At 38.4% G+C, this 60,948-nt stretch overlaps 4 protein-coding genes across 5 annotated transcripts; 3 read left to right on the plus strand and 1 right to left on the minus strand.

The window, feature by feature from the left end:
• The first annotated feature begins 6,502 nt into the window (after positions 1–6,502).
• Positions 6,503–24,437, plus strand: LOC143863287 (U-box domain-containing protein 35-like). Its single transcript, XM_077373973.1, has 9 exons — positions 6,503–7,197; positions 8,761–8,882; positions 9,653–9,774; positions 9,872–10,053; positions 10,534–10,573; positions 19,001–19,400; positions 21,454–21,567; positions 22,240–22,512; positions 23,418–24,437. The coding sequence occupies exons 1-9, from the start codon at positions 7,026–7,028 to the stop codon at positions 24,135–24,137; spliced, it is 2,145 nt and encodes a 714-aa protein (XP_077230088.1). The 5' UTR covers positions 6,503–7,025; the 3' UTR covers positions 24,138–24,437.
• Positions 24,438–27,202: 2,765 nt separating this feature from the next.
• Positions 27,203–35,199, plus strand: LOC143863638 (protein FLUORESCENT IN BLUE LIGHT, chloroplastic-like). 2 transcript variants are annotated; one of them, XM_077374362.1, is made up of 5 exons: positions 27,203–27,360; positions 30,521–30,837; positions 32,707–32,860; positions 34,058–34,375; positions 34,895–35,199. In XM_077374362.1, the coding sequence occupies exons 1-5, from the start codon at positions 27,216–27,218 to the stop codon at positions 35,095–35,097; spliced, it is 1,137 nt and encodes a 378-aa protein (XP_077230477.1). In that variant the 5' UTR covers positions 27,203–27,215; the 3' UTR covers positions 35,098–35,199. The 2 variants fall into 2 exon arrangements, with proteins under 2 accessions (XP_077230477.1, XP_077230478.1); XM_077374363.1 differs by lacking the exon at positions 27,203–27,360 and having other exon boundaries at positions 30,706–30,845.
• Positions 35,200–40,475: 5,276 nt separating this feature from the next.
• LOC143863945 (FCS-Like Zinc finger 14-like) lies at positions 40,476–42,609 on the plus strand. The gene is made up of 2 exons (XM_077374747.1): positions 40,476–41,199; positions 42,276–42,609. Exons 1-2 carry the CDS (start codon positions 40,613–40,615, stop codon positions 42,433–42,435), a joined length of 747 nt encoding a protein of 248 aa, XP_077230862.1. The 5' UTR covers positions 40,476–40,612; the 3' UTR covers positions 42,436–42,609.
• A 4,319-nt stretch (positions 42,610–46,928) lies between these two features.
• Positions 46,929–60,351, minus strand: LOC143863501 (oligouridylate-binding protein 1B-like). The gene is made up of 12 exons (XM_077374180.1): positions 60,028–60,351; positions 58,611–58,672; positions 57,825–57,927; positions 51,189–51,265; positions 51,047–51,108; positions 50,846–50,933; positions 50,547–50,622; positions 50,428–50,458; positions 49,533–49,652; positions 49,022–49,107; positions 47,804–47,977; positions 46,929–47,532 (listed from the first exon to the last, which is right to left on the minus strand). The coding sequence occupies exons 1-12, from the start codon at positions 60,139–60,141 to the stop codon at positions 47,251–47,253; spliced, it is 1,275 nt and encodes a 424-aa protein (XP_077230295.1). The 5' UTR covers positions 60,142–60,351; the 3' UTR covers positions 46,929–47,250.
• Between the last annotated feature and the right edge of the window lie 597 nt (positions 60,352–60,948).

Genomic DNA, 60,948 nt, shown 5'->3' on the forward strand with positions numbered 1-60,948 from the left:
ATTTAAGTATGAATTACATTTGCAGTAAAAAAACATATCTTTCTCTGAGTATGCCTGAATATTCATTATCCAAAAATCATGCAATGTGAAAGTAAAAGTAATCTTTTGCTAATGTATCGGGATATTGCTAAAGTGATAACTCCCTAAAAATTGAAATGGAAAGCCCCAAAGTTAATTGGAAACTTATATATGCAAGTTTTCCCATAGCTATTAAATACTTTAAAATGTAAATTTCTTTAAAACTATTAAATATGTATACCGTATATAAGCTGAGAATATGAATTTTTATTAGCATGCGCCCAAAACCCAGAACTCATTTACGCATTCACTAGCATAATTGGCTAAAAAACAAGAGACGAATCCAAAAATTATATATATATATATGCTAGTAAAAAATCCCGTGCGATGCACGGGCCGACAAAGAACTGTACGGACCACGTCATAGGTTGATCCAAACCATCCATGTGATGGAACACAACATAAATAGGTTGTGCCCCAAAAATCATTTCCATAGGCTGATCCTAGCCCTCCAATCTATAGAGGTTTCCATAATTCCTCTTAAATCGGATGGTTAAGATCACCCTATATATTTTTTTATTAAAAAACCATAAAGGAGGGGGTAAGATTGAAATTATGTGGCTTTAATGGCTGCCTTTGTTAAAAAGCATAAAGGAGGGGGTAGGATTGAAAATATGTGGGTTGAATGGGTGCATTTGTTAAAAAAAAGTCAAAAAAAGTGATGTGTAATTCTAATAGAATTTTCAAAAAATTCAAAAAATTCTCTTCTTTTCTCTTCTGCTATATAGTATACTAGCAGAAAATCCCGTGCGATGCACGGGCCGACAAAGAATTGTATAGACCACATCATAGGTTGATATAAACCGTCCATGTGATGGAACACAACATAAATAGGTTATGCCCCAAAAATCATTTCCATAGGCTGATCCTAGCCCTCCAATCTATAGAGGTTTCCATAATTCCTCTTCAATCGGATGGTTAAGATCACCCTATAGATTTTTTTATTAAAAAAGCATAAAGGAGGGGGGTAAGATTGAAATTATGTGTCTTTAATGGGTGCCTTTGTTAAAAAGCATAAAGGAGGGGGTAGGATTGAAAATATGTGGGTTGAATGGGTGCATTTGTTAAAAAAAGTCAAAAAAAGTAATGTGTAATTCTCATAGAATTTTCAAAAAATTCAAAAAATTCTCTTCTTTTCTCTCCTGCTATATAGTATACTAGTAAAAAACCCGTGCGATGCATGGGCAAACAAAGAACTGTAAGGACCACGTCATAGGTTGATCCAAACCGTCCATGTGATGGAACACAACATAAATAGGTTGTGCCCCAAAAATCATTTCCATAGGCTGATCCTAGCCCTTCAATCTATAGATGTTTCCATAATTCCTCTTATCTTAAATCGGATGGTTAAGATCACCCTATAGTTTTTTAATTAAAAAACCATAAAGGAGGGGGTAAGATCGAAATTATACGGCTTTAATGGGTGCCTTTGTTAAAAGCATAAAGGAGGGGTAGGATTGAAATTATATGATTCAATGGGTGCCTTTGTTAAAAGCATAAAGGAGGGGGGGGGGGTAGGATTGAAATTATATGAGTTGAATGGGTGCATTTGTTCAAAAAAGTCAAAAAATGTGAGGTGTAATTCTCACGTAATTTTCAAAAAAATCGAAAAAACTCTCTTCTTTTCATCCCAGCTTATTGTATTAGAAGTATATATATATATATATATATATATATATATATATATAACAAAAATAATAATAATATATACTAGTGTGCAACCCGTGCCATGCAGGGGGCGCTAAAGAAAAAATTATATGAACCATGGAAAAAATGATACAATCTCATAATGAGGAAACTTCCTTGATCGTTTTGGAAAGAGTGAGAGAGATGGAGGCCTCAAGATGTTAGGTATGAAGAGATTAGAGAGAGACAGAGATGAAATCTCTCTCCATGTGCCTATTTTGTAGGGGTGAGAATTTTTTGGAAACTTTATAGGCCCAACAAGTAGAAAGTTTAAGCAAGCTTGAGATAATGTAGGAAAGATAATGTTTAGGGAAGTTAAAAAGCTTTATCTAAATATTGTAGGAATGTGGAAAAGAGATTTTAGGAAAGATAATGTTTAGGGAAGTCAAAAACCTTTACCTAGATATTATAGGGTGTGGAAACTGTTCATAGAGAGAGATTTTGGGTGACTTTTGAAATTCCATAGCTTTACTAAAAATTCTTTTATAGATACAGAAATGGGGAATAGAAGGGGTGCCACATGACGAACCCACATCATCCAGGATTCTGTTTTATATATATAACATAACAAATTATTTTCCAATATATTGATACAATTGTTTATATTGAGGTGTCTGTTATGTGATGACATATGAAGATTTGGGTTTTTCTACAATCTTTAAAATTAGACACTATCCTACGCTAAAAATGAAAAACTGGCCCGCCGACCCAACTCGATAAATTATTTGGGTAGGGACGAGTTTACAAATCTCGGGTTTTCGATCCTGTAAAAAATTAGATCCGACCAGACCCGACCCAACATAATTCTTGGGTAAGGTAGGGTTTTGGAAAATTGGACCCGCCGGACTCAAGGTACACCCTTAATTTTCTCACTCGTTTCAAAAGATTTTGACATCAGGTTTTTTGTATTGGTTTTGGTGACTTGAGAATAAAATTGGGACTAATTTTTTGTCGATGATTGGGTCTATGAATTTTCGAGATTTTCCAAGATTTTTCAGAAAATCAGAGAATTATTAAATTATTAATAAAATAACTTTTTAAATAATTTTGCTTTCACTTTTTTTTCAAGAAGTTGAGAGAAAGACGACAACATAATTTGGAAAAATCGAGAATCAAGGGAACTCAGGCGGTCGGGCCCTAGAGATTTATACGGCATATTTCACTTCTCGTTTTCCCTTATGTTTTCTTTGCATGCTTTTCTTCCGCTTTCCCAGCATGGGTATGACCTTGCAAAATTCTTCACTCTTTTCCTAGGAGTTTACTCTTTTTCCGAGGAGGTTGAGAGAAAAATGAAAAACTAATTTGGAGAGGAAATCGAGGATCCTGGGAATTAGGCACCAGAGACACTTATACGGCATATTCCACTTCTCATTTTTCCCTGCATGTGTATGACCTTCAAAATTCCTTAGCTTTTCTTCCGCTTTCCCTGTGTGAGTATGGCTTTGCAAAATCCTTCACTTTTTTCCCGAGTAAGTTAAGCGAAAGACGAAAAAATAATTTGGAAAGTCTTATCGATCTTCATCTTCTTTGTTAAGACTCCAAACCATTAGACAGTAAAAACAACCCTAAAGTTACCCTCAGTTGATAGAAGTCTTTTTAGATGATATTCGATATCTTTTCATGGCGCGAAAAGAATTCGAATCTCTTTTGTCCAGCTCACTTAGTGAGAAAAGCACGTGTCGCATATTTTAAGTGTGTTTTTTATTTAAAAACTAGGTTTCTAGTCGCAGGTCCGACCATACCAGTCTCACCATGCGATCATAATGGTCGCACCATGCGACCAGACAATCACATCATGTGACTAGGTGTGGCCTAGCCTTGGAAGATATTAACACACTTTTTATCATCGTGCTCCACAGGGTGAGCCGGGTAAAAGAGAAATTCAGGATCGGACGGGTCCAAACCATAGGTACGTAAATTTGGTCGAAGAATTTGACGGGTTGGTCGAATCGACAACCAGATTTAAATTTGGTGGAAGACTTTGAAGAATTGGTCGAAATGAAGATTCTAGATGAACCGTGTTTTGACGACTACAATGATAATGAGGGTGACGAGATCACTTGGAATGATCAAGGCGATGCGTTGGTTACTTGGCATACTACGGATAATCTTATTATTGATAGTGGGAGTTGCAAGGATGTGGCGACACAAGAGATGGTTGTAATGTGCTATGAAACCACGAATGAAGAAGCAAAAAAAAATTGGATCGGACGGCATAGAGATCGAAGTGGAGGGTAGATGGAAAATACTAATTTGCTTTCAAAATCAATTTTTGTCGATCCATTTTTATTTGATTATACATTGAAGCCTACAATGGATATTTGTGAATTCAAATCGGTTCAAGATCAAGAAAGATTATTTGATGCTCTACAGTTTCAGATGATTATCGTTCTACGATATTTCAAAATTAAGGAAGAGTTTTTCTGAATCATGGCAAAATGATGCCGAATATTAGTGAGAAAGTGCACTCTTCGAAGACTCAAATCTGAGGAAGGATTTTCTCCAACTCCGGGAGTCTAATGCAGCCGCATCTTTGGAAATCGGATGCTTGAAGGCATCCTTATTTTCTCCTACTATTTAGCTATTTCCTAGTTTAGCTCGGTTTAGTTATTATCCTTTTTATTATTTAGTTAGTTTTCTCCTATTATTTAGTTGTTTCCTAGTTTTGCTAGCTTTAATTGTTAGCTTTTCCTATTTTTTTGTTAGTTTTAGATTTTAGGATTCTTTAAAAACTATTATAAAGAAGATATGGATGATTGAGAAGGGGGATTTTTTTGGACGTTTTAAACTATTCTATACTTTCTCTTTGTATTACGGGTTTGTGTAAAAACCACGGATCAAAGTAGTGACATTCTATCTGGTTATTGGGTTTTGCGTTATCTTCATTCTTCCACTCACACTACACGTCGCGACTATGATGGCCTAATGGTGCGACTAATATGATCGCATAGTGGATTTTCTCACTCGTAAGACCAATCGTGAATAAAATCAAGGGATTTACCATGATCTAATTAGTTAGTAGCTTGATTTGTATAAAATATTTGAGGGAATACATATTTAATTAAAATTTTGCCTATAGGAGAAAAACTAAAATATGTTATTCTAGTATAGCAAAATGTTGGTAAAATATTAGTCAAAACATAATTGGTAATAACATATGAAAAGAATTATTAGTTAATATCATAGTTTTGCTAGTCAGTTAAAATTACTATTAGTCATTTATAAAGTGGTAAATTATTAATTATTTCTATATCATAAAATAGTAGCCCATTTTTATAAATTATTTTTTTATCATATGTATATTATTAGTCAGTTAATATAAATCATAATTGAGAAAAGTACGGAATGGGGGCTGGTGTTTGGAGTAATTACGGATTGTGGGTACCTTTTAAAACAAGAACAAACAAAATTGGGTTGGAAAAAGATCCTGTTACCCTTATGACATCGACACAAACGTCATTTAACTTCCTTTTTCATTACTGCCTTTTAAATTGTCACGCTTCACCTGGCTTCTTTTGGTTCATATCAATGCGTATTTGAACCGAAAGAACCTTGGGTTGCCGTCGGAAATAACTAGAGACAGGTGGATGCTTGACACGTGTTGAAAAACTTTTTGGAACGCTGACAACCCAAAGTCAATCATTATCTTTTGTCAGTTCTCTTTTGGCTTAGAACGGTAACGTTATTGAATACGTCTTTTTTGGCTTTAGGTTCGTTTCTATCTTTTCACTTCTCTTTTGGTCATCACTTCTGTTTTGGTTTATAACGGTAATGTTATTGAATACGCCTCTTTTGGCTTAGAACGACGACGTTATTGAATATTTTATTATTTCTCACGTCTAGATTCAGGAGTACGCTGCCGGAATATTAAGGGGTACGCCGACAGAAATAGGGTGTGAGCAGAAATAGAGTATACGCCGGCGAAAATAAAGGGGTAAGTCGGCGGAAAGCGTAAATAATGGGTAAGCCAGCGTAAATAATGAAGACCAAAAGAGAAAGGAAAAGATTCTAAGCCAAAAAAGAAATAGGGTATATGCCGGCGGAAATAATGAGGACCAAAAGAGAAGGGAAAAGATTCTAAGCCAAAAGAGAAATAATGGGTACGCCGGTGGAAATAATAGGGTACGCGGGCGGAAAGCGAAATAATGGGGTAAGCCGGCGTAAATAAGGAGGACCGAAGGGAAAAGATTCTAAGCCAAAAGAGAAATAATGGGTACCAAGGTGTAAGCGGAAATAGGGTGTACGCCGGCGGAATTAATGGATAAGCCGGCGTTAAATAATGAGGTAAGCCGGCGTTAATAATGAGGACCAAAAGAGAAGGAAAAAGATTCTAAGCCAAAAGAGATGTATTCAATAACGTTAGCGTTCCAAAAAGTTTAAGTTTTCCAACAAGTGTCAAGCATCCATCCGTCTCTAGTTATTTACGACAGCCAAGATAGAAACGAACCCAAGGTTTTTTCGGTTCAAATACCCATTCAAACGAATCAAAAGAATCCTCGTGAAGCGTGCCAATTTAATAGGCAGGAATGAAAAAGGAGGACTTTGTCGATGTTAGAAAGGTATCAGGTCTTTTGACCACCTGATTTTGAAGATTAGCCCAGTTTTTGTTCTTGTTTTAAAAGTTGCCCGCAATCTGTAATTACTCCGAACATCAGCCCGTACTTTTCTCATCATAATGTTTGATATTAGTTCAATTTATGAGGATATCTCATCCCTCCATTAATCCATAACCATATGCATAGAATTGTGTAGGCGTTAGCAATTTTGCATTCTCTCGTTTTTCACAAGAGTATAAATTTAACGGAATAAGATAAATTCAGATATGAGATGACTCTTCTCCTAGAAAAAAGAGTGACCGCGAAATGATTGGGTTTTAAAGAGAGGTGAGATTTTGGTCAATTCAAAGTCCGATCACTAAACGTGGGAAGAAGACCGAAACAGAAGCCCTAATTTCAGCAGAACCCAACGTCCATTCTCCCTCCTCTGAAAAATGGCACTTCCAACTGCTTCTCCTCCCATAACCCTAATTTTCCCTCTTCTTCTCTTCCTCCAAACAAATCCTAACCCTAGAAGCCAGATCTTTCAGATTTGAAAAACTCGAGCCTTGTGCAGAATCCGAGCACAAGGTTCGAGTAGTAGAGCGTATTCGGATAAAGGATCCTAGATTCGAGTAGCAGCGTATTCGGATTCTCGGGTAATTCATCGAAAAAGAATCACCGAGTGAAGATTAGGGAAAGGATTGGTGGATTAGGGTTTGGAAAATGTGGACAGGGCGACAGAATAATAATAAGGAAAATGGGCTGGTGGTGGTTGCGATCGATGCTGATAAGAACAGCCAACACGCGCTCAAATGGGCATCTGATCATCTCATCGACAAAGCCCAGATCTTTGTCCTTCTCCATGTCCGCAGAATGAACGCTATTCCCACTCCAAGTAATCCAAATTTCAATTTTACTTCTTATTCTTTTTATCAATTTCGGGGCTTCTAGTCTTCTAGGTCTGAATGTTACAATTTTTTTTTGGAGGGGCTTTGCTAACGAGTGCATTGGAAATGTCATTTTACACATGTTTTGATGAACAAATATCAGAACATGTGTAGAAGTAGGAAAATATGTGTAAAATGATTTGAAAATCTCATTTCCAATGGACCTTAACGAGTGTCCTTCGTTGGCAAAACCCTTTTTTTTTTTTTAATGTTGTGGATTTATCTATTTTGATTTTATGTGCATTATGTAAATTTATGCATGTTTGCATGCTTCAAGAAAAAATGAGTAAAACTTGAACTTTGAGCTCTTAATATTCCCCATTGAAAGCATAAAAGATAATTTAATTCATCTTCTTAATTACCAGTCAATAAAAAATCATCTTCTTTATTGTATGTGCGTCTTACTCACATGCTCAAAAAAAAAAAAAAAAACACAGGATGAATGATTCAAAGATAACTAATCTTCTTTATCACATACTCATCTGAAACTATTTGTGCTAAAACAAGCTAAAAATAATTTAATTCATCTTTCTTTAGGGAAATGATATCAGCACAACCATGTTTTAATAATTGCACTAACCCAGCTTGTTTTTTTTTCCTTTTTTCAATTAGCTTGTGAGAGCTTTTTTGGGAACAATAATAACCTTTGACAACTTTTTAAATAATAAAAAACGACAAAAGAGCATATTCTCTTATCTAAGGTTCCTCCCTGCTCATTCGCTTCCCCCACATCGTAGATGGTTCAGCCACGCCCGGTACCACGAAATGATTGAGAACTACACTCCTTCCATTCCACTGCATAGCTGGTACCAGCAGGTACCGCGACCCCTCTGTCCCACACGTCTAACCAGCTCGCATGGTTCACCGGTTCCACGAAACACTCTCATTTGTTGAAATGCAGCATAGTGCGCTTTAGGCGCCTAGCGAGAAACATCTCTTCTTTCGTTTCGGTTTATTCATTGATCTGAAACTTAGCACTTGTTTTCTTATTGATTCAAGTGGTTAGTGCAATTAATTAAAACATGGTTGTGCTTCATTTCCCCTTCTTTATTGTATGTGCGTCCTAAACTATAAGTGTTAAAACAAGCTAAAATTGACCACTCTGTATTGACGATTTTGCTGTCTGGTTTGCATTTAGGTCTTTAGGGCACTGAACCTACCTGGCAGCCATGGTATCAAAGTCCTTGTTTCTTTGTCCTATCTTAGCGGCTGCGGGATCTATAGATGTTGGTCATTTGCTTTATTTGTCTTATTTTTCTTTTTCTTTATTTTTATTGCTCTGTATGTGTAGATCAGACCGAATTATTTACACTCAAAACATGATATTGGATTTGTCGCGGCCACTGAAATGAATTTTCTACATATTTGGTTAAATTAATCTCTATTAATGTTGATTACCAGTGATTGTTCTTGGGTTTCTGTTTCACTTTATCTGGCAGCTAAGTTCCAGCTGCACACGTTCTAATTCTAATTACGTCAAATTGCTCCAATATTTTGCGTTTGATATGCAGCTGGGAAGCTCATTCCTATTGAAGAAGTGGATGAGGAAGTCGCATCTGCTTTTCTTCAACAGGTTCATTTACAGACCAAAGAACTGCTTCTTCCATTCCAATGTTTCTGCAGTAGACGAGGGGTACATCTTTGACCATGTTTCCATTGAAGCATTCTTGGCTTTTATATTTGGGAGATCTGTGTGAAACGCCTCAATCCACTTGATTTTTTATTTTCGCCAGATAAAAGGAATGTTTCTTGATAATTTAGAGAGGTTCCCATGAATGGAAAAGAGATGGGAGTTATATTTGACTGCTTTTATTTGCTTAGAATTGTGCCATTGATATAACTAAGACATCCCTGAGATCCAAGTTTCCATGCAGCCCTGGCACAACCATGAAGTTAGGCATTCTTTAATGTAGCCTCACTGCTGAAAAAGTGAATGAAGTCTCTACTATATGATGCATTGTAGTTTTTGCTCTGTGGCTTGTCCCCTTTTTTTTCAGCTTTTTACATGACTAAAGCTTTTCCAGGCTTTTCTAATGCTGCTGACTTCAGTCCTTTTTTGAAGTAGAGGCATAAGATATTTTGACTCCAATTCAGTCCAATGTGCCTATAATCGTCTTTTCTGGTTCTGCATTTCCTCATATGATGATAGTTTTTCTTGTACTTTTAGCATCAGTTATTGAGGTAAATACCTAGCCAATTTGGGTGTTATATTTCTTAATTTATCAAAATTATACTCTTTCATGAATCTATTTACATTCCACCCATGATATTTACTCATTTTTGAATAAATATTGACATCATTGTATTTGAAAAAAATGGTGACTAATAGAATTAATGCTCTTGGTGAAATTTTAGTGTTACTTTGTCACAAGTCTCATGTCTATTTTGTGGCTGTAAATTCAGTTACAATGCAAGGAGGTCATTTTGGAAGAATCGGATGTATCAAAGGCCATAGTTAATTATGCTGAGAAGCAATCTGTTGATAAGCTAGTTCTTGGTGCATCATCAAGAAATGCATTTACTAGGTAATGCTTATTTTTGCCCACTTTAATCTATCTATTGCTCCATCACTCTCGTTTTTCTTATGTTTTTTGAAGTCTTATTTTTTGTTCTGATTTGCAGAACTTTTTGGACAGACGTTCCTACGTCCGTTTCAAAGCTTGCACCAGAATTCTGCTCTGTCTATGTTGTATCGAAGGGGAAGATATTATCGCTTCGACCTGCTGCTCGTCCTAATAAGAGCCTTGTTAGAAGACAGTTTACGCAGAATGATGATGTTGGACATTCATTCCAATCCACTAAAAGTTCGTCACTTGGTTAACTGTTTGACCATTTTTAATCATATATTTAGATTATTGCTCACTTGGGAGATATTTCCAACCCCGTTTTCTAGCTGCCCCACTCTTTCGTTTGTTTGTTGCTCACTGAGGGGCTTTTTTTTCCTAAATGCATAAAAGATCCCTTAAGCATTGACGCCATGTGTTGCGATGGCAGGGAATGGGTTGTGAAATCCCATGATTCAGTTAGCTGCTCTCACATTGTCACTCCCCTTGGTCAAAAGCCCTTGTGTGAGAACTTAGGGAAGAGTTGAGTGATGGGAGACTAGAGAGAGGTAGAAGTGGATAGGCATTTTCAGTATTTCTTTTTGAAAAAAAAATCTCAAGGGTGAAACAGACAAACAAAAGTGGGTTGAATGCCTAGAAAAGGAGGTGGACACATCATTTCCTTCAAATTATTTATTAATTTAGAGGTTCCCTTGACAAATCTATTTTTGTAATTTGTAGGTGAACCAGCTAGTCGGGAGGATGTGGATGAATTAATCAAGTAAGCTGCCAGAGCTTCTTGTCAATAAATATTTCTCGGAAGAACATGGAGTTATTTTATTTGTGAAGTTCAAAAATAGCCAAGAAAATGGTCTATCTAACAACATTTTCACTCGATCTCTTAAATAGTTACAATAAACTGTACTTAGAACCACACGTTTTATTCATTGTTTATATGTCTAAGGGGGTAATTTCTCAGATCTGTTCTCGTTATTTCAATATGCTACACAAATAGTTTGCATTTGTTTTTCTTTTTTTCTTATTTGATAACATAAATCTCATTTCTTATATTCTTAGGTTTAAGGGCTAATACATTTCAAAATTATCGCCTGATATTGATTTTTCCTTTTTCAGAAATAACTGAAACAAGATAAACATTGTGCATTTCCATGTGTGTGCCATTATTGAATGAAAATACACCAATGCCTGCTTGATTATTCTTTTGAATGAAACATCCTATGTCTATAATACATACATCGATTTATGAAGGGTCCTTTGTTTTTGTTACAACTGATCATTGTTTACATATATGTCTATGATATTCCTTGTCAAGGTACTTCTGAATAGATTCTAATTCTTTTAGGGGAAGCAACTGGAAAAATAAATTGTTTAGAATTTTTTTTTTTTTTTTGAATGGTAACAGAATTCATTAAAAGAAGACTGAGAAGGTCCCCCTTCAAGTACAAAGACGCACATACAAGCCAAGAAAGACAGATACAACCCCATAATATATTAGGGCGGTAAAAAATCAAAAAGCTCTAAAACCTGCGTAGAAACTCCATCTTTTGCTAACTTATCTGCCATAGCGTTAGCAGATCTTCTCACATGCTGATATATAACTGAAAGCCCTTCCGATAGGTCTTTTATCTCATCAAAGAAATGAAGAAATCTCCACGGAGGAATCAAAGAGCCCCTGAGCCATCTTATAACGTTAAGCGAATTACCCTCTACAATACAACTGCCTAACCTATTCCTTTCCAAACTCAGAACGCCTTGGTGAACTGCTCTTACCTCTGCTTCACTCGAATCTGTTGTTCCGATTGGACCAGAAAAAGCCTGAACGACCTCTCCGGCGCTGTCTCTCAGGACACCACCGATCCCAGCAGGGCCAAGATTATCCAAACTAGAGCCATCGAAATTTAACTTTATTAGCCCCTCAGGGGGAGGACGCCAGACCTGAGTAGTAACAATAATATTTTCCTTACTATTGCATATTACTCTCCATCCCTCCCACAGATCGAAAGCCGAAACAAATTGGAAAAGCGGAAGAGCCCGAGCCCAAGAGATAGTTAACGCAATGGCCTTGATAAATAAAAAATAATAAGATTTAGCTTTACCTTCAAATACTCTATTATTCCTTTCGATCCACAGAATCCACAATGTGGCCATCAATGAAAGCCACTATAAAACCTTTCCTTTTTTCCTCCATGGATTACATGGCTAGCCTTCAAATAATTCTTTAAGAGATGAGGGAAAAACCCAATTCATTCCAAACCTTGCTAGAATCCTTCCCCATACCTCTCGAGCAACTTTGCAATGGATGAATATGTGATCTACCGACTCTCCTGATTCGATACACAAAGCACAATGATCAATAATTAGCATATTCCTCTTTCTCAGAAAGTCTACCATTTGGATCCTATTGCCTATCGCTGACCAGCCAAAGAAACAAACTCTTGGAGGAGCCTTGATTTTCCACACCCTTGCTGCCAATAGATTTTCCTGGTAAGGAATCAGGCTCTTATAAAAAGACTTAACTGAAAAGAAACCGGAAGAATCTAAAACCCAGAGCCTTTTATCCACCCCTGATAAACTGATGTAATTCTGTTCAAGGACCTGGAAGAAATTGAGCCCAGAAGGCATTTCTCTATCAAAGAAATTCCTCCTAAAAAGAGGTTTCCATATAACTTTACCAGCTATTCTCTCATAACAATCTTTCACTAACGCTGACTTATCATCAGCTACTAAGAAGAGGTCAGGGAATAACTCTTTCAAGGGGGAACTAGAGCACCAGCGCATGGACCAAAAGGAAATCCTGTCGCCAGAATACACTCTATATCTAACACCTCGATCAAAAACAGAATTTAGGCAGAGAATATCCCTCCAAATTGTCACACCAGGTTTGCAAAAGCAGTTTAAAGAAACCCAGTTACCTGGTGCAACACCACCATATTTTCCTGATATCACTTTAGCCCAGAGTCTCGCTTTCTCTTCCCCGAACCTCCACAGCCATTTTCCCATTAATGCTTGATTAACCTGCCTAATCCTTCTAATTAGGGGTGGACATGGTTCCGGTTCGAACCGAGGAACCGAACCGAACCGGCACATATGGTTCGGTTCGGTTCGGTTCCATTTCTATATGGTTTGGTTCTGGTTCCGAAATCCGGGAACCGGTGCAAATTCGGTTCGGTTCTGGGTTTGGGATTCCGGAACCGAAAACCGAACCGAGAACCGACCCTCACCTTAAGTCCTTAAGTTCCATACCTCCTCATTTGATAAAATCACCCCACGCCCATTTTAATTCACCCCCTTATAAGTTTTAATTCATGCAGGGGATGGAAATATCATTTCCACGAGATTTTATAGGGTATGGGGTGTGGCCCTAAAATCTATTATTTTCAAAAAAGTAATGTACGGCCCACTTCATAGGAATATCCAAACTGTTCATTTGTTGGGACACAACATAAATTGGTTGTGCCCCGGAAATCATCTTCAAGTGAGATTCCATTGATTGACAGTTAGGATCTTCCAATTACCAAGTGTAATTGGAACCGAACCGAGTGTAATTCATGTTAAACAGAATAACCAAGTGTTGGGTTCGGTCCCATGTTGAACAGAATAACCAAGTGTAATTCATTATTCATATATAAACACTAAACAGGGGTTACAGGGCCATTGGTGAAGGTTGGGTAAACCCAGAACCGAACCGAACCGATTATATATGGTTCTGGTTCGGTTCGGTTCCATACATATATGGTTCGGTTCTGGGTTTAGCCCAAAACCGAACCGAACCGAACCATGTCCACCCCTACTTCTAATACCGAGGCATCCTCCTTGGACTGGCTGGCAAATATTTTCCCAACTGACTAAAGCCATAGACCTCTTCGTCTCCGATCCCCCCCACAAAAATCTTCTCTGAATCTGTTCAATACGCTTAACAACACTCACAGGACATTTAAATAAAGATAACTGATAAATGAGAATATTAGACAAAACTGCCTTAATCAAGGTTAATCTTCCTCCTTTAGAGACCAAATTCCTTTTCCAAGTATCAAGTCTTCTTTCGATTCTTTCCACAATGGGATCCCATGCACATTTGAGAGGTCGACCCATCCCCAAAGGCAGTCCCAAATAAGACGAAGGCAGCCTTTCCAGTGGACAACCCATGAGATTGGCTAGTCTAGAGGCTTCTGCCTCTTCGATATTCACAGCATACAACCTTGATTTTGAGAAGTTTGATCTTAGACCTGTTACTATTTCATAACATCGGAGAATCGCCTTGAGGTTGAGAATCTTCGAGGCCTGGGGGGAGCTAAAAAGTAAAGTATCGTCCGCAAATTGTAAATGCGACACCTTGATCCCATTCTGGCTGCATTTAACCCCGAGACCAGACCCTCCGATCTTCCTTTTGACATCAACAAACTCAAAGTTTCAGCTACAATCACAAATAGAAAGGGAGATAAAGGATCCCCTTGGCGTAAGCCTCGCGAAGATTTGAAAAAACCTTTTGGAGAGCCATTAATAAGAATTGAGAACCAGGCCGAAGATAAACAACTTCTAATCCAACCCCGCCACTTAACACCGAAGCCCATCCTTTCAAGAAAATAATCTAAACAGTGCCAATCCACTTTGTCATAAGCTTTTTCCATGTCCAGCTTACAAATAACGCCTTCCTCACCTGATTTTGCCATCCAATCCACCATTTCATTTGCCACCAACGAGTAGTCCAAAATTTGTCTCTGACTAACAAAAGCACACTGATTCTCGGAGATAATAAGGGGAAGGACCACCTTTATTCGATCCGCCGATACTTTTGACAAAACCTTATAAAGACAACCCACAAGACTAATAGGCCTGAAGTCACAAACTTTCACCGCACCTTTTAATTTTGGCACAAGAGCAATAAAAGTGGTGCCAGTTCCTCTGTCCAACTCCATGCCATCATAAAATTCTCGAAAAAATGACAGTATATCTCCCTTCACACTCTTCCAACAAACCTGGAAGAAAGCGAGGCAGAAACCATCCTGCCCCGGAGCTTTGTCACGTTTCATCGAAAATACCCCTCTCTCCACCTCCTCCTCCGAAAAAGGCCTTTCCAACACCGAATTATAATTCTCATCAAGAGATTTAAAAACCACCTCATCTAGCCTAGGCCTGACTAGATCTTCCGAAGAATATAACAATCTGTAATAGTCCACAATTTCCTTGGTAATCACATCTTTACTAAAAGATAGAGATCCCTTCACCTCCAATGCCTCGATTCTATTGTTTCGCCTCCTAGCACTTGCCATGCTATGAAAGTAAGCAGTGTTTTTATCACCTTCTTTTAACCAATTTACTCTAGACTTCTGCCTCCAAGATATTTCTTCCTGTAGTAGAAGAACTTTGTGTTCCTCCTTGACTTTTCCCAGATCATTCAAATCGTCCTCTGAAGCTAACCTTTCCTCGTCAGCCAAAGAAATGTCCCTAATTCGATTTTGTAACCATAATTTTTTCTCAGAGATTGCCCCTAACCTGTGGGAATTCCACTCTTTGAGCCTCTTTTTTACAAATATGAGTTTCTCCCCTATAATGAAATCTGCCGCCCCTTCAACCCTGTATGATGCCCACCATCCCCCCATCATCTCGCCCACTGTCAGAATTTCTAACCACGCTAAATCGAATCTGAATGGAGAGGGCCCCCACGAATCCAATCTTGGATCCAACAAAAGCGGGCAATGATTAGAGACTGAATGAACGAGCGCCTTCTGACAAACTTCCGGGAAAAGGGAAATCCAGCCAGGGCAGAACAAAAAACGATCTAATCGACTTTTACTGGAATTTCTGGACCAAGAGTATTTAGCCCCTTTCATCGGAATATCAATCAATTCATTCTCAGCAATGAAATCTGAGAAATCAATCATATTCTGAGTAGTTCTTCTACACCCCAACCTTTCTTCGACACTTCTGATTTCATTAAAATCTCCCCCTAAACACCAAGGATTAACCCATTTACTTCTAATCATAATAAGTTCCTCCCACAGCTTACGCTTCTCCACCCTATCTGTAGGACCATAAATACCAGAGAAAGTAACCACAACCGCTTCTCCCACCTTTTTGAGAACTATTGAAACGGAAAACTTGCCTAACCAAGAATCTTGGATCTCCTATTTTGATTGATCCCACATAACTAATATGCCTCCTGCAGCTCCAGCTGCTTGCAACGATAAGCAATCCCAATTCGCGTTTCCGCCTAAACTCTTGACTATAGCTCTGTTAACCGCCCCCATCTTTGTTTCTTGGATACAAACTAAGACCGGCTTATTAATTTTTACTATTTCTTTAACCTGAGCCTTTTTTCCTAAAGACCCCAAACCGTTTACATTCCATGATATTATCTTCATGATAAACCAGACAACCGCGGTGCACTTCCCCTAGGGCAATTTCTTCTATGACCCCTCGTATTAGGAACATCCTGCTTTTTGGCGGCAAAGTCTCCATAATTCACATCTGATTTTAGTTTTGCTAACTCCCGTAACAACTTCCTGACGCCTTCAACACTTGAAGGGTCAGACAAAAACCGTTGATCCATTTCTCTTACCTCCGCAACTCTGAACATAGACCTTAGTTGATCTTCTGGACCTGAGTATGACAAACCTAAAACTCTGCTAGTGGAAATGATATGGTTCACGAAGATCTCTAAGATTTCAGATTTAGGGTCAACCCAAGAAATGGGTCTAAGATTTTCCTCCACTCCTATAACTAGAGCTAGGCTATCCCTCTCTGAAGCATCTCGAGAGGGAGACTCACCACCAGTATATTCTTCCTCATCCATATTCTCCCAACTTTCGATCTGAGTAATACTAACCATCGGATGGCTGGAACATAGAGAGTTTAAACCTTTCTCTGCTGAGTTCACCCATAATTGACCATGACATACTCCCTTTACTGAGTCAAACCCCCTGCTGGCCTCCCCGAAGTTTTGAATCGATTCACTTGGAACAAGAGAAAAATTGCCCTGAACTGTAGATTCCAAATAATATTGACCCTGGTACCCCTCCTGTAACGGAACAGAACCCTCTTGATCATCTCCTAAACTTGGCCCATCTTGGGACACATCAGTAAAATCGTCGAGAAGGTTGACAGATAGACTAGGGTTTCCAAAAGAGGCCTTATCTCCGAGCAAAACAATACTCGATTTGGGAAGCTTGAGAAGATGCTCGACAGATACCGACAACCGTATCAACGGTGAAGATTGACTACTCTCACCAACTTTTAAAAACCCATGATGGACTTCACCCCTTTTCGATGACCAAGTCATCTGAAAAGGCGAAAGCCCATTAATAACATTTTCAGGAAGGCCCATTACATTTTGCGGGCTTCGTGGGACCCACGATTCAAGAATACATGAATCAGACGGAGGGGGACTCTCCAGTCGAATCAACGGAGATGCAACATCATAGGGAATTGAAATTTTAAAAGCTGATTTCCGCCGAATGGGAGAGCATTCACCGCGCGGCACGTCACCCATCCACTGTAGCCCAGAAGCTATGTGCATGTCTCTTGTCCCATCTTTCAATTGTCTCACGCTATCCCTGTCTGAAGGATACACGTAGCCGGGTTGGTGAAAAGAGGAAGAGGCGCTTGTTAGTCCCACTACACCTTGTTTGCTATCGAACGCCATCATCTTCTCCGACGGGCCCTTTCCATAGTTACAGAGAGAACCCGACCATGTTTGCTGAAATAAAGCTGATGTTTCCTCCGATTGTCGAATGTTGTATACAGAAGGGCGAGTGACATTTCTTGCCGCTATCACCCAATATACTGTTTCATCAATGCATACTGGGAGCTTAATATAAGCTGGTGCAAATAATGAGGTCATAAGCAGGATCAGCGCTTTCTCGTAGCCACCACCTTCATCACAGGAACCGTCTGTTGCTAAGACTCTTCCAATTCGACATCCTATTTTTCTGAAATTTTCAACTATCCATGCATGGAGAGGAAGACCTTCAATCGACCACCACGAAGAAGTGAAAGTCCCTGAGAATTTATCCTTCCATTCCCTGAGAAAAATATAAATATAGGTACAAATTTAGATAGGAAAAGGAACTAAAATAATTTTTTTTAGAAGAAACATAGTTATAATTAATAGTTTCTTTTCCTACTTTCCTAAATTCTGTTTGTTGCTAAGACTCTTCCAATTCGACATCCTATTTTTCTGAAATTTTCAACTATCCATGCATGGAGAGGAAGACCTTCAATCGACTACCACGAAGAAGTGAAAGTCCCTGAGAATTTATCCTTCCATTCCCTGAGAAAAATATAAATATAGGTAGTTAGGTACAAATTTAGGAAGATAGGAAAAGGAACTAAAATATTTTTTTTTAGAAGAAACATAGTTATAATTAATAGTTTCTTTTCCTACTTTCCTAAATTTGTACCTCTTTTTTTCTTGAATGTTACCTAAATTTGTACCTATGTTTATATTTTTCTAAAAAAATATATTATATATGTATGTGTATTATTATATGAGAAAAACACTTATATTATATATATATATATATATATATATTATTAGTTGAGTTGAGTTGAGTATTTATTATTATTATTATTATTATATATATTTATATGTATATGTATGTGTGTGTGTGTGTGTTCGTGTGTGTGCACCCATGTGTGCGTGTGTGCGTATTCATATATGTATATATGTCTATGTATATGTTTATATGTATGTTATCATTTTCAAAGCAATTTGTGAAGTAGTAGTTTTTTAATGACATTTGTGAAGAAATAGTAACAAAATTATTGTAACTTTTCATTTTTTAAATCATGAACTGACCGTATGTTTTAGCTTCTCAAGCTATTTTAGCTTCGTCTCGATTTTCTTGAGATAGTATTTGGAAAAACAAAAGTTCTAATAATATAAAATAAGTGCTTGTATAAGAAAGTGGAAAAAATGGGGAAAAGGGTGTGCTTTTCAGGTTTTCTTAGAGAAATATTGTGCTTTTCGTAGAAAGTGAAAAAAGTGTGTGTGTGTGTGTGTGTGTGTGTGTGTGTTTTCATTTTAAAGTAATAGTAACAGATATTGCAATTTTCTTTATTTATTTTACAATTTTTGCAAAATTTTTGTATTTTTTAGAGATTTTGAAATATCAGAGATGTTGTTACATTGGACTTCATTATACTTGTTTCTCTTAGCTGATGGAAAGGGTATGAATTCTGTAATTAGGTCTCCATTGGTTAGAAGGTCGAGAATTGGACAAAGTCCAGGAGGCACTGGTCATAGGAGCTATGATAATATGATAAATGAAAAGTTCAATAGTATCAACCAAAGTGGAGGGCATCTTGATTTTTCATTTCAGAGTGTGGGTTCATGTCCAAGCCCCAGCAGGACCAGCCTCGATAGGCCTGATAATTATTTTATGGGTGATCATCTTGATGGTGGGGGCCGACAATCGAGGTTACCGAGCATGCGTGATGAGTATTCTTACAACGATGAGCAAATGAGAAGTTTTGAGTCGGCTAGATCTGGTGGGCAGTACTGGTCTAATGGGTCTGGATCCAGTGGTTATGGGAATTCACCGCAAGTCCAGCATGCTAGTGGGGTGCCCTGGCCCTCAAACTCAATGGTATGCTTTACGACATTTCCCTTTTTGTTTTAAAGTTTAGTAATTTCTGATTGTAACCTAAATATATGTCCACTAATGGTATCCTTGTGATTAACATGCCGTGTCTTGAAATTGAAACTGATATTTTAGAAACTTTTAGTCAGGGAAAAAAATTAGAGACTTTGGCCACTTGTTAGTCGCCTCCACTATCGAGTAAGGTTTAGATGGGTCCGAGCCGTGGAGAAGTGGGCACAAATCCCGCCTCCCAAACCGTTGAACTGCTATAATGGCCCGGCAATGAAAACTTCGATTCGCTCTACAAACCGCCCTGCCCCTTCATCAATTTAAATGGATAAATCAATTGAGAGGAGGGAGTGATGCCTATAAGTTGATTTGGCTAGTCAATGAATGACCCGACTGCATATAATGATTGAACCCATCCTTGACTCAACTGAGTCAATGATTGACCCATCCCATTGGGTCAGTCAGTGGTAAAACAGAAAGCAACACTGGAAAAATCGGAAAAAGTGACAAACGATTACAAACATGGGAAATAAACCATGTATTTTACTGAGTTTACTGTTAGTAATAGGAAAAATCGGCTTAAGTGCATGACCAAATTACACATGCCGAGTTAGGTCACCCTTGGCAGTAGACGGGCTCCACTGTGAATTGTTCATGTTCCAAAAATCTCACTGATGGGAGCATAGCCAACAAATTGTAGACCATGAAGGCTGAATGTTACCCTTTGTGTTTTTCCATTTCATCCTTGTAGGCCATTGATTGGGAAACTGCGGTTATCAGATAACTGAAAATTTTAGACAGCCTACCATCTGAGTGGGGCCCATTCATTAATGGGTCCCACCTAAACATAACAATCTTGGCCAAAACCAATTTATTTTTCTTGAAACAACTTGCCTCAAAACTTATGACCAACCTGGTACGACAAACTCAATGTTTCAGTTTCTTTTGGCTGAAACCACTTGGTTTCAGTACACCCTGAGTTGTAACCCAGCCATGCTACACATAACGCAACATGCTGTGTGTGTCCTATGATTGGGTGCTTAGTTTGGTACTTTTTTTATTTATCTTTTGGTTTCAACTCTGTCGTATTCATTTCTTATATTTTTAGTACTAAGTCATGTCATCCTCTCTACCGTATAGTAGTATTCTCATAAGTCATAACCCTTAGAGAAAAGGTTTATGGTTGTTTAAAAGGATAAAAAAAATTCAAAGAAAAAGAAGAAGCCAAGTCATGTTGACAACTCAAATCAAGAAGCAAAAGGAAGCTGAAAATGAGACCTTTTTGCCAACTTGAAAAAAATTTCAAATTTATGTCCAGAGCTCTGTACGTTGAATGCTCGGTTGACTCAGTCAAGCTCCTACTTTTGTTGGAGGTCAGATCCTTCGTATGATTCTTGGAAACATCTACGACTACCAGGATTCAGCATATTTGTAGAGAGCTTATTTGTCTTTGGTATTTGGTATTGGCCTGAGTTCCTCACCTTAAGACTGTTTGGTGGTTCTCAGGAATTGTTAGTTTGTCTCCGAAAATGTTGTTGTCCTGAGGCCAGTTCGGTTAATGAAATTTAGAAAATTCACCAATTCACCAATTCAATGTTTTTTGTTTTTTAATTTTTTTTCTGGAAAACCAACGTGACTGTGTATTTCATGACTGGCCACCAATGGATTGAGGTGTATATTGAAAGAAACCTGAAAACTATGAGAATAGTTCTTAAACAAACCGTAAAAGTATTTATGAAAATTCTTCTTTTGTCGTTTACTAGTTGTCTGTGGCAAGTGGCAACTGCGATGGGATTTGTCGAATGATTACTGCATGGTCAATTAATTCAACATATAAAGGATTCAGGGGCAACTGCTGTTCTGCTAAATAAAGCTCATAATCTACGTGCAGTTCTTTTTTGTTTAGGAGCTAATTTGGTGAAAATTATTGAGTTCTGTTTGCTTGTAATTACACTAGATTAGCCATGCTTCTTAGGTTCCGTCGTTGCCATTAGATAAAAGGGTGTTATGTTTCCTCGGTTCATTATGCTGAAAGAATAATCTATTGCAGGAAGACATGGCGGCTGAGATGAGAAGGCTGAAGCTTGAACTGAAGCAGACGAGGGAATTTTACACCTCCAGAGAAAATAGTGTTTCCAGAGAAGCATTAAGCAATAATCAAAAGGTATCTCACTAAGGCCCTGTTCGTTTGGGATTGTGGCAGAAGATTGTGGTTATTGGACTTGACATTTTGAGTCCAATAACCACAATCTTCTGCCACAATCCCAAACGAACAGGGCCTAACCGTTTTGTTAATTGATGCTGAAAATTGTAAAGGTACAATTGGGTCTTGGGGGAAATTGGGTCAAAATTTCCCTCGGGACCCAATTGTTAATGGATACTGAAATTTGTGAAGGTACAATTGGGTCCCGGGGAAACGATAAACAAACCCTGTTCTAGTTGTTCAAATTTGACTCTCCTGATTTCCTAACCTGTTAGTTTCCATTTGATGCTATTTTCTGTTGAAAATATACTTTTTTTAATTGTTAGCTGATTCAATTTGGGACAAAGAGATATTCCATGAATTCTGCCCGCCAAGCTAATGTTGGCTAAGCAAAATATCCAAAATTTTATGAAATCAACGATCTACCTTGAATTTTTGCAGGGACCATTACTTGCATCTCAAAATAAGAGATTCAGAGAAGTATTCCTTTGGTTTCAGACATCACTTTATTTTTTATCACTCCGGGATATATGCTGATTTTAAAGATGAATGCGCTGATTTCAAAGATAAATGCATTGACCAATTTTCTGATTTGGTTTAGGTGCTGATGCAAATATTCTTTTTATGCCACAGCCCAGAGATCTTCATTCATGGAAGGTCAATGAGGAGCAGAGAAATGGAGGAGCAGGATTTTCCGAAGAGGCATCACTTGGAACTACAGATGTCCAATATAGGAGATATACCCTTCAAGAGATTGAGAAGGCTACTGATTACTTTTCAGAGTCACTCAAGATCGGTGAAGGGGGGTATGGGCCTGTTTATAAATCTAACCTGGATCATTCTCTTGTTGCGATCAAGATTCTCCGATCTGACGCTACTCAAGGAATGAAACAATTTCAGCAGGAGGTGTGTTCAAGTTTCTCGCTTGTGTGTTTCTTTCTTCCATTTGTGGTCGCTCTTTACCCTTTCTAGTTTATCTTTCATTTTCAAAAAGATCCTTACATTCCACTTGGTATGTGATTTGAAATCTTCCAATGGTATTTTCATCATTTAAAAAGATGCCTGTCGCACGAGTTGAAAAGGACTAAAACGAATTTCAAATTCACGAGTTGCGGAAATCCTTTCAATAATACCATGAGGACTGTTTATTTGAAAATTGAAACACATGGTGCTGAACAAGGGTGGGATGAAAATGATAGCCATCGCTGTTATTTGTATGTTGGTTATTTAATCATGTGGGATAACTACAATTTCCATCTGTCAATCATGGAGTTCTTTATATCATCATTCCTATGCCTGTTAATTTGTACGATGGTTTTATTATGCGGGATAAGTGTTTCCTGCTTTACTACAATTTCCATTTGCCAATTGTGGAGTTTTTCTACGACAAAGGTCACTTCTCATGAACTTTTTGTAGATTTTGATGAAAAACAAAAATCTCAAAAAGTGTACTTCCATTTTGACAGAAGAGGTTGAGAATTTAAAAAATGAATTTGATTTAATCTCATCCAAAAATGAAAATTTGATTCAAATAATAAATGAGATGTTGAAAAAGGAAAACATGGATTTGATTCAAAATGAATAAGAAGATGAAAAACAAAAACTTAACTCATCTCATGAAATTAAAAGTTTTCTTGAGTTTAATTTTTTAGTTATTCTTTTTAAAAGAACAGAAATTTTCTAAAACCCAATTTGAACACCCCCCCCCCTCTGGTTGCCATACCTGAGCATATAGGCCAACACTTTTTAATGAGCATATTCCCTTTTCAATTACAATGACTGAAGCGTCACCATTGTTTAAATGCTCTCAGGTAGAAGTATTGAGCCGCATTCGCCACCCAAACATGGTCCAGCTTATGGGTGCCTGTCCTGATAATGGATGCCTCATATACGAGTACATGGCCAATGGCAGCCTTGAGGACTGCATATTACGCCAAACCAACAGCTCTCCACTCCCCTGGCAGCTCCGTTTCAAAATTGCTGCTGAGATTGCCACCGGCCTTCTCTTCCTCCATGAGATGAAGCCCGAACCCCTTGTCCACCGTGACCTCAAACCCGGCAACATCCTCCTCGACCACAACTTTGTTAGCAAGATTGCCGATGTTGGCCTTGCCCGCCTCATCCCCGCCTCCGTGGCTGATGCTGTCACCCAGTATCACATGACTGCCGCAGCCGGGACTTTCTGCTACATCGACCCTGAGTACCAAAAGACTGGTATGTTGGGTATAAAGTCTGATATCTATGCACTTGGAATTATCCTTCTGCAACTGATCACGGCCCGGCCACCAATGGGGCTTGCCCATAATATTGAGAACGTGATGGAGATGGGTCAGATTGAAGAGATGCTGGATCCTACGGTCCGAGACTGGCCAATGGAGGAGACTCTGAGCTTTGCAAAGCTATCATTGAAGTGTGCCGAGCTTCGAAGGAAGGACCGTCCTGATTTGGGGACTGTGGTGCTGCCAGAGCTGAACCGCCTGAGGGAGCTTGCTGAAAATAATCCGCCCAGTTCCAACTTCTTTCCAGCATGAACACACATGGAGACACCAGGTCACAGTTAGCCAACATATTTATTATTACTAGGGTTGCAACTTGGGTCGGGTTTTACCTGGCCCAAAAAAAGCATGGGTCGGGTTCACAATGGGCAGTTTATGGTTGGGTCGGGTTTAAGTTATTAAAACCCGGGTGGTTCTCAGGTAGGGCCGGGTTTAAAGAGAAAAAACCCAGCCCGCATTACTTACCCGCTTCTTTTTGCATTTTTACATTATAAATAACTAGTAAAAATGCAAGTGTGATGCACGTGCTATCCATTTAAAATTGTACAGACCACATCATAGGTTGATCTAAACCGTTCATGTGATGGAACACAACATCAATAGGTTGTGCCGTAAATCATTTCCATAGGCTGATCCTAGCCCTCCAATCTATAGAGGGTTTCATGATTGTTGTTCCAACATTTCTGTAATTTGACCCGCACATAGTGAATAAGAAAAAGTAGTTTTTTCGTCATCGTTAGGGGTGCAACTTGGGTGTCAACCCGACCCTATTCGGGTTGGGTTGGGTCGGGCTGACCCAATTTGATATGGTACCAATTGTTGACCACCTCAACTCAAGCCGGGTTGTTTTGGATTTTGAGAACCAATAGTGAGTCACCATTAATCAGTTTTTAACTCACAATCGGTTCTCAAAATCCAAACCAAACAGGGACTAATAATTAACAAAGGGAATTATTATCCTCACTACTATATTTTGATGATCACACTCCTCACTTTATTCAAGTACGGTATGGCCCGCACCATGGGATTATCCAAACCGTCCATTGTGGACTGTGGAGACTATTTCAATGTTGAAAAAGAAAAACACAAATATACAGAACTTCTTCAGATAGAACCCAAATTCAGATTTCGGGTCGGGTCGGGTTGCCCGACAGCCCAACCAGACCCAACCCGATTTCCAATTGGGGTTGATTTTTCGCAACCCAACCCAACCCGATTTGCGAAATAGCTTAACCCGACACAACCCAAATTCTGGTTGAACCCGACCTATTAAAATGTACGGTATGGCCTGTACCCGTGTCAGTACTTTTCGTATGTAGATTACGATTTTACCCTGAAATAATTTCTCATAGAGATAGATGTTAGATATCAGCAAAGGGGTTAATGGTAAAAGAGTAATGCTGACGTGTAAATCTCAGATAAAAAGAAAAGAAATTTCTTTTGGATGGGCCACTTCCTACATAGGTTGTGCCCCAAAAATAATTTTCATAGGTTGATCCGAACCCTCCGATCTATAGAGGGTTACAAGTTGATCTAAACCGTCCATGTGATGGAACACAACAGCAATCGGTTGTGCCCGTAAACCCATTTTCATAGGTTGATCCTAGCCCTCCAATCGATATAGGCTGATTGTAGCCCTCCAATCGATAGGGGTTTCCATAATTGTTGTTCCTCTTCAGGTGCCTGAAATCTATCAATATTTTGCAAGTGTCATGCATGAGTAATATAAATTAGTTCTTTCGTCATTGCCATATGTCTGTCTCTTTTTGGTAGTTTTTTGCCGTAATTGTCATAGACAGGTATCCGTGTCGGTACTTTTCGTTTGTAGATTACGATTTTCCGCTCAAATAATTTCTCATAGAGGCAGATGTTAGATATCAGCAAAGGGCTTAATGATAAAAGAGTAATGCTGACGTGTGTATCAATAGATATCAGCAAAGGGCTTAATGATAAAAGAGTAATGCTGACGTGTGTATCAAAAGGTGGGACACAGGCGGAAATAACGGCAAATGACACAAATGCCCTTACATGTGGGATACAATTGGAATTATGGCAGTGAGACACAAGCGGAAATAACGGCAAAAGGTGGAACACATTAACCCATCATTTTGCCTTTATATATATATATATATATATATATATATATATATATATATATATATATATATATATATATATAGTAGTTAGATTAGATTCGATTAGATTAGAGGGAAAGTGAAAATCCAAAACCAAGAATTGATGTTGAAAGATTGAGACAATAGAAGTGGTATTTGTCCCATGAATCGAGAACATCCAGTTTCGCTTTGTATGGTTTTCACCAAAATAAAGCTTCAGAGATCTGGATCTTTCGCTTAGTTTTGGTTATCTTGTCTGGAACTCTTTTTATACTATTACTAAAAGACTGTGGTAGAGTGGGTGCTAATGATGTTGTTTAGACGAAGACGAAGAATGGTTAGATGGATCGTAGTGAAGGGCAGTTGGTTGGGCATAATCGGTGAAAAAGACTCCCTTTGATTGATTGTAGGCACATAAAGGGGATCCAGAATTTCTTTTGTCCGTTCAGCTTGTCCCAGGGTACGCCTTGCCAACTTTTATTTGATATCATGTAATGCCAGTTGGGACTGCTTGTCCCTAATTATCAATGAAATTGTCACTTTTCAAAAAAAAAGATAGACGGATTTGATGCAAATGGCTCATGTCTTATAGGTAAATTATATTGCGTCATGATTTCCAGTCATGGTTATAAATTTCGGTTTCGGGGTGTGCATTTTGGCCCTCACCGAAACCAAAAAAATAATACTTTATTTATTAACAAATTTCGGACTAATACCATATATTATTGGGAAATTTTAGATTTTTGGGTTTAAAAATTTGAGATCTCACCCATTTAATTACCAAAATTTCGGTAAAATCCAATACATTTCGCGTATTACGGATTTCGGTTTCGATCAAAATTTAAAACCATGTTTCCCAAGACTTGTGAATATCTTTGCACTTATGACATTGTGGGAAGGACATAGGAGGGGAGGGGAGGGGAGATGAAATTTTCCCCGGAAAACCAATATGTATAATTTATTTTGCCTATTTTCATGTTTCTAAGATAAATTGTTTTTATTTTTCCAGTATGTAGAATCATATGGGATAGAATTTATCCCAAACTCCTTATCCGGGAATACAAGGCAAAAAATAAGATAAGGTCTTATCCATCTCTAAAAACAAATCCCACAAGCCTTGGCTTACTCCTGTAAAGACGCCCTTAAAATAAAGTGGCGTTTCTGTAAATTCGTGCCAATTGTAAGGCACTTACCTACTCTCCTATTTTTTTTCTCTATAATGACCAGAAACTCCAACATTTTATCCAAAGCAATGGCGGTGCTCGTCCGTTGCTCCTGCCCGGCTTCGCGCTCGAATGCCGGTGCTTTTTCCCGGCGATCTCCATCATTACCGGCCAAAATTTCCGGCAAGCTTCACGCATTCGGTCTGTAATTTATGGTCATTGCCATTTTTATCTGTTGATTTTAAGTTACTGAACTTGTCTCTGCAAAATACGTACACTCGAAGAAGTTGTTAATTTCCTGTTTATTTGGTAAATGTACGGTTTAGATCTCTCCTTTTTCTTCTTCTGTATATCAGATCTTTCATCAAACGATCTTGAAATTTGATATTTTAATGGAAGACAGTGAACATATGTTGCTCAAATTGCTTGCTTTCATATTAGATTAAGTGGCTGCCGAATTGTAGGATTTTGCTGTTGTTTTAGCTCTGGATGTAGTCTTGTTGCTTGATTATTATCCAAGCTAGGTTAAATGTGGCATATGCGGCCTATAGGTGATAGTCTCTACTTCACTACATTATCAATTTCAGAGGTTGTGATTTGCATGGTTTTAAATTTCGACCGAAATCCGGATTTCGGTGGGGACCGAAACCGAAATTTTGCGAAATTAGAAATTTCGTCATTTACCAAATTTAGGCCGAAATTTCGAGAAAATGCCTTTTTTATTTTTTTAAGAAAGTGTTACAAAATTTCGGAATATCTGTTCGGAATTTCGAACTTGAGTACCAAATTTCCACCGAAATTTCAGTTTTTTGGAAGTCCGAAACCAGTACCGAAATCGAAATTTTAAACCTTGGTGATTTGTGAAACAAACAATTACTTCAAAAGCTTAAGCTGTTGGAGATGGTGTTTATTTAATCTTTTATACTTTAACACTCTCCCTCAATTGTGCTCTTTGCTCTGATACAATGCGAAACAAACAATTACTCCAAAAGCTTAAAATGTTGGATACGCCGTTATTTAATATTTTTATACTTTAACATGTTGCCGACCCCAACTAGTTTGGGACAAAGGCTTAGTTGAGTTGAGTTGTATACTTTAACATGTTTATAAGAGATTGTTAAGGTATACAAGGAAGGAACTTTCATAGAAACTTCGTAACTGTTTTCTATGAATCTTAGCTGGTTGAGGTGTTGGTTTTGCTTTTCGGGCATCGGTGATGAGATTGATTGCAAGGCATTTCTGTGAAATGTGTGGATTTGTTCTGAATGATTATGATGTGCTTTGATTTGGGCCATGTGTTAAACCAAACCCAAACATGCCACAAAGCAATATTTTTCGTATTGCTTTATGGTTTGAACTTAATCTGCCAGACCAGGTAAATGTGCGAAAGCCACCTTTATATATTAAAGGGAATTTAAATCTATTTACATCCGATTTGCTCTATAGTATTTAGAAATTAGAACCCTCTGAGAGGTCTATGGTCCTAAGATCGATCATACTTAACACACCCCAAATTTCAGAGATCTATGATTCTGAGCTACTTCAGATTAAACACTACCCTAAGCCATTCATATCATCAGGTATCCCATCCTCAGGGTCTCCCACAATCCTTCTAGACGGAGGTTATTGGTTTGAGCATGTATCTTCAGCTTGTGATGATAGTAGGCACATTTCCCCCCTGTCATTCCTCCCCTAGTCAGATTTCAACAACCCACTTCCAATGTAGGTTGGATGCGGGGTTTGTCTCTAGCTTCCCCTCCCAAGGAACTCTTTAAGAACTGCCAAGATCTAGCTCTTTTGACCAACTGGAGTTGACTCTCCCTTTGATTGTAGCTATTGAACCCAAGCTTCTATATTGTCAATAGGTGCTCCATGGCACCGTCATAAAAAGCATTGATCGAGTTCATACCCTTCTAACATATGTAGATTTTTAGTCACAACCCAATCATGTTGTTCATATTATCAACTAGAACAGTGGCACGCCCTGATTTTTGGACTAGTCGAGATTGAGCATGTGGCACACTGTTGCCTCCACTCACTCCTGCTTGGTTTTTTCTTTTGACAGAGCTGCAAAGGGTCTCCTGCCCTGTCCTCCACTCCTCCCAATTCTTCAACCACTACGAGGAATAACTTTTGAAATTTCTCACGACCCCAAATCTATAGGACATGAAAAATATCATCGAACCCTTATAATATTAAGTATATCATTATATGGCTCTAATATCAAAAAAATGTTAGAAACCGTGCTTTCTATAAATATCAGATGATCAAATTATCAAGGGCTAATTACGTAAAATATTCTAGAAGGGTACATACTTTTAATTGTACAGCTGACTTGGTCCACATCTTTTTTATTTGAGCCAAATGCTCTTTCTGCTGTAACAGAGTTATACCCAACCCATGCACTCTTTCCATATTATCAAGTCTCCAGCGGTCCAGTATTCATACATGTACATAACACTTGCATACAATAATGTTCTTTTAGCATTCTAGATGATAAGTGTGTCAATAGCAGTGGTATCAGGTATTGACACAGAGGCAAAATGTAACAGTGGGGTGCCCCAATTATAGATGTCCACTTGGGAAGCAACCGTTGTACTTCAACTAAATCAACGTTGATATGTAAAAGCCAACAGACTGGACCTAGCTTTATCCAATACTTGAAATTAATCAACAATCATCAATTTATTAATAAGGTTTTGTTTGTACTTATCTTTTGCATGTTTCTATTAGGATATGGTATGAGAATGTGTATCACTAGTGTATATTCTTTAGGTTGTGGTATACCTTGTTTATGTGGTGCATTAAATGAGATATGGATTAGCCAGTAATGTCTGTACTATATTATAAGTGAAGCCCCCTTCCTACAGTCTCAGGGGCTAATTAAAATTGCTCTATGAAGCTTGGGGTGGAGGAGGTGGATTGACCCTCTCACCCCGAATAAAATCCTGAAAACTCTCTCTCTCTCTCTCTCTCTCTCTCTCTCTCTCTCTCTCTCTCTCTCTCTCTCTCTCTCTCTCTCTCTCGTGTTCCTTTTTCTATATTAGGTTAGAAGGATTCACTTTAATAAAATCATATACCATTAAAAAAATGTTAGAGGAATTCACAATAGTATTGAACCTGTATCAAAATCCTACCTTTGCATAATGGTTTCCTTTATACGATAATAGCCTTCCAAAACAAACCCTGACTTTTTTATTGAGGACATTAATTATATTCTTTTTCTCCCATATGGAAACTCTTTTTTCTATGAGGCAAATTGAAGATAAAAGGCAGCGTGATAACTAATGATAAGTTGATAACTCACAACATCTGAAGCTCACTCCTCTTCTTCATTTTTCTTTGTATTGTTTGATTGCAGCAAAATCAGAGCTTAAAGGATTTACATGTAACAGTATAATTGATATTCTTAAGCATGCCTCTGGTCTCAAAACATTGCTTAAAGCAGAGGAAATACCACTTCTCCCACTTAAAGGAGAAAATGCTTTAATGGCTTTCCCCAAGATGTCCATGAAAACTCAGATTACATCTTTGATAGGACAAATCTTGTCAAGCAGCCGCTCCATTTATGCAGAGTCTGATGATTTCCTGATGATTAAGCGGCGAGAAGCTTGTCATATGGATCAAAACCTGGCAGGTCATGACCACATCATTGTGGAAAACTTGTCCACTCATCAGGTACGATGGTGAGTCTCCCCAATTGCTACTTTTTTATTTTTTGCGTTACCATATGATTAAAATATTTTTTGTCCGGCTATTCTCTGATTTTCAAATCTAAGGAGCTTCTAAGGATCAAACTGGCTATTTTTCTTCAAAGTTTAGTTGCTTATTGTTCCAGACTTAATTTGAAACATCATCTGATTACACCATTTTGCCCTGCAAATATGGTGATTGTAGATCCTGTAAGTTGGAACTGGGAAATTGAAGCAGCCAAGGTATGGAAGAAAACACACTCAACAGAAAATAAGCAGGTATGGAGGAGTAAATAAGTAGGTATAGAGGAGGTATAGATGGAGTAAATAAGCAGGTATAGAGGAGTAAACTGATTGCAGACCTCCCTTGTAGAGGTCTTGTCCTCGGACTCCTTGGGGTCCCTCTATGAAAGATTGTAATATGCTTTTTTCTTAAAATATCTGGTAGGGGTCCGCCTAACCCCAGCTTGCCCATAAAAAAAAAAAAAGAGGAGGTATAGAGGAGTAAATAAGAAAACACACACAACAGAAAATAAGCAGGTATTGAGGAGTAACAAATAGCATAAGCTAAAGAAAAAGACTGAAATTTGATTTAGTAGTCATCCTAAAATCCATATCCTTACATAATTTATAAATTGAGGGTGGTCAAATATGACTTGTACACCTAAACTCATTTCCGACTCAAACTCAACACAAAAATCAGCTGCAGAAATCAAACTGCATCTAAAACCCCTTAAACTGGAATTGTATCCTTCTTAAATACAACCTAAACTTTTAACTTTAACCCTATTAACAATTTCCTAAGACAGGGATTTGTAAGATTGAATTAAAAACTAAACCAATTAAACTCTAATTTTCGTCACTATTCAATTTACTAAACTTTCATCTACATTTTGAGGTCCAAAACTGCAAGATCTTGCAAAATCCATAAATACTTGTTGTAGATCTTGAAAAGATCTTCCAAACATGCAATATATCACATATTCTGGTGAGATGTTATGTCTTTCTGAAGATTTTGCTTCAATTGAGGGACCCTTATTTTCTGACTGCATCTTTCTCTCCTGTTGGGAGAGGACTGTGTAAATAAGGAATAGATTGTGATATTGAGATGAAGGTTAGAGAAGTGAGATGGAGAGAGATTTCGAATGAAGCCGTCTAAATTCAGTTTCTTCATTGACCATAGAATAAAACAATGCATTTGTGTTTAAGTGAGGCTGGATGAACAAAAATGCCCCCATGCTTTAGATTTTGACCACCTCTAAGACTTACTCTCAAGATCAAGTGTTCCTTGGAACATGCTCAGCTTGCCTACTAAGTTATGATGGTAGTCTGCAGTGAGGCCGTTTGTGAAAATGTCAAAAGCTTGATCATGACATGTAACATGTTCTTAGAATAGCCTTACCATCCTCAATCTTCTCACAAATAAAGTGGTTGTCTATCTCAATGTGCTTTTCCTACCATGAAAAACAGGATTTTGAGATAACTTAATCACACTCTAGTTATCACAATAAAGAATGTATGTGTGATCTCAAGTGTAGCTATCGTATGAGATGTTCAGCCATGTAAGCTTCACCATGGTGGTAGAGTGGGAAACAGTGGACATATCATTCCTCTTATTTAATTCTGTCACATTTTCATGGCTATCAAATATGACTATTATAGGTGGGAAGTGAACTGCAAAAATCAGGAAGTGCAACTTCTATTGTCAAAATCCATGGGTTTTGCTATGCTCCATTCTTGGGCATCACTCTTTGTTTCGTATTGTTTGTTTTAATTAAATTCTTGTTGAGTTTCCGTAATTCCATACCAAGGTTAGCATATTCCCTGATTTTGATTGAAATTATGATCACTGCAGAGAAGGGAATCTTTCAGTTTTCAAACAGCATTTGTTTTGGCAAGTGCATTGATTCTCAGTTTGCCTTTCGATGCTTTGGCGGAAACATGTGAGCCTGATAATTTCAACATGCCTCTGCTTTTTGCAATAGCCTTAATAGGGGCTACCGTTGGAGGTAAGATAACTTCAACCGCGCCTTTGCTCTTATATTGCTATGTTATTAGTACTTAAAAGTTTTACAATAGTTTTCTTTTAGCTAGATTGTTTAATTTTGCAAATGCGGGAGGTCTAGTAAACTGATTTTTTAAACGAGTTTTAAATTGTAAACCTCGCAGCGAGGCATGCCTATATGAACCAAACAGACAAGATGTGATGCCTTGTGTGACCATCTTTTTCTATATATTTTTAACTTTTCCTTCTCTAAAGGCGAAAAGTTAGATTGTTTAAGATGTGATGCCATAAAAAATAAGTTGGGGCGGGGGTGAGGAGTTCAAAGGCGAAAAACAGCATCTTAGATCTTCATTGGAGATCTTGGAAGAAATTTGAAGAGGAAGGGCACCAAATAGCCGTTTAAATATTTCTGTGGTATTTCGTGACCACGTTCTAAACTAGAGTGAGAGTGAAGCATTTCTACTTGCATGAGTTAGTACTATGGTGTTTTGGCAGATAAGCTTGGATTGAGCCTCAACCTTCCAGCTGAAATACTGGCTCATCCGTCGTTAATAGCATTCTTGGACTCACATTTAAAAAAATTCGTAGTCCTGATTCCATGTCATGCCTCAACGGATGAAGAGACTTGTTTAAAATTTTCTTTTACTCAATTGCTGACTTGTTATACTTGTATAAATATTTATATGTTTTTCTGTTTGGAGCTTCTATACTTCTGTTTTTCATTTTTTTCACGGCTTATCTTTTCTTTTTTTCTAAGGCTTTTATGAGTAAAATCTAAAATTCTCAGCGCTTGCACCTCACTCTTTAAGCCCTTGACTCCTTGAGGCAGGTCTCTTCTTGAACATCTCAAATTGCCTCCGCCAACATTAAAATTACCCTCGCTGTGCTCCATGTACCATGTTTTGTTGCAAAATAGTAGGCTTTTTTCTCTGCTCAAATGCTATCTGAAATTGCCTTTAGTCGGCAGAAAACTTACCTATTTTCAGTTTCATTCATGATGTTAGGCTTATCTTCTTTTTTTTCTGTCAAGGCTAGCCCTTGAGCCAAGTCTCTTCTAGAACATCTGAAATTGCCTTTTACCACTAGAAAAATTACCCTTGATGCTGCATGTACCATGTGTTGTTGCCAAATGGTAGACTCTTTCTCTACTCAGATGCTATAATGTTGGACTGTACATAAATTCAAGCTGCTTCCTTCATAGGATTGGTGGCGCGGCAAAGGAAAGGAGAGCTGAAACGGCTAAATGGTCAGCTGCGCCAGATCAATGCAGCATTAAGAAGACAGGCCAAGATAGAGTCATATGCCCCCAACTTAAGTTATGCGCCCGTAGGTAGAATACTAGAGGAGGAAGTCATTGTCGATCCAAGGAAGCACCAATTGATCTCCAATTTGAAGACTGGCAAGAATCTACTAAGGAATCAAGAACCCGAGAAGGCATTTGTTGAGTTCAAGGCAGCTCTTGAGCTTGCTCAAGGCCTAGGGGATCCAATTGAAGAGAAGAAGGCCGCCCGAGGCTTAGGTTTGGTTTCTAGCCACATTCCGATTAATTGCAGATTAGTCTGTAAATAATTTGGTTTTGACAAATCTTACCAACGAATAGAAAAGAGAATATGATGATTTTGTTTATTTTTCAGGAATAGCTGAAGTATTTCAGTGCTTCAAAGTGATCAAAATATCTTCAATTTTCAAGATCAACCATATTATCCTTCGTTCTTTTGAAAATTACCACACTTATCTTCTGAACTCTATATTTTAAAATATTTCTTTTTCACCCCCTTCAATTACCCGATTTTTCGGCATATTGTAACACAACAGTGCAACAGTAAACCATGGAGCAGATTGAACATTCAGAAATCATGGGTGTCTGAATTATTGGAAATAGGACTAGAATATCTTCTAATTTCATCCTTTACTTTTAGGGCCTAGAATTTTGATCATTAAACCATAAGAATACTTTTTTCTTCATCTTCAGGTAAATGATGGGTTTTTTTTTCTTTTTAATTCTTGATCATCTTAATTTTGTTTTTGTTGCATACAGGGGCATCTCTACAGAGGCAGGGGAAGTACCGGGAAGCGATGAAATATCACTCTATGGTTTTGGCAATATCGGAGCGCGAAGGGGAGGATTCTGGAAGTACTGAAGCTTATGGAGCAATAGCTGATTGTTATACTGAGCTTGGAGATCTTGAGGGAGCTGCAAAATTCTACGACAAATACATCGCGAGGTTAGAAACAGATTGATTTGTTCCTTTTTTTTCAGCTTTTTGTAATTGTTCCATAAGAATATTTTAGTAGAGCTTCTCTCCAACTTATTCGGCAAATTAATCTAGTTTTTCAGACCTCCACAGATCATAGCATTTTCAGTTCAGTGCTTTCTTCAGAACCAACTCTTCACCAGATCCAACTTTTATGGAGTTTTTGCAGATTTTGCATGGGTTTTTCAATAGAACAATCCTTGGTCATGTTTCGCAACCATGAATTGTTTTTCCATGAAATATTAGTTTATAGAGAGAGAGAGAGAGAGAGAGAGAGAGAGAGAGTTGAAATGTTACGACTGAGGAGAGGGTAAGAAGTGGCTAAAAAGCAGGGAAAAAATAAATTGTATTTTGATTAGAGTTCTTCTTTTCCTTTTCAGCCTTTTCTCAGGCTCTCCAGTCTCCTCACTCATGCCCTTTCTACTCTCCAGTCTCCTTGTCCCACCTTCCCTAGTCCTCTCTCACCACTTGATAAAGATAAACTAAAATTCCATGATTTTTTTTTTCATGGCAGCCAAACATGTCCTTCAAATACTGGAAAAAAAAAACATCACGATGATCATTCCTTGAAGTGATTGGATTTTTACAAATCTACAAACTGAGATTTTACATAGAATCATCCGACAAGAAAAAGAAAAAAGAGCAGCGATGTGTTTTGTTCTAGGACAAAGAAAATTCTGGAAAATAGTTTTCCATAGAAAATAAAATTCCCGGTCCAGTGGCTTTGCAGTTTCTTTTCTTTTTTGGTTGGTAAGCTGGATCAAACCTCTGACCTCAAGGTTAAAACATGGTAGTGCGAATATCATTAGCCTTATTATTATTTTATTTTTTTATTTCAGTTGTTTTGTCCGGTGGCTTCGCAGTTTTCCTTGAAAAATAAGGAAACTTTTCGATTTTGGAAAAAAAATTCATCGAGAAAGAGTTTAAGGGCATGTTTTGAGAGAGAAGCAAAGAGGTGGAGAAGAAGGGGGTAGTGAGAAGGATTTCTTTTTCATTAATTCCTACTCCTTCTCATGCTTCCCCTCACTCATCCTTTCTTTCAAAACTCTCTCTCTCTCTCACGGTCACCAACCCTCTAATAGTCTAATGATCCTCTCACAGACGGGGTAAACGAATATTCCATGGATTTTTTTGCGGTAGCCAAACATGTATTAAAAGTTCATTTTCCATGGAAAAAATCTGAAAAAACGTAAATTTCATACATCCAAAGAGGTTCTATGATTCAACGGGTAGGAATGTTGGAACACCATTACAAGATGTTGAGTCATTAGATGACATATTAAACTAAAAATCATATCTTCGTGTCATTTTCATTGAGGATCTCAGCGTATATCACGTATCCTTTAAAGTAACTAATCAAAGATTATATGCTTACAAGACCAAGCAAAACATCTTCTCTCCTAATATTTAAAACCCAAGTGGCCTCACAGGGGCCATGGCCCTACAAGGAAATTTCTTGCTGCCGATATTGGCACTACCATGTTCTGATAATTGGCCTAACTCACCTTGTTGTTTATTACTCAACTAGCTATCACAATTCCTAAAAAGCTTTCGACAGCCAATTAAAACAGAAAGGATGAGGTGAGTTCACCTCATTATCAAAACATGGTAGTGCAAATATCAATAATATCTCATGACCAACCGATGTGTGAGATCAGAAGTAGCTGTTAGGGAGTTGTAAATGCTCCGTTGCAGTGTTGGCTAAACATCGATGTGTCTGCATATGAGATTTTTATATGATGAGATGATGAGTGGGTGTGAAGTCCAGCATTTTTTTCAGAAAAGTACAGTGGGCTCACTTCATAGGATGATGGACCACATTGTAAATAGACCATACCCTGTAAATCTTCCCTATGGGATGATCCTAACCCTTCGATCTGAAAAGGGACTGCTGATTGGACAGTTAGGATCATCCCATGGAGATGAGTCTTTTGCATACAGCCTATTTATTTACGATGTGGCCCATCAAGTGAACGGTTTGGATCATCCTAAGAAATGCCCCTCTCTACTTTATGAAAAATACTGGGCTTCACCATCACTCGATCCTATAAAATCTCAGCCAATTTATTATCAACTTAAATCAATGAAAAAATATCTAAATAAAAGAGATGGGTGGTAACATCATATCCCAATTTACACAGCTGATAAATGTTTCTCTACAAAGGAATGATGAAATTTCCCAAACTCTTTCCTTTTCTTTTGTGTCGAGATAGTTTAAAATTGTTGAGGAATTGAATGCTAAACTGAAGGGAGCCCCTGGAGAAACCCAGCGGCAAGGGCGCCCCATAGACCGCTCACCCAAGTGCATCATTTATTACTCCTTTGATTTTACAATTCTGTGCCATTATAAATGCATTTGGGTGAGGTGGATCCAATGGGGAGCCCTTTGAGCTGGGTTTTTGCAAGAGCACCCTTTAGTTTAGAAATCATCTATTTTGCTTCCGCACTGCCGTGTTTTTATAATGGCACCACTCATTTTGTTTTCCGCATTTTTAATTAGCTTTTCACAGCTTTTACAAATCAACAATACTCGAGATGCTGTCAACATTATTCAGAAAAGTGTAAAGCAAAGTGAGAAGTGCCGTTAGTGCAGATATCTGTCCCTGTTTTTGGGTGCAATTTAGGCTTTATACTTATACATACTTCGTGCCATAATTGCTTTCAAACTTTGTTGTAAAATATTTTAGATCAATCTAATAAAATAGTAGAAATCCGCCAAATCCTAGAAATATTGTATTCTTAATAAAATAATTAGCAATTTCATTATGATAAAACACCTATTAAATAATAAATCGATGATGACATTATAAATTTATTAGTTCAAGGCTAATAAATCTATGAAGGTATCATTTCTCTAAACAAAGACATCCATTAAAATAATATTTTTTTTATTAAAATGGTTATTCCCTTGGTGGGAATGTTACAATGAGAAGCTCTACCTCTAAGACGCCCGTGAGAAGCTTAGAGGTAGAGCTTCTCCTCAATAGAACTGTGACTCATACACAGAAAGTAGGATCCATTGAGTGAGACCCAACTGAGTTAGGATCATGATAGATCCGATCTGAATTAGATCCATTGGCAATCTTAATGAATATGGACCGTTCTTTTTTCGCTAACCAGCTATCCATCTATCAAACGGTTAGGATCATCCGTTTAGTATCATTTCCATGATGGGGCCTACCAAATATAGGACCCCAATTGCGGTAAATATCATATGAGTGGGCCCAAAATAGACTGATGGGGGAAATTGTCTGCTTATATGTGGGGGGTCAGCAAGAGCACACGTGAACGGTGTAGATCTTTTCTCATATAAGGAGATTTGGAGTTTAGCAGATTAGAATAAAATAAGAGGGGTGGTGGTGGGGCCTGAGATACTGAAAAGCGAGATTCCTTTTTCCGGCAAGAAAAGGGAAAGCGAAAGTGATAGGCGTGACACACTAATGACGTGTTTAGGTGGGGGCACTCTCGTCACGTGGCTCGTTAAATTTTCAGCCAATTGTAGTTAGCCACGTTTAAGTGTCCCCACGTGATTATGAAATGTGGGCCCGGAACAAGGAATTCAGAGAGTCCTCTTTTTCAGGGCGTCAAAATTGAAAGAGACGGCAGTGAAATTTAATTGACTAAAATACCCCTCATCGAAATGTACGTAGAAACGGGCGTTTACTAATATGACAATAATACCCCTGTCTGAACCAGCCTCTTACCAGAATGATGGTCCAAGAATAATATAGTGATGATACCTACAGTTACATTTCTTGGTTCCCTCATTTGCTTAGCACCAAATTGTATTGCAGACTGACTAGAAACATAATTCATTAAAACTAGTAAATTATGAATTCAAATGAGGAATTGTGGTTTAGATGAACAATTTTATCTTTACAATTTCAATAGGGAAATGATAAATGCGCCCATTTTCATCACTTGGGACACCCGGTTACAATGTATCTATGACATCAAAGGGGCTGATGTACTTCACATTTGAAGGAATGAAGTGACCTGATTGCCACGTACAATGGAGCCGGGTGCCCCAAGTGATGAGAAGGGGGCGCATTTATCATTTCCCTTTAAATAAGGCTATTAATATTTGTACTACCATGTTCTGACAATGGGTCGTACTCGCCGAGGGGGGGAATTGTAATAGCTTTTGACAGTTGATTAAATAATAAAAGAGTCGGTGAGTTTGGCCCATTATCAAAATATTGTAGTGCAAATATCAGTAACATTTATAGTACTTTTCACCTTCCACCTTTGGCATAAACTTCTCACCTTCCGTGTATTTTGGGATTTGAGAAGCACTTGAATGGGCTTCCTAAAGATAGACAAACATTTTTTTAAGAGCAATAACAAACTAGCAAGTAAAGGTGCCTCAAGGGATACACATCTACCGTGTAGACATTTAGGCCATGTTTTCCTACCATGAAAAGTTTTCCCCTAAAATATTATTCTATCAAAGTGATGATGGAGGGGTAGGAGGGTAGCAGGAGAGACTTAAGAGGGCGTGACTGAGGCGATGGTGAGAGGTGGCCCAGGTGGGTACCAAACTGGAAAAAACTAAATTGTATTTTGAATGGAGTTTTTCTTTTCTTTCTTTTCTGCCTTTTCTGGCCCTCTCCTCACTCGGACCATCCTTGGTCTCTTCAACTCCTTCTTCTGGCCATTGTGTAAAGTACAAGTGCGCTCTTTAACCATTCTCCATGGTTTCATGCTAACAAGTTCGAGAGTGACCACATTTCAAAAATAAAAAGTTGAGTGCAGAGAGGGAAAGATCGTGAGAGAGCGCCCAATTCCCTAGAACGAGAAACTGTCGCTTCAGAAAATACTTCCTAAAAATTAAGTTGAATTCTTAGAAGAGCTTTTGAAATAGCTAAAGAGCACCATTCTCATTTTGTTAGGCTAAAGAATGGAAAATCACTCAGAGAACATTAAAGAACGCACCCTAATATTCCATGGAAAAAAAAAATCTCGGTTGCCAAACATTGCCTTCATGCTTCTGAGCTAGATGGGTATTTTTGTAATCTCATTTCCCAATTAGTTATTATCTCCAAATTCTGGAAGAGGGTATTTTAGTCATTTCCATACATCACTTTCAGGGACCGGTTCCCATAACTGACGGTTCAGTGACATGACACTTACAGTAAAAATTTGATGCCGGAATCTTACTTTGTGTCAGAATTCGGCGAAGGCCATAGAGAAAGAAAGAAAGAGAGAGGGAGGTAATGTGTGTCAGATCCCGGTAATGGAATCAAAATCATTGGAGATGGACGTGAGAATCTAATCGGACCCTCGGAACCTAATTTCTTTAATCCGAGCGTTGTTTTATTTAATATCTTTTTACCTACTTATGGACCCCTGCACTTTTCCTTCTTTTGGACAGCTCCCAATAATTCAATTGGTCTGGACATGAGAATTTCCTTTTAAATCTTTGGTGCCTGAGGGAATTGGAGAAAAACCCAAATCTCCATTCCTCAAGATTTCTCCTCTTTTCCTTTGAATTAACAGCTATGTTGGGCAAAAGATCTCGCCCACCATTCCGGCGCCTACCGGAGCCGATAATTCCCGGCGATCGGACTGGGTTCTTCGATGCAAATCCGAGCCCAAAAAGCCCAATTGAATTCAAGATCCGATCGTCAAATGGGTGGCAAAATCGGGAGTCCGGCGGGATCGGATTGGGGATCGTCGCCGCTCTGGAGAAATCGAGCGGCAACGGGAATGAAAATCAGGCGAAATTGGTTGTGGGTAGTTTGAAATTGAGTCGATCGGATCCGATTCCGGTCAGTTCGGCGAGAGTCTCTACTAAATTTAGAGGAGGTTTTGAGGAGCCTGAAATTGGGTGTTGTGAGAGTTATACTAGTGTGACTTCTCATGGTCCCAATAAGTCCAATGTCACTAGAGTTTATTGTGATAAAGCAGAAGGTGGTGGGGAATTTCATAGAAGTGTGCTTGATAGGAGATGGAAGAATGGGGGGCTCTTTTGTGCCTCCCCACCGAGATATACCGATGAAATTCCACGATTCCCGGCGGCGGATTTTCTCAATTCATGTTACTTGTGTAGGAAAAAGCTTCATGGAAAAGATATATACATGTACAGGTATAATTCTTGCTCTTCTCATTATTTTCTAAAGAGAAAATGATCGGGAAAATTTCATTTGGATTTTTTTTTTGTAGAGCTCTGGTTTCTTACTAAAAGTGGCATGCAGATTTTTGTTAGCAATTTAACTTATTTTAATATGAATTTGGTCATCTATACTTGGCATGAATAAGCTATATATTTCTTTTTCAGACTTTTGGCTTGGTTTTAGAAGAGATTGGTTCCCTTGCTCTTGAATCAGTTTTGTTTTGATATACATATAATAACACCTACACTATCACTCCCAACCCCACTATGTAAATAATGTCCGGTTTTAGCTCTTCCACCCTCCCCGGTTTTATTTTCCGGCGGCACTGCCCAACCTACTCCGCGGGGCCCACCCTTTTCAGATGCTGAAAACACGTCTACACAAGGAGGGAGGATCCACATATATAGCCCAGAAGCTTTTCTCCCTTTCCGTCTTCCTCCCTTTCCGTCATGGGATCTCACATACACGGATTAGAATATGGATCCGTATTGCTTTGTTTCTGCCTACTTTAGCAGAGGGAAAGAGGAGTTATTTTCAGATGAATATGTTTTAGAACAAATTGGCCAAAAATAATCATTCTTATGTTGTTTAATAAGCCAATTAGATTATTTATATTAGAATTTTCTCTAACCGGGACTTTATCTTGGAACCTGGGGCGGCAAATTAAATTTTATTGATAAGAAAAATAGTTGCAAGAGGAGGACATAGAACCTTGCCTCTAACCCAACACGATACAAGTTGAGGAAAAAATTAAGGGGAGTGATAAATCGACTCCCCAAATTGATAAATCGACTCCCCATGTGTCTTTCTCTCTCCTCTAGGTTAGAGAGGGAAAGAGGAGAGAGATAGACACATGGGGAGTCGATTTATCCATTTGGGGAGTCGATTTATCAGTGCCCAAAAATAAAACCCCTTTACAAGAAAACCTGTGCGGGTTTTGCTTTAAAAAGTCAGTTAAAGGTTTTTTTAATCAGCTAATAAGCAATGAGTATTTCTTGGTCTTTATGCCAATTGGAGAATAATTTTATTCTTATACTTTAATTTGCAGAGGGGAGAAGGCATTTTGTAGCACAGAGTGTCGGCATCGACAAATAGTAAGCGATGAGCATAAAGAGAAATGCGGATATGAAGCTTCAAAATCATCGGACATATCGGTTTCGCCTTACTCAGAGAGCCGATTCTTCTCACCGGGCGTTGTCGCTGCTTAGTTCCACGAGGGGGAGAAGATGATGACTGAGTATATGCATGGCTAAACTGGTATATATATTTGAGAGCAATGAGTAATTTAGGGAAATTTTGCATGTAATTATGAGCTTGAAGCTCAATGGAAGTTACAGAAGTTAATCAAGTGACATAAACAGGATGTTACAACCCTTTTCTTATTTATGTGTAGGCAATCAAATCTGTAGGGGAAATGGGAAGTGTTGATTGAGCAAGAGTAGCCAATTAATCCCTCTAGTGAGTAATTAATTCTTGGACATTTAGGCCATGTTTGGTACACATGAAATTTTTTTCAATGGAATTTTAGTTTATCTAGTGGTGAGAGAAGGATAGGGAGGCTAGATGAATGAGTGACTAGAAAGGGAAAGAGTTGGGAGAGTGAAAAAAGGCTGAAAAACAATGAAAAGAAAAACTCTAATAAAAATAAAATTTATTGGGAATTGCTAGCGGCCATCGCAGAAGGCATTTCACGGATGGCCTGTTGCATGTGAGAGCAGCCACCTCGTGAATGAAGACAAAATCTGCTGAAAAGTGAGCCTATGTGGCTGCTCTCACATGCAACAGGCCATCTGTGAAATGCCTTACGCAATGAACGCTAGTAAATCCCAAATTTATTTTTTCCCCAGCTTTGTAGACACTTCTTACCCTCCCTAAAGTCTATGAGCTCTCAAGTCTCTTCATCTCCCATCCTCCCTAACCCTCTCTCACTGCTTGATAAACTCATATTCTACAGAAAATATATTCATGGTTTCCAAATATTGCCTTAGATTGAAACCTATGAGAAGAAACCCAACTAAACTAGTGCTAAATTGGTGGCCAATCTAATTGGATTGTGGGTGCAATTTTGTGTGTACAATTGCAATCTAGTTGAGCTTTAGATTGCAAGTTTACAAACAAATTGCAATTAAAATCCAGTTAGATTGAATACCCAAAGTAGGGCTTAGATCATTAGCAACATAGCATCATTTACTGGGACAGTGAACTAGAAAATTAATATGAATAAAAGGGTGAAGATGGAATCATTTGGTAAAACCACACATCAGAACAAGAGTTAGGGCTGTTAGAGGAAATTGCCCACTACACCGGTCCATTATCTTATTGGGCTTATATTATAACATACATGGGTTATATTATATACCCAACAAGGGCTCTCTTGGATGCCCCCAAAATTGATACTTATTTTCAAAATAAGATTATTTTAATTTATTCAAATTTGTAAATGGAAAATTAAGGCCTCTTTGGAAGCTATTAATTATACGCCATTTCTTTAAAAAAAATTGTAGTCATTATAATATGAGTAATGCTTGTAAGATGTGCATATAAGATTAATGCAAATGATTTTTAGAGCTAATGAAAAGAGGCCATTAGGTTGAGGACCATGAGAAGCGTCTACGGAAAAACAGCCGGAGCAACACCTTAGAGTATGAAAGGGGGGATTAAGATCAAAATAATAATCGAAACAGCGAAGGACGGCTAGTGAAGTGGCAGATTGGGACCCTATAAAACCAGAGGAAGCCCTTAGTTTGTGGACCATGAAAACTCCTAGTTAGGCTCTACCAAAGTCTAAAAGAAAACAAAGTTTGCTAAGACTGTTTCTTGAGAAAATTGATGTTGGTCCAATGTGTTTTAGCATTGAGACCAGGGATTCAAACTTCATCTTCACATATCAGAAGCAAGAAGAATGGGGCTCTCTAAATGCTCCCCCATCCACTGGCTGAATTACTTAGTACATTCTTATTTGCAAATAAGAAGCAATTTTGGTAGAATTCAAAGGGGCACTGGTCCTATGAGACCAATCTTTACCGAAATTACATTACAAACTACTTTCAAGGAGATTAATCTATCACATTAATTTAACTGGCACGCACCCAATTAGTGTTAGTAGGTGCAACCTTTGGTTGATCAGAACCATCTATTTGAATGGCCTTGCATCGGATCACCTATGACCTAACATTAGAGTCAATTATCCAATTGTAATATCAAATCTTGTGCATTGTTGTGTCGTTTAAAATGAAAAATTCACATTCAACCACTGGAAATATACATTATCAGATGCTACGATTGCATGTTTGGTCAGATTTTGAGGGCATAAGAGACCCAAATCAACACCTATCAGATACACCTACCACATGGACGGTTCAAATCAATCAAAAGTGGTGTCGAGTCTTCCATAGAGAGCACACCTTTGTCATGTATTACAACCATGGTTTTAAATTTCGGTGGGGACCGAAACCGAAATACCGAAACTGAAATTTCCCGAAATCCATTTTTCGCTACATACCAAATTTTGAACCGAAATTTCATTTTTGGGACATTTTTTTTAAAAAAAAAAAATTGTGACAAAATTTCGGAATTTTGGTTAGATACTTTTTTTAATTTCTTACCAAATTTCGACCGAAATTTCGGTTTTTCCAGGGACCGAAACCGGTATTTTAGCATTCACCTATAGCTAGATTCGGATAGAGGAGCCTTTCTACCTAAAGCTACCCAAACCAACCATTGTCGACCCTTCTTTAGACACAAAAACTAACTCTTCCCATAAATTTGTTCAATCACTCTCACGCGTGCCTCCAAGTTTTCAATGCATAGTTTCAAAACTCTAGGGCATCCCTATAAGCTCGTCCAAGTAGGACTCCCTTTCTTTTTCCTTTTGACCTCATTCTTGTCCGAGTTTGCGTTTTGTGCTACAAAGTCATTCAAAACTACAGTGATAAGTTTACAACCGCACAAACCAAGTACTCAGCCATATCAACCGTCAATCCTCCACAAAGTGAAGGTACGAACCTTGCCAAAATTATTGCCTCGGAATGAACTCTAATGTGAATATAAATATTTGTGCTAAGGTTCTTTGATGCATAAAAAAAATGTTCTTCATTTTGTGTTTATTTCTTGGGAATTGATTTCTGCGCTCCAATGTTTTGATAAGAATGCGCTCCAATTATTGCCGAGAAGTATTTAAAGGGCTGTGAGAGGAATATTACGGTTCTCAAAAAGCTCTTAAAGCCTTCAAATACTACACGACAAACATGTGAAGCGCATGTTTATCAAAACATTGGAGTGTTGAAATCATTTCCCTATTTCTTTGGGCCATGATATCCCCCCCTTCCTTCTCTTGCAGTACACATTCGCCGCCCTTTTAACATGATTTGACGTCAAAAAGCGTTAAAAAGGGGGCGGATGCGTACTGCATAGGGGGTGAAAATATCATTTCTTTTACTAGATTCACATATATTTTCATCCATCAACAGCAACTGAAATGTGCGTATATTCTCAGTAAAAGACAAAGTAAAGGGGTGTGGGATGGTGGAAAAGAAGGTGCGAACATCATTATTTCATGTATAAAAAAAGTGACTTGAAACCTTGTGCAAAGATTCCAAATTTCGTGTACAACCAGATATTTTCATGCGCCAACAACAAAAAGTAATATGGGAATTGCTAGCGTCATAGAAGAAGGCATTTCGCGGCTGTTTGGATACCTCATATTTTGCATTTGGATTTGGAATTTGATTTTTAATACAAAAAGAATAGATCCGCCAGATCATGTTGAGGGAGAGAGGGTGGGTAGGGGGTACTTCCTACTGAAGGGGAGAGGTTGAGGAGAAAAGAGCGTGAAGGAAACTGCCAGATCTGTGGATTTCCAATTACTTATTCCCACAACATATTTGGAAATCTGATTTTTTTTCACTCAGGCACTGATTTGGAAATCCAAGGATTTGATCCGGATCCAAATCGCAACACAAAATGGGCTGCAGATGTGAGAAATCCAAATAAAAATCTTCTCAGCATCCAAACGGGCCCTTAATATATTCATGAAATAAGAAAATGAGTATTTGTAATTTAGTATGCCCAAGAGAGATCTACTTTATATCTCGGCACATGCTCAACACCATGGTTTAAAATTTCAGTTTCGGTAACCGTTTTAGACCCCACCGAAAACCCAAATTTCGGTCCGAAATTTGGTAATTTGGTTCCAAATTCCGGACCCAAATTTCAGTCCGAAATTACTGAAATTTCGGACGAAATCCAAATTTTCGGTCCGAAATTTGGTAAATGGCGAAAAATCGAATTTCAGAAAATTTCGGTTTCGGTCTCAACCGAAATCCAAAATTTCAGATTTTGGTCGAAATTTAAAACCATGCTCAACACCACATTAATTACTATATTTATCATGACATGAATATCTTTAAAAAAAAGAAGGGGCGGTTAGGTGCACGAGGCTCCCGCCATTGCGAGGTCTGGGGAGGGCCAGATGTACGCAGCCTTACCCCTGCTTTGCAGAGAGGCTGTTTCCGTGACTTGAACCTGTGACCACCAGGTCACAATGAAGCAACCTTCCTGTTGTGCCAAGGCTAGCCCTGACAAGAATATCTTTGTTTTGATTAAATGACAAGTACATCCCTACTTTCATACAAGTTGCAACATTACAGTGGAGCTGTTTGGGACAATCCAAAATATAAGAGGAATGAAACTACATACCAAATTCATCAAAACATTATTTATTCCATATTTTTTTTAAAAATGTTTATTCAATATTTTTATATGGAGAATAAAGTTGTTTTAGCATTAAAGACTCAAAAGTAGCCAAGTTCCCCCAAATAAAAATCTATAGACCCTACAAACCCAACTTAAATTAAGCATACATCCAATCTTCGCAAGTATAGCAAGCACTACAAGTGGAACAAACTAAACTAACAACAGAGAAGGAAAGGAAATAAAAAAACCAACATACCATAAACAGTTGAACTGATTGTAGCTGAACCCTAAAAGATAAGGTTCAGATGAAAATAAAACTTAACCCACATTTACTGATAATACATGAGCTGCTGTGCTGCAGCATTCTGAAAGCCACCATCATAGATTGCTTGACTTGCCCCAGCGCCCATCCCCATAGTTGCCTGCTTCAGGGCGTGCTGACCTTGGGCATGCATCAGAGCCCCCTGGCCAGAACCCATCTTGGTCAGGGCCATCTGACGCTCATAGGCAAGGAGGTCCATTGCCGAGAGACCCGGGAAGGGAGCAGCACTAGGTGGGGGAAGAGGGGTCGAGGTCGTCCCAGGTGGAGTAGGCTTACTACCCCATGAGCACTGCAACCAAAATAGTAGCATAAGATTATCGACTTGTCAAATCACATGTGTGTTCTATCCTAAGTTACCAGAAACACCAGGAAGTGGATATCGGAAACTTCGGCTGCCACAGTAATGGAAAACGGTAAAATAGGGAACGTTGGGACTGGAAGTATCAAGGGCTTGCAACAACCCAATGCGAAACAGTGCCAGTAGTAAGATTCATAAATCACCGAAAGCAGTCTATCAGCAAAAATTGCAGCACACGACACTAAGGACATTCCAGGTTTACCTTCATTGGCTTTCCACGAAGAATCCGGGCATTGCCTATTTGAATGGCCAAAGCAGCTTCACCATGGGTACTGTATCTCACAAAACCAAAGCCTTTATCTCGCTGTATACGAACTTCTTCTATTACTCCAGCACCAATGGCATGGAAAGCCCGGTGGAGATCGACCTGGGTAACCTGCATGTTGTTTATTCATGTACAAATTTTACAATATTAAAGACTGCAGTGATACAACCACAAACCATAAAAAAGCGAGGTATCCACTCCATGAGGATTACAATTCATTGCTCTAGAAAGTACAGCTCAATTCTCAACCCACATTCAATGGTAAATCAATAATTGTAAGGGGAAAAATCATACATAAGTGTTGTGATGAAGTTCGAATCATGAAGGGATTTGCATGGGCGCATAGTAGCTAATAACGATTCAAGACAAATTGCCATTTTTTTTGGGTAGAGTACAAAATGAAATTTGTATTTGGTTTTCCTTTCAGTTTTTTTTTTTCTTTTTTTTTTGGGAATGGTAAGAGAAATCTAGTAAAAGTGGAACAAAATTACAACCCCGACTGAGGAGGTTGGACCCACAAAAAAAAAAGATAAAAAAGAAGCATGTACAAGAGAAACAGCCCCTCAGACTCAAGGAGGGAGAAAATAAAAAACCTTTCAGTTATTTAGCAAAAGGTATTTGCAAATCTGGGTGTCAGGTGAGAGATGCGGCGAGGGCAGCTTCAACCTAAAACATTTTAAAACCCAGTTTTTATCGATTTCTCCTGTTATCTGCTAATTTTGTGTATGGTAAGAAAAAGAGAGATTTTAGATGGTGGCAGACCTTTACATGTAAAGGTCGGAGAGAGAAAACCCTCCCTCCCTTGATTTTTTATCCAAGAAAAGCCCCCTTTTTTTACTTTTCCTTGGATAAAAAAGCAAGGGTGGCAGGTTTTTTCTCTCTCTGCCCTTTTTACCACACGGTCGGCCACCATATAATTTCTCAGAAAAAGAAACCTTAAACCAACTGAAACACTGTGAAGAACAAAAATCCACTAGCCTTCAAAAACCTTTTCTGCTTCACAATTTCTTTTTTCATAAAGGTAACAGGAGCACAAATTCTCCCCTACTCGAGGGCATTCCAAACTTAGAACTTTTTCCTATTAAAATTTATTCTTGTAACAGTACTTGAAAGAAGTGGAGAGAGTAAAGGTTGAGAGGAAAGATAGCAACATGCCTCAGGTGCGAGGTTGCCCACATAAACAGTGGTATACTGCAGATTATTCTCCGGGGCATCGTCATTTGTAGTCTCTTGGCCGTCTTCTGAACAAGAGAAGGAAAAGAAAACATAAGAATTATTGAATTTTACTGTGAAAGATGACAGCAACCAAAGAAATGAATCAAGACTTATCCACACTCAAAAATTGGAAACATTATGGCTGCTGCCGAGAAGGCTGGAGAATTACTGAGAAACCCAGCCCAAGGTTTCGATGGATTTAATATAATTAAGAATCACATAGTTCTAGAAGACAGATTACGAGAAGCGAAAACAAAAGAGCAATAATCAAATAATTTTAGAAAAGCTGGATCAAGATTCACTGAAACGTTACGAATTTAGGAGAACTTTGAAGAATCTCAGTTTCTCAAATAGCCATAGGTACTGTTCCACTTGACTAACATTGTAGTTCATAAAGACAAAACTCCAACTAATAACATAAATTATAAAGGGTTGAGATTTTAGAACCCACCAGTAGTGCCATTCGTTAGTTCCACCACATTTTTAGCTTCTGAGCTCTGTTTATCATCAGGAAGACCAGCACCTTTTGCTGCCCAGTTGCAACGGATCTGTCTACTCCCAAGCCACTTTCCTGCATGATGAAATTAAAGCCCCATCACTACAATCACAATCAGCAGTTCTGCAGTTGGTCTAAATAGTTAGGATTAGGGGAAACAGTGTGTGAATTTGTGTGTGTGTGTGTGTGCACGCATGTGAGCGCGCATATTGGTGGCGGCAGGCATGCTAAACAGAATCCATAAGAAAAAATTGTCCGCATGACACAAAATTCAAGGACTGAGCTGGAAGAGTAAATATGCATAATTAGTTTTTCCTTCAAAATAAGATGAAAAGTGTTTCAGGATGAAAATGGATGAACTCTCTTGTCATTCTCTGGACCAGCTGAGTTGTGCGGTTCTAATGAGACGCTCTACTATGGAACTTAAGGTGGTTTGCAAATCATAGACCGGGGCCCTTAATCATGAAGGAGACCCCAAGAATGTTTTGGGATTGGCAATCAATAAGGTACTGGATCTATGGAGGTGGCAGACTTTGCTCGGTTGTTCGACCCCAATTTTTGCACATGAAATAATTTTGGTAATGAGATAGCAGACAGAATGGCAAGAGATGGAGCAGAAAAGGATGAGGAGGAGATCATAGGCCCTTCAGCGTCGAAGGCAATGGTGTGCGTCGGACGAGAGGTTAGGTGTACAGGGTTGGAATCAGCAGGTGTAATCGTAGTGTGGGATGCCTTGTCCCATTTGTATGTATTACACTACTGTTTTAAGCAATAAAATAGTTACTTCCAAAAAATAAAAGATGAAAAGATAAGTCAGAGCATCATCATAATGCAATATAGGTTTCCTTACCAGTTAAGTCATTTATGGCACTTTGCGCATCCTGCAAGAAATAGAAATAATAAGACGCTGACTCGAAAATGGTGCAGCATGTAGGGTAATCCAAACCATTAGCATTTTACGCTTTTCACCTGTTGATTCCGGAAAGCAACAAATCCAAACCCTCTTGAACGCCCAGTTTTTTGATCCCACATAACCCTTGCATCTCTGCCACAAATGAAATAGTTAAAATAGCTTCAATTGTTTGCTACCAACAGCTAATGCCTTTATCTTTTACAACCATTAGAGGAGGTTTGAACTGAAGAACAAAATCACTTGAGGCACTTGAATTATGATTTTAACAAACTTAGGTGAGTATGCAAGGGCAGAAATTCACAAAGAACTGGGACAAAAGATTATAATAAGAAAAAGGTTGACAATTGGAGCTTACGAACAACTGGGATAGACAGAGAAACATGCAAACAAGGTTGCATCGGTAACCTCAGGGCAAAGATCACCAACAAAAATGTTGAAATGACCTGCAGATCATAACATAACAAAAACATATTAGAAAAAGATATAAACAGCGACCAAAGCTGAAAATATATAAATGCAATGAGAAATTTAAGAAGACCAAAAAACAGTGCATAACCTGATGTGTCCTCCCTCTGGCTACTGGCATATGCCCAGTTAACTTTAATAGGCTGACCAAACCTGAAAGTTTACTGTTTCCTTAAGAGTAGCACACAACACAACCAAAACAAACCACAAAGAACCATTGTGATTCTACTTACAGATGCCTTCCATTAAGAGTCATAATAGCAAGTGCAGCCGATCTGCGATCGAAATAGTCGACAAAACCAAATGACGACTGCATACATGTGAATCACCAAAAAGATAGCAATAAGAATAGTGAAACAGCATCAATAGAGAACTATTTTTATTACATTGACATTAAAAAAAAAAAGAACGAAAATGAGTGGTGCCTCACTGGAATTGGCATAAATGTTATGATGAGATTTTCTATTCCTATATTTGCAGATATTTATAATGATAGCACAACAGTGAGACCTCGGTAGTTAGAGTTACAATGATAGGAAATGACTTTCAAAAGACAAATTGGTTAAATCACAAGAGTCTAAATAAGAATACAAACGCATTAGCATATATTGTATCTTGAAAGATCAAATCATCCACTTTCCATACATCTCAATACCTACTCTTGTTTCCTACATCATGAGAAGCCTAAAAAGGTGAGAAACAATAAAGGCCAATACGTAAATGGCCCTTCCTACGGTCCAAGATCTTAGATGTTAAAGACCTATTCATAATAGGATGTTATCCTCTATTATGAGGACCAAACTTAAATGCTTGGCTATAAAGAAAAACTTGTTTCTCTATTTTCGCGATGGAAAGCTTGGGTTAAGGCAGGCCCCTACCGGCTATTGTAATGGCGGTACAAATCCAAAACCTATCTAGCTCGTTCTCTATATGTTCATTTGTAGTTGTCTGCACATTAGGAACATACAAATACAAGTGGAAAATACAAGGAATGGAAAAACGAACCTGTGTAGTTAAAGGCTCGCTATTAAAACATTGGGTGTTCTGGAAGTTCAACTTGTTTTGTCCTTTCAGTAATTTTACATGTATGGCAGTCATTTTATTTTTTATCATGCTTATCATACATATAAACATTTACTTATTAGAGCAGAATTATCCCTTCTACTTGTCATGTGTGAGATTGTATTGTTAAAAAATCCCATGTGAAACGAATGCTTTAGAAAAATTATATAATCTGCACATATAATTTCATGTTGTTGTTAGAGATAACTATACATTATGGAGCTAACCTTCATGAAGGGCAGCTTAGTCTTTTGAGACCCCTTATCCTTCCATATTCTAGTCTGTTTTTACCTTGTTAGGGGTTTGTTAGAGGAGAAGCATTTGTAGCAGTAATAGATTGGTCACCGCAGTAACCTCCTGATTCAGTAGTCGGCTCAAATAAATCAAGCTGTTCTCGGTAGTTTATGGAAAGCGGATTTCACAAGTCAAGTAGGCAGGATCAGAGAAAAAGAAAACTATTCTCTTTCGGGCGGAGATAACAGAGGAGCGTGAAACACTTGTTTTTATGCTTGAACTTGAAATATGTATTTTTTACTAAATGAAACATAATCTCTCTCCCGCGAAATATCTTCTCAATTGTTATTACTTTTTAGAGATATGTATGTGTTGTGGTGCTACGCTTCACGAAAGGTAGTTTAAGTCTTTCAACATCATTGCATATTTGTCATTGTAATCTATAAATTTTTTGCGTAATGAAGCATAATCTCTCTCCCACGAAATTTCTTCTCATTACTCATTTGATTCAAGTAGAGGGTGAGCTTTGGCGCATCGGTAAGGTTGCTCCATTGTGACCTGGTGGTCACGGGTCGAGTCACGGAAACAGCCTCTCTGCAAAGCAGGGGTAAGGCTGCGTACATCTAGCCCTCCCCAGACCCCGCAATGCAGAAGCCTCATGCACTGGGCCGCCCTTTTTTTTAACTCATTTGATTCAAGCACATTTTACATGGTATCTGGCAATATCACAAGCATAGATTCCATCCAATGTTTTGAAAATCAAAATCAAAATCAAATCGCAAATCTTAATAGGGGTCGAATCGTATCAGATAGTAGATCAAGGCTCATTCATTCATTTATATTTATATAAGAGAGAGAGAGAGAGAGTGATTGATTGATATATCAAAAAATATATAAAAAATCATAAACAAATTAGGGAGTAAAAATTGCCAATCATTCATTTTCATCTAAATTCATTTATTTTGATAGAAACCATCATGATTAATCTCAAAAGTTACGATTCACCATTCATAATCCCCACTTATCCTAGATCTTCATAACATTGTGTTTGAAAATATACACCCTCTCTAATTCTAAAAATCAGCCTCTTCTTTTCCTCTACCACGTATTTCATCCTATTCCAAGTGCATACATCTCATATTTTGTCTTTTTACATACGTTCTTGTGAAACAATTGCTTTTCTCACTTTTTACAGTTCGTTCTTCATTCTCCATCCCCACATTTTGTTTCTTCTCTCTCAAAACCCTAATATCCCTTCTCTTTAAATTTCATTTGGTATTTTCTTCCATTTATTTGTTATCATCAGTGTTGCATGGATTCGGATTCGCATGTCGGGATCCGACACAGATTCGAGGTGTCGGATTCGGCAAACCCCCAAAAGTAGGATTCAAATTCGGTAGTTTTTAAATAAAGTAAAATTTCCAAATTTAAAATTATATATATATATATATATATATGAGGAAACTGTTGGTGAGCTTAAGCGCACCAAACTTATGGTGCGCTTAAGCTCCCCAGTCACATGGGTCCCACAGCTCCATAGGTGATCCAAACCATTCATTTGCAAGGCCTAATAATAGATAGGGTGTGTACCAAAAATCTGCTCCATAGGATCATCCTAACCCCTCCATTTGTGGAGGACAAAAATGGGCAGATTTGTGGACAAACACTGTCTGTCCATTTTGTCCTCCACAAATGGAGGGGTTAGGATGATCCTATGGAGCTGATTTTTGGTACACACCCTATCTATGATAAGGCCTTTCAAATGAATGCTTTGGATCATCCTAACAAAGTGGGCCCCCATGTGATTGGGCGCTTAAGCGCACCATAACTTTGGTGAGCTTAAGCGCACCAACAGTTTCCTCTCTCTCTCTCTCTCTCTCTCTCTCTCTCTCTCTCTCTATATATATATATATATATATATATATATATATATATATATATATATATATGAGAAAACGGATCCTACACATATGTGTAGAGAGTTCTCTACACACTAGCTTAAAATACAGTGGGGGCCCACATTGTTTGGGTGATCCAAGCCATCCATTTTAAAGGCCCTCACATAGATAGGGTGTCTACAAAAAATCAGATCCATAGGATCATCCCAACCCTACGATTTGTGGAGGTAAAATGGATGTCTTTAAAAACCTTCACAAATTAGTCCATTTTTTGCCTCCACAATTCGAATGGTTAGGATGATCCTATGGATCTGATTTTTTGTGGACACCCTATCTATGTGAGGGCCTTAAAAATGAATGGTTTGGATCACCCAAATAATGTGGCCCCCACTATATTTTAAGCTAGTGTGTAGATAACTTATCTGCACATGTGTGTAGGAACCGTTTTCTCTCTCTCTCACTCTCTCTCTCTCTCTCTCTCTCTCTCTCTCTCTCTCTCTATATATATATATATATATATATATATATATATATATATATATATATATATATATAGCAGAAGAGAAAAGGAAACATTTGTTTGAATTTCTTCTAAAATTCTATGAGAATTACTCATCATCTTTTTTTGCTTTTGTTAACAAAGGCGCCCATTAAAGGTCCATAATTTCAATCCTACCCCCATCACAATACCTATCTTACCCTTCGTTATGTTTTTTTTATTATTCATTTTGTCCACAAAGTCAACATATGTGACGTTATTTCCATGAAAAATTACGGATTGGGTGCATATGTTACATAATACTACGGATTTTTGTGAACATATTACATAATACTACGGATTCAGGACCCCTTTCAAAATATTGACGAACCCGATTATTTTTTTCATACTACGGATTTCGGCTACCTTTCAAAATATTACAGATCCCACTCGAATGCATGGGTTTGGCTATAGATGGTGCATGAGACCCACCTGTCAAAGCATGAGTGTGAAATACTCCACCGCATCAAATGGGAAAGTGATTAACCATTTATATTTTCCGCGCCCCGGGCATCGCACGGGTGTTTTTACTAGTGTGTGTGTGTGTATATATATTCATGAAAATTTTGAGGGTAGAGGGTTGAGGCGAGTTTTGTATTAAGAGAGTTGAAGGAGGAAGGGAGTCGATGTTTGAGGGTCGAGGCGCTAGGGTTTTTATTAAAAGTGTACGGGTTGTGCTTCCATATAAAAAAAGTTAGGAAAATACATTTAAAGGGAAAATATACAGGATTCTAGGGGTGTAAACGAGCCGAGCCGAGCTTGGCCAGGCTCGGCTCGTTAAGCTCAAAAGCTCGGCTCGGGCTCGAACCAGGCTCGGGCCCGGCTCGGCTCGGCCAGGCTCACAAGCCTTATCGAGCTTGGGTTATATTAAATTCACACCCCTCATCTTCCCTGGACAACCCTACCTAGTGTAATTTGACTACTCTTTTTACACTACGGGGGGCGGTCCAAGTAACAAATGGGGTTCCAAAAGAGAAGTGACATATTTTGCCTCCCCCTTTCACTCTCTGGACAACCCTTTTAGTATATATATTAATATATAATATATATATATATATATTTAAATATATTAAATTCTTAAAGAGCCGAGCCTAGCCTAACTCGAGCTCGGCTCGTTAAGCTTAACGAGCCTGGCCAACCGGCTCGGCTCGGCTCGTTAAGGATTCGAGCCGAGCTCGAGCGAGCTTCCGAGCCCGAGCCAAAATTGACACCCTTACAGGATTCACATTTCAAAAGAGACAATGATGAATCCGAATCGCTCGAAGAAAACAGGATTCGTGTGGGACACGGCTACGACAAGAATCCGGTGTGTCCCACATGAATCCATGTACGATTCGGATGTGGAGACGTGTCGACACGGATTCGGCATAGGGGGGCAAAGAATCCATGCAACGTAGGTTATCATGCACCTAACTTGAGTTGAGGCTCCAATTGTGCCGCTTCGGCACGGGAATAGCCTTAACCAGTTGTGACTGTATCTTCCAACTCCGCAACTGTGCTGGTCCCACCCTGCCGCAAAGCCACTAGAACAAACACTGCATTAGCTACATTCCATGCATATCACAGAACCCCCTACCTTCTACCCTGACATCATGTTATGCCTTGACCAAGAACCTGCTCATCGTCTACAACAACAAAAAATTGTGATTAAAAAAAGTCTCCGGCAGGCATCTGTGACGCGAACGAGGGCGAGGCAAAAGCTTTACTGTTCGGGCTTAGGTGGTTCAAATCTCATAACCTGGGCCCCTTAATTGTGGAGGGTGACTCAACCAATGTCATTGCATGGGCGAAGAATCAAAGTGCTAGGCCGTGGAGTTTGGCTTCTATTGTGAACGAAATCTGTGATATCGTACGGATCATAAGGACACAAGTATCGCATATGAGACGCACGGCAAATAAAATGGCTGATTGCCAAGCAAAAGAGGGTGTTTCCCGGACGGACACAATGATCACGGTGAATGTCACGGAGGCGATGGGATAGCTGCGATTTTGGATTGTGTATTTTGGTTTTTCCTTTCTATGTAGTCTCATGGGGGACATCTTGTTCCTATGGATTGTAATCCCTATTATGGAATAAAATTGTTATTTTTCAAAAAAAAAAAAAGTCGGTTAGGTCAAGATCTCATCATTTCTGGAGAGAAGGGAAGATAATGCCAATCACTGACTTCCAGTCAACTGTCGAAAGAGGACGGAGGGAAAGTAGGTGAAGAGAAGAACGGAAGGATAGGTCATCGATGTGTGTGTCATGGATATTGAAATCTCAGCTCAATCACTAAATTTTTTTAGTTCATTCTTCATTCAACATGTCCCATAATGCAGGCCCCATATTAGTTATATGCCCACATGTAGACTCCATGTGATGTGTGGAGTCCACCATGTTTGAGGCCCACTTAAATTTGAGGGTTCTACTTGGTCTATCATGTGAGGGGCCATATAATTTGTGAACATAATCACAAGTGGGCCCACATGACGTATATGTTGTACTGTGTATAATAAGACCCAAATATGTAACAGAGTATTGTTGGGCCCCACTTATTTTTTTCCGGCAGTTTGAGGTCAACCATAGGTGGCCCCATATTTTCTGTGTAGATGGTCATATGTGGGTTCCACATGAAAGCTGGTGTCAAGTGCGCACTTAATTGACTTTCCATTTATTTTCTTTCCAACTAAACGCACCAATTCATTTTCTGTTTATTCTCTCTATAGTTTCTCTTGACAACTACACATCTGTCACAGTTTTTCCTTTTCATTTTCCTTCACTTCTGAGAAATCATATTCCTGCACTTTCTAAGTCAATTAAAGCAACTGAACGGAGCCTAAGATTAAAGAAAATAAAACCTAGAGCTAAATGGGTATATATCCGTATATCGAAAAGAAAACCCAGAGCTGCTCTCATGTTAGTCCGTGCTGATACAAATTTCTGTGAGTTGAGAAACCCTAACCGCTCATGTCATTGTTTCCTATTTTTGTTCAGAACACATCATATCATAATTTTCATTTTCAATGGAAACACATAATACCATATTAGGATTGACAAAGATACATTTTCATTGTGAAATGTAAGCTATAATGCCCACTTCATAAAAATTAAATGAAAATACCATCGGTAAAGATACATCTTCATTATGAAAACTGACCTTCTCTTTCCTTATGAGTTTGCATCCTTCAAGGGGACCAGCACTCTGGAAGACCTCTTGAAGAAGTGCTTCAGTAACTTGGACATGAATGTTACCTACATACCTGTATTTCCTCAAATCATAAGCCAAGAGTAAAAGAAAACCCATTCTCTAAATGATAAATAACAATGATTGTAATAAAACCAAGGATTTCACGAATGTACTTTTCTTCTTTTTTTTTTGAATAGTAGCTTGGTAAGTATAAATTCATTGAAAAAGAAAAGCGGACAGAGGAAGTCCGGAGAGGATACAAGGAAAGGGCATATAAAGCAAAAGAGATACAGAAAGGATTAAGATACAAAGCGGTAGCAACTATGGAGGAAGAAAGTAGAAAAGCTCCACTTTCTCCCTATGAACTCCCTCTCTAGTGAGCTTGTCTACCTCTCCGTTTGCGGACCGCCTAATATGATTAAAAGATAACGAGGAGGTTCCAATCCTGTCTTGAATCTCATCAAATAGAGCTGCAAATCTCCAAGGTACCTTATGAGGGTCTCTGGATTTTACGAATGTATGAAAAAAGAGAAGGCGAGGAAAGGGAAATAGGAGGGAAAATGTCAAAAAAGTGAGGACAATATCAAAGATGTGAGACAAAACCCATTAGGAGTGTTGATCCAGATGACTACGAGTGTTTTCCCAAAAGAAAAGAAAAAAAACTACATGGCTGTCACATAGCATCAAAGAATAATTACAAAATGAAAAAAAAAAAAAAAAAAATCAAAGGCAAAAAAAATGTCCTAAGACACTCACACACTGCGGCATGAACTTGAATCAAACCCAGGAGGCAGATTTCCACTTGGGATTGGCTCTATCTGCAAAATACGTGTATAAAAAGGAAGAACTAGAAAAGTCCCAAAATAATGAAAATATACACTCATAAAGAATGATCAAGAAAGAAATGTCATGAAATGTCAAGAAAGACATTAGTAATGCCTATGATTCCTTATAATATAAGTAAATGCAGCACTCCCAAGTGAACAGTAAATTGCCACTATCCTTTCCTTTAAAGCAAGCTAATTTCTTTTATGCACATGTACCGAAAGTTATAAAATGTTACAAATATAAGAGTGAAAACAGGAAATGGTATGCAAGGACCTATTGAGAAGGAAGAGAAGCAGAAGGTTTATTGGTCATAGAGTACAGTTTCTCCAGTCACAAATTATGGTAAGGGCTAAAATGATCCAATCATTCAAAAAAAAAAAAAAAACTTGTGAAGAGTTTTGCTAACCATAAGTGCTCGTTTGACCACCAGTACTACAGAAACATTTACCAACCAACCAGACCAAATAAACAAAAGACCCACTAATGGTACGCTCAAGAGAAGAAACTAACTCCTTACTCTCCCTTTTTCATCAAGCCAGCTAATTTCAGACACTCAATATGAATGTCTAACAAAAATGCTCAAGCATGCACTGAATGTTTAAAAAAACCATAAATAGAAGAGAGTGTAAACAGGGGATAATATCAGCAAGACAGCTTGAGATGTTTGAAAAATAAGAGGTTTGTAAATAATAAAGCATAAAAACTGCAAAGCCACAAAGAAAACAAAAGAATTACAAAGAAAAGTCCAAATGTTTGTTCTGAATAATGATCAACTGTAAGAGAACAATCCAACTGGAAACCAATCAGAATTACTTAAAAAACCTAATTTAACAGCCGTCAATCATAGTCAGATTTTCCGTACTAGAAAACAGAGGATTCATTACAGAATAACATAACACTATAAATAAACAACCAAAATCATATGAAAAAAAAAGAAAAGAAAAAGCAAACTTTCGCAAAGACAAAGAGGTGAAGAGAGAAACCCAAAGAAGAAAATTTCGCACAAATAGCTGACCAAGGAAAATAAAAAAAGGCATTTCTTTAACTCCAACACTCTCAATGATTCACACAGATCTAAAGAGAATAAAATGTATATAGCAGACTGAAAAGTTGTTGGAACCCTAAATCACCAAAAGGAATAAGATAAAGGCAAGAAAACCCTCATATCCAGTACTGGACCCCAGCTCGAATCCGAAACCCTAGTTATAATCACAAAAGATCATCCCAAACATGAAATCCAGCGCACAAATCAGTAAAAAAAAAAAAAAAACTCCAGACAAGTGGAAATCGTCAAAATCTCAAAAGCTAGGGCAAGGGGAAAAGGAGAAGGAAATGGAGGAAATACCTGAGGAGGAGCTAAGAGGCCAGGATGATAGAGAGATTGTTGCTGCTGCTGCTGCTGCTGAAGGAGAGCTTGCTGCATCAAGGCTTGTTGCTTTAGTCTCTGCTGATTCTGCATTTTTCTGGTTTGTTTTTTTTTTTTTTTCGATTTTTCTTCGAGGAAGAGAGAAATGGCGAAAGTTAGGGCAGGGATAGGTTTCAGATGGGGGCAAAAGAATAAAAGGGGGGAAAATGAAAAAGAAAAAGAAAAAGAAAAACCCTCGAAAACGAGGGAAGAAAAAACAGAAGGGGGGAAGAAGAACGAAAATAAGAGGCCTCCGAGAGGGAAATGAAAAGCTATCAGTCTTAAGGGATTAACATCTGTAGAATAAGGGTAATGCTAAACTGAACGGTGTACTTGCAAAAACCCGGACGCAAGGGCGCCTCATTAAATCCACGTCACCCTGAAATGATAAATGATATAATACCCAAATGATAAATGATTCACCCAGGCCTTGTCACCAACCATCCATCCATCCATCCGTTCAGATTAGACCTGGCAAAAGCGACCCGTGCCCGCGGGTCGACCCGACCCACCCGCAAATTTGCCGGCACGGGTCTGAGTTTTAGTGACCCGTCAAAACTAACCCGCGGGTGACCCAACCCGCAAAAACACGGGTCGGGTTGGGTCAACCTGCGGGCACCCACAAGTCACTTGGCTTTTTAAAGGGTGGTGATTTTGTTATGCTAATCTAGTTAGATTTTGTCATGCTAATCTATTTTTTAAAGGTTTGATGCCTAAATAGGTTATGGCTGGCACCAAAGAATATAAATAGGTTGTGGCTAGCACCTTAGGTTGATCCCAACCCTCCGATTTGAATGTTAGAGGGTTGATCACTTGATCCTAACCCTCTATAGATCGGAGGGTTAGGATCAACCTATTGAA

This window comes from Tasmannia lanceolata, unplaced genomic scaffold (assembly GCF_043159265.1).
Source record: "Tasmannia lanceolata isolate RefF3 unplaced genomic scaffold, GAP_Taslan_0.1 ptg000044l, whole genome shotgun sequence".
Taxonomy (NCBI): domain Eukaryota; kingdom Viridiplantae; phylum Streptophyta; class Magnoliopsida; order Canellales; family Winteraceae; genus Tasmannia; species Tasmannia lanceolata.

What these genes read in the sequence shown, in the direction of transcription:
- LOC143863287 (XM_077373973.1), top strand. Translation starts at nt 7,026, where the DNA reads ATGTGGACAGGGCGACAGAATAATAATAAGGAAAATGGGCTGGTGGTG. An exon ending in GATGTGGATGAATTAATCAA is followed by an intron (nt 10,574 to 19,000) that starts GTAAGCTGCCAG and finishes TTCTGTAATTAG; the next exon opens with GTCTCCATTGGTTAGAAGGT. An exon ending in CATTAAGCAATAATCAAAAG is followed by an intron (nt 21,568 to 22,239) that starts GTATCTCACTAA and finishes TTTATGCCACAG; the next exon opens with CCCAGAGATCTTCATTCATG.
- LOC143863638 (XM_077374362.1), top strand. Translation starts at nt 27,216, where the DNA reads ATGACCAGAAACTCCAACATTTTATCCAAAGCAATGGCGGTGCTCGTC. An exon ending in AAAACTTGTCCACTCATCAG is followed by an intron (nt 30,838 to 32,706) that starts GTACGATGGTGA and finishes TGATCACTGCAG; the next exon opens with AGAAGGGAATCTTTCAGTTT. An exon ending in GAAGGCCGCCCGAGGCTTAG is followed by an intron (nt 34,376 to 34,894) that starts GTTTGGTTTCTA and finishes TGTTGCATACAG; the next exon opens with GGGCATCTCTACAGAGGCAG.
- LOC143863945 (XM_077374747.1), top strand. Translation starts at nt 40,613, where the DNA reads ATGTTGGGCAAAAGATCTCGCCCACCATTCCGGCGCCTACCGGAGCCG. An exon ending in AAAGATATATACATGTACAG is followed by an intron (nt 41,200 to 42,275) that starts GTATAATTCTTG and finishes TTTAATTTGCAG; the next exon opens with AGGGGAGAAGGCATTTTGTA.
- LOC143863501 (XM_077374180.1), bottom strand. Translation starts at nt 60,141, where the DNA reads ATGCAGAATCAGCAGAGACTAAAGCAACAAGCCTTGATGCAGCAAGCT. An exon ending in TTGCTTTCCGGAATCAACAG is followed by an intron (nt 50,459 to 50,546) that starts GTGAAAAGCGTA and finishes TATTTCTTGCAG; the next exon opens with GATGCGCAAAGTGCCATAAA. An exon ending in TGCCATAAATGACTTAACTG is followed by an intron (nt 49,653 to 50,427) that starts GTAAGGAAACCT and finishes TTCATCATGCAG; the next exon opens with GAAAGTGGCTTGGGAGTAGA.